The sequence below is a fragment of the Eumetopias jubatus genome, unplaced genomic scaffold, assembly GCF_037043125.1.
Source record: "Eumetopias jubatus isolate StellerSeaLion01/CBP00866 unplaced genomic scaffold, mEumJub1_p1.0 scaffold_10, whole genome shotgun sequence".
In the NCBI taxonomy this organism is placed as follows: Eukaryota; Metazoa; Chordata; class Mammalia; order Carnivora; family Otariidae; genus Eumetopias; species Eumetopias jubatus.
The window spans coordinates 91070593-91142681 of NW_028274816.1; the positions used below are offsets into that span (position 1 = coordinate 91070593).

Here is a 72089-nt window from a genome sequence, read left to right on the forward strand (position 1 = left end):
TTCAGAGGAATGCTAGACCAACCTGAAGACTTAGAGGGGTGAGGACAAGCCACATGTCCAAGTTCCCTATCTATATCTCTCAAATAAAACACAAGAGAAAGGACAGCTTGTCCTTTGAGGATGCTTCTAGTAACTGAGGCAGCAATATTGTCCAGTCCTGTGTCTCTAACTCAGTATGTCTGTAGATTGGAAAAGTATCTCTCGATGATAGGAATCAAACAAATTTACATATTCCCAGTGACATTTTTTCATCTCAAACCAGAGAACGGTATTTTTGCTGGTATAGTCTTCACTAATTTAGTGACAATGATCATGAGAGCTAATTCATGTTGCAGGTGGCTGAACATACTTTAAAGACTGTAGGGGGTGTTTTCCCTGACTTTTCTCACTATACGTAAACATTTCAAAGTGCACTTTATATTTGAGGTTAGACATTAATCTACCTTTCTCCTATAAGAGTCTTGAAATCTGCACGTGTGACGATAATTATCCTTGAAGTCACCTTCTGAAATGAAGCAATGGAGTCCCAGGATGCATTATAACAATACCGATGAATGGTGTTTCCTTTGAGCAATCCTCATTGTCTTCATGTTTGCTCTGGCCAAGAAAGATTTAACTGGCTCACTCACTTCTCTGGGTGTGCTTTCAGTTTGTGAGTGAAAGGAGCAGCAGTGAACTTGCCTGAACATCCATTAATATTTTCAAAACACAGTATCTCCGTTCTTGTTCTTTATCACATTGTCAATGCACAGTACACTCCAGACGGATATTGTTTATGAGACATGTGACTTGTCCTGCTGTTTGCACAGCCCGATAGAAAAGTGAGCATTAATTTTATAGCGTGAGGAATAGAATCAATACCAGCATTGGAAATCTTCCCATAGCTTTGCTTGTATTGGATTGAACAGATCAGTTAGTTGCTCATGAAATCACAATCCATGCATGTCTTGCCTCACATAACTTTAAGAGTCAATGGCAGAGTGCAGCAAGGGACCAAATGACTCTCCAGCAATAATACGAACACCTCAGATTCGTTTTTGCCTCAAGGAACAAAATCTGAATTTTGTGTTTATTGATTTGTCAAAAGTGACGTTATTTTCTTCTCCTTTGCCAAAGTGGAGAGGAGTTCTTATCCTGATTCCTCTGTTTGCCCCCAAAAGATAGGCTTTTTTTTTTTAAATTCCAGTGTAATTAACATACAGTGTTATATTAGTTTCAGGTGTACCATATAGTGATTCAACAATTCTATACGTTACTCAATGTTCATCACGGTAAGTGTACTCTTAATATCCTTTGCCTGTTTCACCCATCTCCCCACCCACCTCCCTCTGGGAACTACCAGTGTGTTCTCCATATTGAAGAGTGTGATTTTTTGCCTCTTTTTTTACTTTGTTTTATTTTGTTTCTTAAATTCCACATATGAGTGAAATCATACGCTATTTGTCTTTTTCTAACTTACTTCACTTACAATTATACCTCCTAGACCCATCCATGTTGTTGCAAATGATGAGATTTCATTATTTTTTATGACTGAATAATATTCTATTATATATATGTGTGTGTGTGTGTGTGTATATATATATATATCACATCTTCTTTAAGATAGCTAAGTTTTGATAAATAGATGTTCTGCCAAAATTCAGTCCCATATGAATTGGAAAATTCTTTTCACAGAAATCTTCTTAAGGGGAATCATTGAAGTATTTAAGGGCTTTTAAAAAATAAGCAAACTTACTCTTTTTTTCTGTCTCAAGTAGACTAACCTTCAGTTCCATAAAGAAAGTATTTGCTTGTCTTCTATGTCTGAAACTTTGAAAAATGCTTGCTAAATGTTTGTTGAATAAATCATTTAATTGTTGGCTAAATCAATAGAAGCTGATCATTAATAGCACGTGTTGGGGAACATTTTCCTTAGGGGCTCCTGGGAAGCTCAGTCAGTTAAGCCTCAGACTCTTGGTTCTGGCTCAGGTCATGATCTCGCAGTTGTGGGATCAAGCCCCATGTCAGGCTCTGCACTCAGCATGGAGTCTGCTTCAGATTCTCTCTCCCTCTCTCTCTGTCTCTCAAATAAATAAATAAAATCTTTAAATTTTTTTTTCTTTAAAGGGCGAGATAGTATCTAAGGTTTTGTGGGCCACGTATGGTCTCTGTCACAGCTCTTCAATTCTATAATAATAGCTCAAAAGCAGCCATCAGTGGGGCACCTGGTGGCTCAGTCGTTAAGCATCTGCCTTCGGCTCAGGTCATGGTCTCAGGGTCCTGGGATGGAGCCCCACATCAGGCTCCCTGCTTGGCAGGAAACCTGTTTCTCCCTCTCCCACTCCCCCTGCTTGTGTTCCTTCTCTCGCTGTGTCTCTCTCTGTCAAATAAATAAATAAAATCTTCAAAAAAAAAAAAAGCAGCCATCCGTCATACATAAACAATATGTAAACAAATATGGCTGTGCTTCAAAAAAATGTTGTTTACATAAACAGGCTATTTTGGCCTAAGGGCCATAGTTTGCAGACCCCTGATCTATACATACACAAAAATCTATACATACAATCTCACTCTCATAAATTTGATCAAGAGGGTTTTAGAATAGCATCCTGAAAAGCATATATCATCCTTAATATTGCCCACTTAAGGACATTCCTTTTAAGGAAATAGACACGTTTCCCAGTGGGTTATATCTAAAATACACAGCCTATAAGAATAACTACTGTCCAGAAAGCAACACATTTTTTTCGATAAAATGTTAATTACAATTCATGCTTACCCAATTCTAGGTTCTGTGCTAAGAACTTCCCAGGTTCTGTTGTGTTGAAAGCAAACAAGAATACCATTGCATGAGTTTATTGGTTAATGCTACACCCTGACACCAGGGAATGCCTTAATAAAGACCTGTGATTGATTTGATACTTCACTATCATTTTCCAAAGGAATTCCATCTGAAAACGGACAAAGTCTGAGGCAAAAATATGAAGCCATGTTTTATCGTATCACTGTATCCATTTGATAGCATAATGAAAAGTGGAAGATAAGACAAAGTGAAATTTTCAGTCTGGATATTTATTCATATAAAGAATCTTTTACTCAATTATTTATCAAGAAGACAGAAAGGAAGGAAGAGAGGGAGGAAGGGAGGGTGGGATGGAGGCAAGGAAGGAAGGAAGGAAGGGAGAGAGGAAGGGAAAATCCTATTAACAAAATCAATTGTTTTGGTAAACTTCCTGCAGGTATATTTGCACTGGTGAGTTGGGAGATAAAGATGGTATAGATAAGTCGCTGTTCATACTGAAACCATTTTTTAAAAGTTATATTAGAAAAGAAAGTGCATTGGTATAGTCAACTAGTTGTTTTCATCCAAATGCCATTGTGGAGCAACTTTTTCATATATGATATTAACATCATCAGTGTAACGTGATTCATGGCAATAGAATATTACATGAAGCAACACAGGAGTGATGCTGGTTTGAAGAGGAAATTTAAGAAAAAAAGAGGAAGAAGAAGAGGAGGGAAAGAAGGGGAGGGAAAGAAAGAAACACCGTCATTCTGAAGTGAGAACAAGCTGTTCAACAATATTGAGAAAGTAACTTCACACATGTTTTTCAATGGTTTAATACATCAGAAGAACACTGGGGATTGCTGAAAGGTGGAGTAAACTGAATGGGTAGAACAAATATGCAAGTTTCCCTGTAAATCACATATTTACTTAGAACAATTGTCGTGTGAAATGGTTTATGATCTCTAGGACTTAAGAGATCTGTTTGCATGGGTGTCATCCAGATTACATCTCTTTGCTGATGAAACAAAGAGCTTTTCATACAGAAATTTGTTTTATTCCTTTATGAACCTCAAAGGGGGAACATCAATACAAAATTCCATTTTCTTTCTTAGATACCTGCTCACAAATGGGTTTCTTTGCCCTCGGATAGAAGTAGCGTTGCTAAAGAAATTCCAGTTTGAGAGTTAAGTAATTGGAGGCCCAAGAACATTTCAGTGCTGTCTGCTTAAGAAATGAAGTTCTGGGGCGCCTGGGTGGTCAGTTTGTTAAGCATCCAACTCTTGATTTTGGCTAAGGTCAGGATCTCAGGGTTGTGAGACTGAGCCCTGCATCAGGCTCCACGCTGGGTGTGGATACTTCTGCTTAAGATTCTCTCCCTCTGCCTCTGCCCCTCCACCACCCTGTGCTCATGTGCTCTCATTTTCTCTCTCTCTATAAATAAATAAATCAATCAAAGAAATGAAGTTCTTCAGTTGAAAGGAAGTTTGTCAATGAAGAAGGTTTAAGAGGTAATCAATTGGCAGTGGCATTGGCTTCAAAGCAGAATCACAAATCCCAGTTAATCATGCCATCTTCTCATCCAGAGCAAAACTTAAATCTGTGTAATTTGGAAAACGGGTACTTATCCCAATAAAAAATTTTTCAGATTATTATTGTGTGTCTCTCAAGCTTTTTATATGTAACTACAGTAAATATCTTCCCAGTGTGAGAGAGAGATTTATCTTTAACCAAAGAAATAGTTCGATCTAGCTCCCCATGTCACATCTTGGTATGTCTTAGAAAACTGAGAACTGGACCTCAGGGTATGTTAGAATTTTTTTAAAAAATCAGTTCCTCATGAATATTGGGAACTCAGCTATCATTCCTCATTAATTTACTGATTTTAATTAATCCTCTCAAGTAACTTGAACTTCAGATATTTACTGATATGTTAATAGTCACTTACCATAATTCAGGAATTTAGTTATGTCTTGCCAAGTCAATTGGAAAGTTTAGGGAGCTGAGTATGCTACTTTACCCTTTTACAGTTCTTGAAATAATGGTGCATTTCAAGGGTCTTCATCAGAGTGTAAAAGTAAGATGTGCTGACAGAGACAAATAGGAAGAGAGAGAGAGAGAGAGAGAGAGAGCGTGCGAATGAAGTGGCCAAGCCAAAGCTATTTTTCTTTTCGTTCTTGTTTTTTGTTTTTTTTCTCAGCTGGGCTCTGAAATATCCACAAATTGTCCTATTCCTTTCCTCATCTGAACTTCAAAGGTTGACCTTACAGAGCTGGAGAATTAGACACCACCAGGAATCAAGGAATAAATTGGTTGGTGTCTGGGTGTTGTACACATACTTAAAAGGAACATGTCACAATAGGGAGAAAATAAAGAGCGTTCTTATAGGCATTTCTATTTTAAAATAATGCCTCACTGCACCATATGATGAAAGATCTTCAGAGCACATAAAGTTAGTCATAATGGAAACTCCTTAATTGAATGGCATGGAAAATGGCCCCGGGGGTTGCTAGAGAAGAGACAGGGTAATCACATGCTATCAGAACTGCATCACTGTCAACTTCTCTAAAATCCAGGATTCCAAGCCGACTTTAACTCTCATAAACCACGCTTGAAAACATACTCAAGAATTAGGATAAATCATCTTATTGAAATAAAAATGTACCACTCATAGAAGTAATCAGGAGCACCATCCTTGCAAGACAAAGGGTTTTTTTTTTTTTTTTTTTCGTTTCTTATTTCTTTTATGTAGTCAGTTCCTATGGGGGGGGGTTATTGACATGGAATCCATACAAAATGAACATATGCAAATTTATTTTGTAGAATAGATGAAAATGTAAGAAACAGTCCCTGTAGGATGATGGGAATGTCAGATTTTTGAATTCACAGCTACCTGAGATTCAGAAGTTTAAATCTTTTTAAAATTATTAATGGTTAATTGCAATTATTTGTGTCATATATCTGCAAGTTCTGAGAGCCTGTTTGGATAGAACTCTGTCCTAGCCACTGGTACATTCAAGTGATGAGTCCCAGTCCAAAGTTTCATGCTCTAGTTTAAGACACACACACACACACACACACACACACACACACACACACACACACAGCCACAACCATATACACCCTGGCACATAGACTAAAGAGAACAGAGCATTACAACTTGTATATCTGAAGAGAGATATATGATGCATGCTGAGAAGCTACTACATCCTTAGAAAACTTGACATTACATAACACTTATTATATTTATTATTTCAATAGTGAAATGTTGCAATATATTGACTCACCCTGCTAACAAGGAGAGCCCTGTATACTGAGTCCTGAGGACAATTTGAAGCAGAGATTTGGTCCACCATGGCCCTGTACTGGTCCTCGGGAATCTTTATTTCACATAAATAAAATGGAGTGACATAAAAGATGAGCAGCTACTCTTCATTGTCACTATGACAGGAAAGATTTTTAAAGAGAAAGTTCTGAAGAGAAGCAATGGTTTTGTGTTTTGTGTATTGTGTGTGCAATGATGATGGAGTCTTCCAAGGTCTGCTGGTTTTTAAGGTGTGTTCCTTGTACCACAAGTGGGAAGCAGTGTTTGAAATGAGTGTGTGTGGTGTGTGTGTGGGGGGGAGTGGTCAGGGATGGGTTTATAATAATTATGAAGGCATTTGAAGAAGGCTTTCAAAATTGTCAGCCCAGAAATCATGACCTTTGTGTTTGCTTGGTCATAAAATATAAAACCAATAACTGCTAATCTAATAATTCACCAGCTGCTTGAATCTCACTGCATTCTTACTATCACAATGGCTTTTAGCATCTGCTGAAGAGATTACTAAATATTTATCTAGATGACTCCATGGCTAATTCAGTAATAGATGATTCACTACCATTCGATGCAGCAAAGCACTTAGGAGTTTGGTCTGTGGAGTGAGATACACCCCTACAGTGCAGCTTATCTCATGGAAAATATTGAAAAAGTTTTTGTTTTTGTTTTTGTTTGACATTGAAAAAAGTTTTAATATCACAATGTCCTATCTATAAAATTGAGTTAACAAAAATAGCTAACTCATGAAGGGATTGTGAGGATTAACTGTGAAAATACATGCAATGTATTTGATGACAATCAATATGCATTCTTTGTTGTTTATAATACCATCACCATCATCCTCATTACCATTCAATGAAAACAATTTCATTTATGTACATCTCTGACTGCATATAAATTTTCCTATATTGAAATCTGATTCCTTGAGATTTCTTCCCAAATTCTAATATAGTCCCTCATGGTACACATCCATCCATCCATCTATACAGTCAGTTCTTAACATGCTTAATTCATTTATTAACAGGTCCCCAGTACAGCTTCTCTGTCTCTGCTCTGCTCCCATCTAGCCTCCAAACTTAAATGAAGAGAGCGACAAAGAAAAAAACAGAGGAGAGGGGAGAGAATGAAAGGACGGAAGCACTTCTCTTCTATTATTCTGTTATACTGGCTAAATATGCACGTGTTCTTCAAATCTTTAACTGGTATGACCCTTGCACTACTCTGTTCACTCTTTCCTGATGGTGCTATAATTTTTCTGCATCTCATTTAGAGACAGTTGCCCTGTATGGAAACAGAATTTCCAGATATTCTGAAGTGTTTAAAAAATCATTAGGGAAAGTGGCAAAGAGTCTAATGACAGAGTAATTCATTCTAAACCCTGGTCATTGTTATTCTATCCATGGAAGTGTTTCTTTTCCACCTATTCTCTGTGTGTGTGTTGTTTAACTTAAATTATTAAACTTATTTGCTATGAAAATTTAATGGGAACTTATACGAGGGTTTGTTGGTTCATGGGGGAATTACTTTTAATGTTAGAGGTTAGAATTCTCAAGGTGGACAGGTGTTGAAATGCAGATGTAGATAAGCAAATGGGTAATGTGGATGAATCTGCTGAGCACTGAGCTTGGCTGATAGACGTGTGTATGTGTTTAAAATAAAGACGGATAGCAAAGTTCCCAGATAATTTATTGGTTCAATTCAGTGGCCAAGAACATTCCAAGAATGATATGAAGGAAAATTAAAGAAACTTTAATTTCTGTTACTTACGGCAGCAAACTTTTTTTATGTCAAAATTTGTTTTAAATTATTAGAATACAGAACAGTTTAGAGATATGGAAATTGGTTGATATTGAATAATCAGATTCCCATATACAAGAGAAATTACGTAATGTAATACTTCCTGAGTGGTTTTACACTTAACAGTTATTGCTCGGTTAAAAAGCAAGGTTTAAACATACTATTTATGGGGTGCCTGGGTGGCTCAGTCAGTTAAGCGTCTACCTTCGGCTGAGGTCATGATCTCAGGGTCCTGGGATCAAGCCCCACATCAGGCTTCCAGCTTGGTGGGAAGCCTACTTCTCCCTTTCCCTCTGCCCCTCCCCCTGCTTGTGCACTGTTTATCTCAAATAAATAAATAATAAATAAATAAAATCATTAAAAAATACTATTCTTAATATAATACAATTGTTTAAAATTATTGTTAATTATTATATTATAAATATATATGTGTATAAATATATGCTTGTGTGTTGAAAATTACAGGATTGTACCAAACTGTTAGTTATGCTTCTTTCTGAGAAGCTGTTTTTAGAAGGCTTTCACATTCCATGCTGTGTTTTTCTGTCATGTTTGAATAGTTAAGTATATAATGAATGTATTGCTTTTGAAATGATTACTTTGTAATCAGAAGGGGGGAAAAAGAGCTAAAACATGAAATACATGATTAGCCTAGACTTGCAAAAAATGATTTTTTTTCTCCTTTTAATTTAGCGTCTATCAAAGAAATAGTAGCCTGAATGCTGAAATATATAATTACCTACAGGCCAAACCCATTAACCATTAAGCTATTGATACTCATCCAAAGTGGTTGATAGTAAAAGGGTGCCCAGCCATCAGGAAAGAAACATACCCCAAAAGATTGTGGTTTATGTGCAGTTTCCACATTTTGGAACCTGCCTGGCCATATCAAAGCCAACTTGTCCAGGAAATAAAAAGTCACCCCAAGCCATGGACTTTCAACTGTTGAGCTCTGCCCCAGGAAATGTCCCAGGCAATCGAAAGATATAAGGACACCTAGTCTCCAAGCAACTTGAGTTCCATTTAGCACATAGCTTCATAAAGCTTAATGAGAATTGGCTATCTCCACTTTGGGAGACTCTAGGTTCATGGAGTACAGGGTATTCTGGTTTTTGCACTACGTGAATGAAGAGATCATAAAGCTGGGTGACCCTAAGCCACTGCCTGAATCAAACTTTGCCGTTCAAAGGAAACTTCTGGTTACTACACTCTATGGCTGTATGGTTAAATGAATAATGAGACTGATCACCTACCAACTCCTTTGGAATGGTTTCATTAGTCTGAAATTCTACTGATGCCCATGCCCTGAAGATTGTCATCCATTTGAAGGATATGGCATAGTGCTGGAAGTTGACGAGATCTAGACACAGGAGCTGGACTGTCCAGGTCCAAACCCTGGCTTGTGTGTGACATGGAGCAAGTTACTCAAATACTCTGTATCCAAGTTTTCTCATCTATTGATGGGAATAGTAACAGTAGCTGCTCATGAGTTGCTATGCAGATTAAGTGAGCTAACATTTGTAAATACCACAGAGACTGGAACATAATAAGAATGGTATCAGTGTTTGTTAATAACAACAAAAATACCCATCCTAACTGTTTTAGGCATTGCTCCGGACCCTGACAATTAGATCCATCCTCAATTTTCAAATAGCGCCATCTAAAAAATTCAGATGAAGGTCTGTAGACACACAAATAAGGACACAATTAAGCCCTAATCAGGGAAGAAAGGAAAATCACTTCAGTAGAGCTATGACGGGGTTGCACAGCATGAGTGGGAGATTATTTGGCCCAGAAAAGTAAAGGAGGGGCATTTCAGTCAGAACAATAAACATATACTGACAGATATAAACAACATATACATGTAGGGACATGTGAAATCACTCACTATACTTGAACAGAAATCTTTGGAGCATAGACAAAATGGAGGTGACTAAAGCTGCTAACTTCATGATAACCTCAGTGATACCTGTTGCAATTTATTATGTGGTAATGCACAACCATGGAAGGTTTTCTTAAGTAAGAGAATGACAAAAGCAGATTTGTGTTAAAGAGAAATAATTCTGACAGTCACACACACATAGAAACTAAAAGGGGCTAGTTGGTGTGGACAGGAAGCAGGAAGTGCATGGTTCCAGGGAGATGTGAGAGCCTATACTAAGACAGAGACAGGAGTGAATGCCATAAAAAGATTCTTGAGACAGTCTGGAGGTGGAGCTGATAAAATATGGTGAGTGATTGAGTCTGAGGGAAAGAGAAGGATCAAGCATAATATTCTGCTTTCTAGCTTGGGCAATTAGGAGTTGAGTGATTTCATTAGGAAGCAGGGTAGGAGGGGGACAGAAGAGGAGGCAAGAATTACCTTCATTTTGGGTGTCAATCTGGGTTTGCCTAGACAACCTTATCTATTGGAGAAGACAAACAGCACTGGGGAAAGGTCATTTTAAACTCAAGAGAAAGGTCAAGGGAGGAAACATAGATTCAGGAGTCACTGTACACATGGTTGATGGAAACCATAAGAAGGAATGAAATGACTCAGGGGAACATGGGTAAAATGAGAAGAGACATGGAAGAACTTCAAGGAAAAACATCTAAAGAGTGGGCAAAGGTTGCTAAAGCAAACTAAAAGAAAAGCTACAGGTTAGCAGGATAAAGAGTGTTTCTGTTTGTTTATTTTTGCATTAATTCAATCCCTTTATTCATTCATTCAATAAATATTCATTGAGCATCCATTGTGTCAAGACATAGGAATGCGGTGGGGAGACCCTGTGTAAGGGAAATAGACCAACTCCTTGTTATCATGGAGTTTTAAGTCTATTATGAAAGACCATGTAAGACGATCACAAAAAAGTCAGATGACTACATTGATATTTGAAAGATTTCCAATTTTTTCTAAGAAGGGAAAATATCAGTGCTGTAAGAACACAGGTGGGTGGATCAGAGAAGTCCTCCTGATGACTGAACGGAGATGTGAATAGGGGTCCCCCAGGTTGGGTTGCTGGGGGTGGGGGCATGTTCCAGACAGGGTATTCTGTGTCTGTGGGGCTCCACACTCCTTCCTCTGACTATGAAGGAAATGGAAAACATGGATAAGTTGCCCCCATTTCTCACGTCTTTCTCCAGTTTCTGGGTTGTATATAACTACAGGTCTATAATTTAGTTCATGACAATTCATTCTGTGCTAATAAGAGGAAAACACATCAGCTGAGTCATTATAAAGGATGGTGTCTAGTTTCTGTGCAGGTTGTCCCTACATCTCACAGAGCAAATTCTGAAGGAAGGCCCTTGAAATCAGTATTCTCCATACCAAAGCTGGGGGCTAGAATCCTGTCTCTGGATATTAAACCACCAAGGGTAGCCGCCTTCCTCAGAGGAGAAGACAGGCATATCTGCTGGGAGAACATCAAAATTCAGACCCGCACCCAGTGTCGTCACCAGAGATCGCAGCTTCTGCCCGATGAGTTTGTCACACAGGTGTGAGGAAGAGGCAGCCATCCACACTGCAATCTGGGAACACTTTGCCCTCAGGTGACAGCAAAGAGATTCTTCCCACTAGGTGTGTAATTATGTGCCCCTCAAAATCGGGCTATCTCTCCACATCACAGAAAGTCTTTGCTTTGCAAGAGAAGGGAATAAACAACCTACCGTTTCCAATGGAATGAATAAAGTCTTGAAATATAGAATGGCACAAATAATATTACAGATAACGTATGACAAAATGCCCCCTCCCTGAACTCTAGCATGGTCGTCATCCAAATCCTCTACAGAGGTCAATGGCTGATCTTGTCAACAGCAGACTTTGGAAAGTCTAAGAAATCTTGTTTTGAAAAAGAATTCAAAGATTGCAAAAGGAGAACACACATTAAAGATCAAAAGTAAAACAAATGAATACTATCTAGGAAAATGAAATCACAGGTACGTAATTAGCACTGACCGAGGCTGGATAAGTTCATTTTCCACAAACCGCCTCAATCTTCCTCTATGGACTTTTTAGTCAGATTTTCTATCAAAACAGCAATCTGTCTTCAAGGTCACATTCATACTTTCAGGTACCACTTCTTTAAAAACTGACTGTAGATTAACACCCTTTTCACCAAACAAAAACACATTTTGCTCAGTGGCTTTAACTCTTTCAAAACGTGTCCTGTGTTTATAACTTCCTCCTATTACACTGTGTTTTGTCTTCCTCCTTGTTACAGATCATATATTACTCTGTGCTTCTGTTGGTGGAATAACAGTCCACAGCTCCGACAAATACTTGGGTGTTCTGATTATGAAATTAAGGGCTGTAGACTGAGAGAGTAACTGTTAATTGCCTGTCCCCCATGACATCTTATGTCTTTGTCTTGTTCTGATAACGTTAACTTGTTCATCATTATCAAATCTGGTAAAGACATACAATTTTCGTGGTGAGCATAAAATTCTTCCTAAGTTCATCACCCAGAGATGAGCACTATAAACACTTAGGTAGAATTTTGGGAGAATTTCACACACACACACACACACATGCACACGCACACACACAGATATACCATGTTTGTTGTTTTAGTTATAGCATAACTCAGATCCGTGTTCTCTTTCTGCTTATGTGAAGAATTGTGAGGACATTTGAATTGTGTTTATCCACCAGACTTGGGGTCGAAGACTGGTGAAATCATTCCCTAAATATAGTTGTTTTGTGAGAGGCAAAGCAAGGCAGCTGAACTAGGTGTGTGCATTGTAGCTCCACGGTATTACTTTTCTTGGAAGCTAGTCCAGATGCTTTTGAGTGGTAAGAAAGGCCACAAGGACCAGATAAACTGGAGATACCGATGCTCTCAAAGGAAGAACAGTGACTACGATGATGGGTGTTAGATCATAACAGTGTGTCTACACAACACTTTTTCCCAAAGTGAAAAATCCCACGTTTATTGTCCTAGCAACTTCAACATACAGATTTTTTTATTGTATGTGACATATTACAAAAATCTAATTCAGTCAAACTGGTTATAAATGTGTAGATGCAGCTAATGTCTTTTTCTACCAACTACTGAAAACCTTAAAACCTTTTCAGGATTTTAGGCATTAGAGCTTGAGATTTCCAGAAGATTAAAAAAAAAAAAAATCAAGCTATGCCCCTACCACAAAAGCTACAGCACTTAGAAGGCAAACATAATGGGCCTGAGTAGGAGAGCAACTTAAGGAAGACGAGAGGAAAGTAGCAAATTAAGAGTATTGATATGTTGGTCATTTTAATTCACAGGATCTGCATAGGGGTTGGGCTGAGTAAAAAGGGAAAAAGTGATTACAGTTGACTCTTGAAAAAAGGGGTTAGGGCTGCTGACCCCCCGGAACACACTCAAAAATTCATGTATTAACACTCAACTGCCCAAAAACTTAACTCCTAATATCCTACTACTGACTTAAAGCCTTACCAATAGCATAGTTGATTAATACATATTTTGTATGTTATATATGTTATACACTGTGTTCTTACACTAAAGTAATTTAGAGAAAAGAAAATGTTATTGAGAAAATCTTAAGAAAGAGAAAATACATTTACAGTACTCTATTTATTGAAAAAATTCCACATGTAAGTGGACCCGCACAGTTCAAACCCATATTATTTGAGGGTCAACTGTGTTCTGTTTTAAATTGACAATGCTTGACTCCTAGAAAATGGAACTTCCTCTTTCTTTTTCCTGTTTTTTTTTTTTTAAGATTTTATTTATTTACTTGAGACAGAGAGAGAGGGCACAAGCAGGAAGGAGGGTCAGAGGGAGAGGGAGAACCAGACTCCCCACTGAGCAGGGAGCCTGATGCAGGGCTCCATTCCAGGACCCTGGGATCATGACCTGAGCCAAAGGCAGACGCTTAACAGACTGAGCCACCCAGGTGCCCCACTTTCTCTTTCTTTTACATTAGCTTCTCTGCAGGTAATACAGGATATTAACAAGTTAATTTTTATTTCAATAAATAGATATCTATGCTCAGAGTTCAGGGAGGCCCTGTTTGCTACCAAATTAGGTACTGTGATAATCATAATTACTTCTTTAGGTTATCAGACAAATACTATGTATGGCCCAAAGGAAAGAGCTGATACTCTAATATTTATTTGTTCACATAGATATTATCCTTTATTGAACATTTCAGAAATAGGTCATCTGAGCCACACGGTTGTGCCCAGAACACTAGCCACATCCTGAGAGGTGTAAGTAGGCCAGAGGATGTGGTAGGGACACGGAGATGTTCCCAGTTACCCTTGGCGGGGAGGGGGGGTGGTTAATTCCAAGGTTCTTCTAATACCTATTCCCTCTTAACATCTCTTCATCAAGTTAAATACAAAGCATGCATAGGTTTGTTTTTCCCACAGTAGACCACAGGAGACAACAGGGGGAAGTTTGGGTTAGAAACTGTTAAATTTGTGCAACAGGATTAGAAATTTCACAATAAGACTTTTTTTTATTTTCATGAACCTTTAAGTACTTCTTGTTTCAGTAAGGCTAGGGCTGTTCTTTCTTGCTACATTTTGGCACTTCCTGTATGACATGAAACCAGGAAGTGTAATTGAATCTGAAAGCAGGGTAAAATAGAAAGACTCTAACAAATGGAATAAAACTTCTGATCATTCACACAACTTCTTCCAGGGAATTAGGTTGATGTTCAAGAGAGTTCTGACTTGATGGGATCCCATGACCTCAATTGCTGCCTTGGGATACGAGTCTTAAAATACTATGACACCCACAGAATATATAACACCAAGAGTGACCCAAATGTATACCATGGACTTTGAAGGATTATAATGTCAGTTCATCAATTCTAACAAATGTACCACTCTGGTGGGGAGTGTTATGATGTGCATGCATGAGGGTGGGACACATATGAGACATTTGTATACCTACCTCTCAATTTTGCTGTGAACTTAAAACATGCTCCTTAAACAAAACAAAACAAAACAAAACAAAACAAAAAAGTCTTAAAATACAATGATGTATCTTTCCATTTGTGATGGGAATTTTGACTTTTGTGAAGATACGCTTATATTTGATTTAGAGAAATTTCCTCCTGGAAGAAATAAAGCACTTAATAATATAGATACTGCTAGAAATGCATACAAGCATTTTTAAACTTTTATCTTTCACAAACTGACAATACGAAGATGCATGTTAGCTAAAGTACATGTGATCTAAGGACATTTGTTTTGACCATTGGATCCTGCCACAGAACACACACAAGCTACTCAATGACTATAATAGTTATTCTGACAACAAGCAAGAGTTTGGTCCACATTCATAGTTTTCTTTCCCTCTCCCAATTTATTTTTTAAAAGATTTTATTTATTTATTTGACAGAGAGAGACACAGCAAGAGAGGGAACACAAGCAGGGGGAGTGGGAGAGGGAGAAGCAGGCTTCCCGCTGAGCAGGGAGCCCGATGTGGGGCTCGATCCCAGGACCCTGGGATCACGACCTGAGCTGAAGGCAGACACTTGATGACTGAGCCACCCAGGTGCCCTCTCCCCCCCCCAATTTATAGCTTACAGTCCCAGTAAAATATTCCTCAAAAACTCCACTCTTTTTTTCTTTGATGTTGTATTTTGGCTGGGAAGAATTAAGCATTGATGCTCATGATAATCAAAACCTCCTTGCTCAGGGACCAAGGAAGGCCATTAAAGAAAGGCCCAAAATTACTTCACCTGAGCAATATAGCTCCTAAATAATACCCTATTCTCACCAACGTGTTGCAATCTTTCCTTTTCTTAGGATATAATTTCCTTCAGGTCTGCATGAAGTTAGGAGAGACAAGTTGCCACCAAAAATAAGAGTTTGTGTTTCTATAGCATCTGTTTATGACAGTGTATATAAATAAGAAGAGGTTCCACCCCAGTATAGGGACAAAAAAAAAAATACATATCTTTTTATGAGTTGGGTTTCTGAAAATGCAACGAAATGAAAGAATGTGGAGGTGGAGCCCAATTTAAATGCAATGTCAGAACAAAAAAGAACCACCCACAAAAATCTTTCTTTAAAAAGCATCCATTCCTAAAGAAGACGCATTGCATGTAGGCTCATACACAGATTTACTACCTACCCAAAGTAGCCTTCTGACAATGGCTTCCTTGAGGGATCATCTTTAAACCCTGAGGTTAGAAAAAAATAAGCAAGTTACGATTCTTAGATACTTGTTGCCATTCTAAATATTGAACAGAAGTTGTGTGTGGTAGGGACATGCAATTCTAGTTCCCAGAGTTGCACCTTTGGGGAACGATGTGAGAATCAACATTCAGAGGCAGACAAGATTAATCCCTAAGCAGCTCAGCTTTAGGAGTGTATCAGTCATTCTATGCATTTACTTATATTAGCATCTTGAGATGGGTATTGTTTCTGTTCTGCATGTAGATGATATAGATATAGATAGATATATAATTTTTATATTACAGAAACATATGTGTGTAAGCACATATGAATATAGTAATATCTTTAAATGCATGGGAATGCAAATTGGATAAGATTTTCTTTTCATTTGCAGGCTCCCTAGCACTTTGCGGGAGTGTGGCATTCCTGGCTCACCCTGGCATCAAATATTAAAAATGTGTTCCAGTGACCGTGAAATACCGAAACACCCCTATATATTCCCAAACACCAGAGAGTGGTGTGCCCTGGGCAAGAACTAGTCCATGAACACAGGCTGAGAGGTAAGTCTCAGATCTTCCCCCCTTTTTTATTTTTTCAGATCTTCCCCTTTTGAGGTCCACGTCCCCTGACTCTGGCTTCACTGGTGACCAGCACTCTTTCTGCGCCTGAGGCTCTTTGCAGCGAGCTCTTCCCACCATCAGGGATGGGCTTGGCAAGAAACCACCTTCCAACTTTTCCCACTTAGAATGTTTGCCTTCACCAGTGCCTGAAGCTGATCCACAGTCTTTGAATCTCTGACATTGACAAACGGAAGTACAAAAAGTACAAGGGAAAAAAAAAATCAACTTTGGATTTTGTTCCAGTTGTAAAGGACAAATGTGTGCTATACCTTCAATCCAATAGGTAACCCTTTGTTTTCAGGTCCTATTTTACGTTTAATGAATTATTTAAAACATTTTAGAACTGTTAGATTTTACTTTCTCTACTTTATAACTTTCAAGTATTTTAATGAGATGTAAACAATGGTTCCAAAGTACTCTGGGAAAGAGAGGCACAGAAAATATGACTAAATGAGGATCCTATCTAAAATGAGGAAAATTAGACCTGTACAATGTGTCAGGCACCATGCTGGATGTTTTGCATATTTTTTTTCTTTTATATCCTCATACCAGCCCTGCATGGTAGATATTATTGTCACCATTTCTTTAAGATTTTATTTATTTATTTGAGAGAGAGAGAAAGGAGGAGGAGCAGGGGGAGGGGCAGAGGGGGAGGGGGAAGTAGACATCCTGCTGAGCAGGGATCCCGACATGGGCTTCCATCCTGGGTCATGACCTGAGCTGAAGAAAGCAGAGGCTTAAACCGACTGAGCCACCCAAGGCGCCCCTATGGTCACCATTTTGATACATGAGAAAACTGAGCCAAAGAAAGTTTAAGAGAGTCTGAAAAGTATTAATAAGACATATATCACTTTTAGAATGCTTGAGTTTAAAATTTTTTAGGGCGCCTGGGTGGCTCTGTTGGTTAAGCGACAGCCTTCAGCTCAGGTCATGATCCCAGGGTCCTGGGATCGAGACCCACATCGGGCTCCCTGCTCGGCAGGAAGCCTGCTTCTCCCTCTCCCACTCCCCCTGCTTGTGTTCCCTCTCTCGCTGTCTCTCTCTCTCTCTGTGTGTGTGTGTGTCAATTAAATACATAAATAAAATCTTGAAAAAAAATAAAATAAAAAAATAAAAATTTTAAAAGATTTATTTATTTATTTGAGAGAGAGAAAGAGAGAGGGTAGGGTAAGGAGAAGAGGGAGAGAATCTCCAGACTCCCCACTGAGCAGGGAGCCTGACATAGGGCTCGATCCCACGACCCTGAGATCATGACCTGAGTCAAAACCAATAGTTGGTTCCTCAACCGACAGAGCTACCCAGGTTCCCCTTGAGTTTAGAATTTAATGTGTTTCTAACTTTGATGGCAATACAAATATTTATTTTGATACCCATTAAAATGCAAATACATATTCGTCTATCCCACCCTCATGGAATCCAAAGATAGCCCCTTCGTTGAAATTAAATTTATTTCAGTTATTTTTAATGATTGCTCTAAGATGTATGAAAGGGAAATTATATCTGTCAATTATTACAGGACTTCTCAGAAGACCCAGACTCCCGCTGCTCTGTCCTGTCAGTTAAAGATAGAACACAATGTACTATTCTGGCCCAGATGTAGATACACCCAGAATATCACATGGGCTCTACATGTTTGGTAGAAAACCAAACCAAAATCTGTATGTGGCGAGGGTGTAAACATGGAAACAAGGAAAGGTAGGTGCCTGCCACTTGCTGTCCAGTCATCTTTTTAGATCTCCCCTCTCCCTGTCTTCCTGATGCTCTGTGGCTAAAATGGGGACTCCATAGAATTTTGAGTGGTTGTATGGTGCTTCCCCTGGGCTTTCCAAGAAAATGGTCATTGGTAAAACCTTTGATTTTTGTCACTTTTAGGGAAAAAATTAACTGCATTCCTTAAAAGCTAACGATACAGCTTCTCCTACGGGTCTTATTCAGAATGATCCAACATTCACTACGCTTGACAAATAGTGATCACCCTTACTGTTACAGCTGTGGTCATTTCCTCATTCCCTTGAGCAAGCGATTTCATCTTTCTTTTCTTTTTCTTCTTAATTTTGTTGTTTGGGGTGGGGTGTCTTTGATGGAAGACTGCTCAGTGAAAGTGCTTTTCTTGGGTCATCTTTTTTAGAAGTACTGATTTAGGCAGATTAATTGGGTACGGGATTAGTTACTGCACTTAAAATTCACCCAAGGTAACTATGGCTCAGCCTGCTCACGCAGTGAAATAAGCTTGACGGCTTGAATGTCAGTTCGTTAATGACGCTATGCCAAGCTAGGAGAATTATCAGTCTCAAGTGAAGGATGTGAAGGGTTAGGTTAATATATTTTCTACCACAAATTCAATAGGTCTAGATGAAAGAATACAAAAAAAAGTCATTTAAACTAAAAATAAAAATAAGTACAAAAGAATGAATTGCAGGTTTCCTAAATATTGTTAGCCTTTCCGATGATCAATATGGCAATTATGTTTACTTTTGTAAACATTCACTTCATAAGAACAGATACACCACTGGACTTGCCCCACATTTGACCTCCACTTCGCCAGTGTTTGAGAGTTTCTTTTGCATGGATCTCCTGACAGTGTGCCATTTATTCATGCCTAGGGACTTTTAAAATTGACTTCTGACAGTTTTCCCCATACTCACTGTGCTTTTTTTGATTTAAACAAATGAATGGCATGGTATAACTCATAAGTTGCCACCAGTGAATTTGAGGGCCAGAAAAACACACATGTGGGAAGTAAGAGTTAATGCACGAGTTAAGTAATAAAGAATTCTTTTTCTCAGAAGCTTGCACCTTGTTGACAAAAAACAAAACAAAACAAAACAAAACAGGAAGATCAATGATTCACAGCACATTGAGAAAGGATAAATATGGGTCAGTAACAGTCCTGTACAGTGTAACATAGCAGTTAGTATTGATCGAACTCAAAGAGACCTGGGTTAAAATCCTGGCTCACCCTAGAGCAGTTTAATTTTGCGCAAGTTTCTCAAAATCTCTTCAATTATGCAAAAAATGACAGTGGTAATACCTATCTGTTCAGGATTAAATGAGATCCTACTGTATGTCAAATGCTTGTGATAGTGTGTAGCACATAGCAAAGTTGCCTTTATTATTGTTGTTGGTCTTAATATTTTAAAAAGTTATTTGATTAAATGCCACACAAGCAAAGACAAATCTCATTCCAATTATAAATGAACTCAGTAAAAATATTTTGGTTTGTTTTGTTTTATTTTGTTTGAATCTGCATCTACCTGAGCAGTCACCTAACATTTTTGGCATTGTACACAAAGTTATTTTTGTGGAAACAGTCTGAGAAATAAAGGTGAAGCAGTCCACAAAAGCAATAATTTCTGATTCCTTTTCAATGATCTTCTCTCAAACTTCAAAATCACCTAAACTCAAGCAACTGTGATAGTTTAACACAGCACATTCGTAACTTCAAATCGCAATTTCCAGAACACAGCTTTATCTCCAACATCATTATTCATTTACTATTTGTGAAGTTGTTTTTATAAGAACGCCAAAATGATTCACTTCTCAGGGATTTTACTATTTAACAAAGAGAAAATAGTCAGAACTCCCCCAAACTCAGAAACATATTACTGACCACAGTTTTCCAAGATCATTGTGGCCCTTTTCAAAAGTGGTGTTTTTATAAAAAGTTTTCACAAGTTTCAAAGGTTGTCCAGAATTATCCAGAACAATTTAAGCTTTCCTGTAATTCTTTAAAAGGAAAGCCTAAAGTTAACAACAAGTTTGCCAAATACCGGGTCGGTGGCCTTGAGGGCTAATTTTCCTTGCCATTAAAAATATTTATCTTCGGTTACTTACACTAAATCATTGTCTGATGACTAGAGGAGATGGAGGCTAGTTAACTAATGCAGATCTTTACCCTGAAACACTGTGAAGGGCAACACACCAGCCAGTGTAGATTCATTTGGTTTAATTAGCAGAGGCAGAGATCTTACTCATAGGGCCTGGACTAATGACCCAAAGGACTTTTTTCTCCCAATAGTTTCTGGATTATTGGAGGTAGTTTATGAATTGCTTTAAAGTTCTTAGGGTAAGTTGTTTACTAATGATGGCTCCTAAGTAATACAAAACCAAGGGGTTAGTAGAAACCCTAGGTAAGGTCACTAAATCTATAGAATTAATAAACTCCTGTTCCATTTGCAGGTGGAAGAATGTGTGACTGCGTGAATAGAGCTTTTTCATCCAAGGTTGTCCTATGGAAGAATGTGACAGAGAGAACTGTTTAAGGTACAATGGATGATAACGCAAGTGTGTGTGTGTGTGTGTGTGTGTGTGTGTGTGTGCGCGCACGCACGCTCGCGTGTGCGTGGATGCATAAAGAGCTAAAATTTGGAGAACCCAAGTGGTACTCCCCAGGAGCAGTCAGACTAGAACGGTTTTTACATAGGTAGTGATGGGCATCAGTACCCAACTCAGTCCTTGTGATCATTTCTGACAGAATCTGAATAGGAGAGCTCCTTGGAACGAGAAACACTTGTCAGGAATCTGAGGTATTATTAATGCCATACTTTCAACTTCATTTCTATAAAGTTATATCATTGCTGAGAAGTGTACAGTCTGAAGATATTTCCTAAAAACTCTTCCAGACTGGTAAAACAAGAAGGAAGAAAGATTATGACTGACTAGGTCTTATGTACAATAAAGAATTTTTAAAGGTATTTCTCCTTCCCAGGCCCCTAAGGAATTAATTTGTCCCAAATACCATTCTGGAAGTCCCTTCCAGAGCCCCCGAGGAGCAGTTTGTCTACCTGGAAGTTCCGATGATTAAATAAAACATGAATATATCCATCTAAATCCTTTAGACAAGAAATCTCAATCCATCCCATAGCTTTTCAAGAATCCATATTTTCTAAGGTTTTTTTTTTTCATTTTTTTTAAATCATCCCACTCTTCATTCTTTATGGTTCTTTATCTTCTTCAAACTCAGAATTTTCAAACAAACTTCAACTTAAAATCTCCAGAGAAGCAGGACTAGTTATACAGAATTGTGAGGTTGGTTAAGCTCTTCTTTTTCTCTTTCTTTGAAGTCACCTGCTATGATACCTTCGGCTTTGAAAGCATTTGCTGAGGGTTGTTATAGATCTTTGGGAATGTCAATATTATAGTTTGTACAGAGAAACATTAGAAGTAGCAAAGAAGGGAATCATGGCCTGGTAGCCGGGCAAAAATATCCAGGAGCTAGATTCCCCACCGATGAGGAGATGTAGCCTGGTGAGATATAAGTTTCTTAGGATCCTGGGTCAGTGAGAGATTGATATGTCCATTGGCAAAAGTGTCCATGCCAAGCATGGCAGTTCAATGGCATTGACCAATTTGTCTGCCTAGAGGTTGTTTCTTTGGTGGCATGTGGAAGGTGGTAGACTGGAAGGAAGAACCGTCTCTTCTTTGCCCCTTCCTATGAGTAGGAAGACAGTCTTTCATCAGGTTTCATGGTGTATCACCCTAGTTTATGTTTATCTTCTTGTTGAGTTTGACTGTCGGACACGGAAATGAGTAGCTCAAGGAGCTTTAGGTATTGAATCCAGCCCAGTCTATAAAATTCAAAAAATATATGTACTCCTGTAACTGGGATAGCACCCTGACACACCAGTTAATAGAAAGCTCATGGGACATGGATAGAAAGAAATGTTGTAACTTACTAGAGTTTGTCGCCTTACATCATGTTTACTTTTTGTATCATAAACTCAAATTGTATGGCAAAAATATGGTTGGGATACACAGAATTGGTAGATTCTAACATTGCATGATTCTATGGAGCTGGAAGCATAAGGAAATCCTGAAGTGGAAGGAAATGTGCCTTGCATAAGTCAAAACGAATTAAACTGGCCATGCTTCCATCTAACGGATACATCAAAATGCCTGTTTCTGGCTGCTGTGTACATCAGCTGTGGGCAGTGATTAATTCCTGGCCTCCTCTACTTCTACTCATGCCATCAGAGGAGGAGGGAGAAGCATCAATGCCCACTGCAAAGTAAAACACACATAACAAGGCTAACAAAGCCTCGTGGGTCAAGTTGCAGCAGGAATGATGGCAAGTACATAGGCATGAGTCAATGCAGGATTAGAACAAAGAATGTAATTCATGGAAACCTCTCAAATGTACATGTTGGGATGTGCTGAATAGTCGACTTGAGTGGATTTGCAGCAGCATGTGAAGCTGATTTACATAAATGTGAACTCATGCCCAGAAAACAAATGTGACTTGCAAATTTACAACCCTGAAATCATGGACGATGTACACAGAAGCAGACACAATTTCTAGTAAACAAAAACCATTACTCCCCTTGACTACCATGAAACACTTAGTGCACTCCAATCATATACACTGCTAGGCTGAGACTAGATGAGCTGTCTTCTCTAGTGGAATTGCTGAAAAGCCAAGTCCATGCCCCCTGCCACCTAAGAGTGAAAAGGTTTCACTGTTGCAAACAAAGGTGTTACCTTGGTTCAACTCAACTGGAAGAGTTTAAGAATGTAGACAGAAGTGTTACCCTGATTCTGTCTGCCTTCTAGCAGCCTGTTTGCTGTGTCCACCTATAAATGTCCTGCCCGCACTGGAGACTCATTGGGTATTCCCCATCCATCCAACCAGCCCTCTCTCCTGACTCCCGTTTCCTGATTCAGCCATGCTGTGACCAACCTTTGATTCTCCCCACCACCTTCTTCCCTCCCGCGATTTAAACAGTTGCCAAATCATGTACATTCTTCTACAGAGTCTCTGGAATGGACCACTTCTTTTCCATTCTCAAGTTCAAGCACTTATTATTGGTCATCAAAATATTGCCATTGGCTCTTTTTTTTAAAGATTTTATTTATTTATTTGACAGAGAGAGATAGTGAGAGAAGGAACACAAGCAGGGGGAGTGGGAGAGGGAGAAGCAGGTTTCCCGCGGAGCAGGGACCCCGACGCAGGGCTCGATCCCAGGACCCCGGGATCATGACCTGAGCGGAAGGCAGACACTCAACGATTGAGCCACCCAGGCAGCTCTTACCTTCACTTCTTACTCCTCTGGACAACTCTATGTACTTGACATTTCATCTCCCTAAAAGTCACTATAGCGTCACTCTTCTTTTACTCCAAAAACTTCAGTGGTTGCTCATAACCTTCTTTTTCAAATAAAATAATTTAAAATCCTTAAGCTACTTTCCAATTTTACTCCCCATTAATGTCTCAGAGAAGCCCTAGACCAGGGCTTCTCAACTTTGGCCCTATTGACATATTGGACTCCGTAATTCTTTGTTGTGGGGCCTGTCCTGTTCATTGTGGAATGGTGAGCAGCAAGTCTGTCCTCCACCCACTAAGATGCCAGTAGCACCCACCCCCCAAGTTGTGACAACTAAAAATGTCTCTAGACATTGTCAAAAGCTCCTGGGGAGCAAAATCCCAGCCCTAGACAAAACGGGTCTCTTGCGGTTAGCAAGATATGCCTCATGTTTCCCATGTCTGAATGTGTGTTTGCAGTTGGGCCCTCTGATTGAGATGTCCTCTCTACCATCTCTATTCAAATCATAACCATCATTTTTGGTTTTTCCAAAAAACTCCCTGTTATCAAAGTCTTCTCTCTGTTTTAACCAGGCTCCCTGAATTAAGGTATTTTCCTTCCCATGCCGAAGACAATAGCATTTTACGTATTTCTTAAGCCATTTGTCTTATTTTGACTGTTTTCCTTTAATTTGGCTGCTAACAACATATACACAGAAGCATATTTTTGGCCCACTAGTTAAACATATAAATATTAATGGCATGATTTGTGCAAGCTACTCTCTATTCTGCTGGAACTTTACTTCCCTAGTTGTTATTGGGGTCATTTGTTTTGGGTTTTTTGCTTCTAACAAATCTGTTGCATCTTTTTGTATGAAATTTTTACCAGTGTATACATACTAAAAACAATAATCTTGATGTAATTATCTTAACATCACTGATAAATGCATGAATGTGATATTCTCTCTTATTAAATGAAATAGAAAAAAAGTCATATTGTCTTTATGGCAGGTGGGGGGGTGGGGAAGCAAAAACTGGAATTAGCTAGTTTTTGGAGAAGGAACTATCTGGTCCTTCCTCTGCCCATTTACTTGAGGAAACTGGATTCTTGGAAGGGTAAATGTCCCAAGGTGATAGAGCTAGTTTGCTACAAGCAAGGTAAGTACTCAGAGCTTCTGTCAGAATTTATGGTGCTATAGACCAGTTGTGCCTCCTGTGGAAGCCTTAGGCCAGCATCTTGTGCACCACTTAAGAACTTGTTAGAAATGCAAATGCTGGCGCCCCACCCCAAGCCTACTGACTTAGAATATGGGTGGGGCCCATCTATGTTAGGTCTAGTGCAGGAGTTCTCAAACTCCCAGGCCTCAGAATAACTCAGAAGATCTGTTTAAATACAAGTTGTCCTTTACCACACACATTGTTGGATGAAAGGTAAACTGTTGCGGGCTCCCAAAAGCAAACTGGGAAAGGCAGCCATGCTCAATATCAAATTAACAACTTGACCTATTTCCCAGAATTTACAACTTAATCCAGATTCCTCTGTTGACACAGTAAAAATTGTATTCCATTTGAATCACTCTAATGTCTGTTTCATCTTTATGAAGAGAGCTTAATGAATTTGCATCAAATTTAAAATAAAATCAACGAAAATGCATTCGGCTCTGATTTTTATCGTGTACAATAGAGTGCAGAAATTCCAAGCATAGGGATATGAAGGAAGGGAAGAGAGGTGAAGGCATGTTAAGGTTTTGTCTTATTAGAAAAATTGATATAAATGCGAACCAGTCCTAGGCATTTTCGGAATGGCTTGTTTAAATACAACTATCGAATATATAAGGACAACCACTAAAATAAAAGAACTAGATCAACAAAAGAAAAAGGACAAAGACATCAATATAGTAAATGGCAGGAAAGAGAGATGGGTCAAGGAAAATAGAAAACATGAGTATTCAGAATAATGATAAATTTTCTCCCCAAATTTGGTCTAAAAATCAGACATATAAGAAATTACATAGAGAGATGTAATTACAGGGGCTCAGTCATTAAGCGTCTGCCTTGGGCTCAGGTCATGATCCCAGGATCCTGGGATCGAGCTCCGCCTCCATCGGGCTCCCTGCTCCACGGGAAGCTTGCTTCTCCTTCTCTCTCCCCCTGCTTGTGTTCCCTCTCTTGCTGTGTGTCTCTCTGTCAAATAAATAAATAAAATCTTTTTTAAAAAAAAGAAAGATGTAATTACATCTAATTACAGGGTGCAGGGAGGAAAAACGTATACTGGGTAAACACACATGAAAGAAAGAAAGAAAAAGAAAGGAAAGAAAGAAAGAAAGAAACAAAGAAACAAAGAAACAAAGAAACAAAGAAACAAAGAAGAAAGAAGAAAGAAAGAAAGAAAGAAAGAAAGAAAGAAAGAAAGAAAGAAAGAAAGAAAGAAAGAAAGAAAGAAAAAGAAAGAAAGAAGAAAGAAAAAGAAAGAAAAGAAAGAAAGAAAGAAAGAAAGAAAGAAAGAAAGAAAGAAAGAAAGAAAGAAAGAAAGAAAAAGAAAGAAGAGAGAAAGAAAGAAAAAGAAAGAAAGAAGAAAGAAAAAGAAAGGAAGGAAGGAAGGAAAAACCACACACACAAAAAAAACCTAAAACAGCATTGTCATATTACTGTCTGACAAAAAAATAATTCACGGCAAAAGAGAGGATTATTTTATTTGATAAAGTGACAATCCTCCAATAAGATTGAACAGTCTTTAACATGAATACACCTAACAATTTTATCACTGAGACATACAGGAAGCAAGTGCTGTTAGAAATACAAGTAGTGGGGCACCTGGGTGGCTCAGTCAGTTCAGCCACCAACTCTTGGTTTCAGCTCAGGTGGTGATCTCATGGGTCCTGAGAGCAAGCCCCAGGTTGGGTTCAGTACTCAGCAGGTGAGCCTACTTGAAGATTCTCTCCCTCTGCTCCTCCCCCAGCTTGTGAGTGCATGCAATCTCTCTCAAATAAATAAATCTTAAAAAAAAAAAAATTACAACGAGAAATAGACTATTTCATCATCATTATAGAGACTTAAACACACTTATCTCAGTAGTCAAGAGATTACACAGATGAACATATTTAAAGGTATGGAATATTTGAATTATATAATACTTGAATTATAGAATGATATAATTAACAGGCATATAAATGCATAGAATGTGTACCTAACAAAGTACAGATATACTTTGATTTCAAAAAGTCATGGCATATTTACAAAAATTGATCATCGTGTTTGAAAGAAAATAATTTATTACATGTTTTCTGATTATGGTCGATAAAATTAGAAATTAAAAACAAAAGGAAAGAGATAGCTTCCTTCCACAAGAATAAACCAATACAAAAAATAAATATCCAACTGGATATTTTAAAAATTCTTTTTGATAATCTTTGAGTTATTGCAAACTACTTAGAAATTTTTAAAAACACGAGAATGCTATATATCCAAAAGCCTATGGGTTTTGGCAAAAGTGGCACCCAGATGATATTTTATAAATTAATGCATATATTATAAAACAAAGAAAAAAGAGAATGGGAAAAATGAGCCATGTGTTCAACTCAATAATCTTGCATAAGACCTAAAACAATGATATCTTTTCACTGGAAAGTTGTGGAAATTGTAAATAAATTATAAAGCAAAAAGTGAGAATCACCCACAATCCCACTGTTATTACTGTTTCCTTTCTTGTAACTATAAGACATAAACAATAACTCAGGCTAAATGATCTGAATTATGGGATGTTTGCACCGTTTCTAGGTTGGATTTCCCCTTTGATCTTACCAATATCACAAGAGAGACTCCTTAAAAGTGAGGACTCTGGGAGTAAATGGAGTAAGTGGAGTGTGCATTCAGTTTTATTCCTGCATATGCAGGTGGGTGCTTGTGGGTGTGCGCGCGCATGGTAGCATGTGGATGATGGGCAAAATGAGCTCCCTCCTAACTCCTTGTCAGGAATACTGCTTTCCTTTTTTAAAAGAATTTGTCAAAGGAAAAATAAATGGTTCATTTTAGCAGATTTTCCAGAAAGATTTCAGTGACATGAAAATGTAGTGATTTGGCTTGCAAAATGATTTGATAAAGGCACTGAGAGAAAAAAAGTCTGTAAGGAAGTGAGAGAGAAAAAATCCTTTGGAATGCAATGAGGGGAAATCGCTTTAGACGCGGAGATGGCAGAGAGGAGCCTTCCTTATACAACCAACACAGGCCACTCTAGTTTGGCTCAAGTTCCAGGAAGAGCCAGCCCCTTGCACCTGGGAAGCAGTTGTTCTGTTTTTGGCCAGTGAAGCCATTTTGTTCAGCAGAAGGCAGCACCTAATACGTTTCTTGTTTGGGCATTGACCCTACTAGGAGGTATGCCAAGAGACTACACTCTTCTCTCAGAAAGAACGAGAATAAGAAACAACTAGCATGTCTTAACAAGCTGTGAAATCCTATTCTTCTGGCCCCTGAATAGAGTCCAATGCCCCAAGATAAAGGAAATCCACTCTGTAATCTGATAGGTTTGTTACTGAGCGTTTTGCCAAGAACAACGCCTTTCCTTCACGTAGTGCCAGGGTCCAGGTGCATAAACTCCAACCCTATAAACTCCAGTACAAAACAAAACGAAACAAAACAAACAAACAACAACAACAAAAAAAACAACCACCTTGGCATTTAGTACGTATGATACAACATGACAGGTAATGCCATGGATTTTCTTGGCAAGGGTGGAGAAGAGTAGGCTTACATCTCTTTTTTTTTTTTTTAAAGATTTTATTTATTTATTTGACAGAGAGAGACACAGCGCGAGAGGGAACACAAGCAGGGGGAGTGGGAGAGGGAGAAGCAGGCTTCCCATGGAGTAGGGAGCCTGATGCGGGGCTCGATCCCAGGACTCTGGGATCATGACCTGAGCCGAAGGCAGACGCTTAACGACTGAGCCACCCAGGTGCCCCTAAGCTTGCACAGACACCATATTGGAGGTCTTTTGGCTTGATTGCTAAGGTCAGAGCACAAATATAGAAATCTAAACTTAGTTTACTATGATTATTGTTCTCATTCCCCCTCACCCAACTGCTCTTTGAAAAGAGTACTTTTGAATCTCCAACATACACCACAGATCTGCGTGCTAGATGCTTGGTGAATATTTCCAAATGAGAAAGGGCAATTTTCTTTTTCTTTTCTTTTTTTCTTCCTTTTTTTGGGGGGGAGGGGGAGAGGGAGGGGAGATGGACCAATGCTTTGAATTTGGAGTAAAGATGATATATATTAGGAAATCAAAAACTGCTACTACAAATATAAAACTAACACATACAGTACTTTCAATCATAAAGCACTCTTACAAAAAAGATCTCCTTTCAAATCTCACAAAATTCTGTTTTTGTTCTTATTTTCCAAAGAGCAAACCAAGGATCAAAAGTCAAAAGTAACTGGACTCTAAAATCTAGAATTCCCAGACCTTTATACCCAGAGGTAGGTAATAACCACTCAGAGGTTCCTTAAAACACAGCTTTAAATATATGCTTGGCTCTGAGTTCAGATGGACTGTTTCTGGTTTTTAGTTGCTGTTGTTGGTGTTGGTTTGGTTTTGTTTTTGTTTTCCCCACATTGACCCACAACTAGAATTCAATTCCTCTTTGAGTCTTTCCAAAATGATTTTAAAATCCATTATTAAGCAATGTGGGGCTTTGCAGAAAATTTCATATGGGAACTTGAGTAGGGGTTTTCAGCACAGGAAAAAAAAAATCTAACTCATCTTGTAGGTCCTATCTTTATGAGGACTTTTTCCTCTTCCCCTCTCCCTTCTCTCAGCCAGACTTGACTCTTTTTGCCTCCTAAAACCCAGGAAGATGCTAAGCAAAACAAATGACCATGTGATTAGGAAGACCCTCCTGGTTAGATAAGGGCAACTTTGTAACTGTGCAGATTTCTTTTTATCTTATATAATAACTAAGATGGACAGAGTAATAACCTCCTCTGAGTAGTTGTTACATACCTCTAGGTACAAAGGTCTGAGAATTCCAGGTTCGATAAAGTAAACATTTTCAACCTTAGACTCACAAGCAGTTTCTTGAGCTCCATATTTTTTGCAAGCATGTAGCTGGTTTCAGCAGATACTTAAGCAACATAGTTAACTTGGTTTTACAAATGGCACCAGATCAACCAGCCAGTTTTTACCTGCAGGCTGTCATCTCTCCAAAATGGGGACATTCTTTCATGTTTTATTCATAAAAAGGACTTACTTGCCTTGCAGAGAACCTCAGGGTAGGGCCCACACACTATGTAAAATGGTGAGAGAGTGTACCTAATCCTCCAAACCAAGAAAATGTATTCACAGGCATATACACAGACCACACATAAGGTCGTATTCTTGCTTCTTGGGCATACCTTGTACCTTTGCATTTGTCCTTTTTAAGTAAATTCCATATTGCACACCAATTCATGCAAATCACTAGCAGGAAATAGCAACCTGAACACTTTTCAAATCATGCCAGCAGGTAGGTTCGGGATTACCTTGTTTCCAGAACAGGAGAATAGGGAGAAGGTAACTTTCTCTTCCAGCAAATTTAATCCATCAGCCCATCAGAAAGGGTAAAGAACAGGGGCTGCCTCTGTCATCCTGACCCTTTCTCCTAGGTGAATATTGCAGTAGGACTACTGGTGAGGGATGTGTGTCTCCCTCCTCCACCTCTTCATTGTGAAACGAGCTGTGCATTGCAAGTAGCAACAGGATTGAAAAAAGGGGAAGAAGAAGAAGAAGAGGAGGAAGAAGAAGAAGAAAAAAAAAGAGTTTTGTTAACTAGCTTCTCCACTAATTGCTTTTTGGCATTCTCCTGTCCACTTCTTTTTATTAACCGACACAATGATCATAAACCTATAGAATGTTTTAGATCAGTGAATGCCTGAAGGCAGAGCAATTTCAGTAAGCCCTGGTGAGTCCAGGTGGCCTAATAGGAACGAACAGACCCTAGAAATGGACCCTCTTTTAAAAGACTTCACATCCAGACGTTGAGTGTGAGCTGGGAAAAGGTAGAAATTCAGAAGACGGCCTCATCCCCTTATCTTTGCAAATTTGGGCTCACTTCTATTAAACCTTAAATGAAGACTCCCATTTGAATAGTTCAAATGTCTCGAAACAGAAGGGAGGAGCGATCTGCAGACTGAGGCCAAAGTACATACTGTATTTATAATCGAACACAGCTTTTTAAATAATTACATCCTTGTGCACTTTTTATTTTTGGTTCTTGAATAAAGTCGCTCAGATGAAATTAAAGAGGATGCAGGAGAAGGTGCTTCGATGCTTCTTGCAGTTGCTATGGCAACTCTGGGGCATCTTATTCAGCTACCTCATTGACTGAATGTGTCCAAGCAATGCAGGCTGCAACTTTTGGCTGCTCCTGGAAAAGGCAAGGAGGAGTGCTGTTGATCTTATGGCCACCCAAAGAGCTTCTGACAGAACTGAAGAACATCTCTGAATGATTGATTCGACTTTCCCTCGTTTTGCATGAATGGGCAGCCATCTGAGAGCACCTTTACCAAGAGTATTTTGTTAGGGATGTGTACGCATTTGCCTTTGACACTTCACTATTGGTAAATAATCTGTTGTTATGGGTTTGTGTCTAAACCCCTAATGCAGCAATTTATATATTTTAAAAGAAACTCTCATATATCCTATTTAGTGGAACCCTCTGCAGGGTCAAAGAAGAAATTGCTTAACTAGGACTTTAGATGTGGAAGTATATTAGCAAAAAATTTGAAAAGCAAAAGCCAAATAAAACTGTACAGTGTGAGATTTGGTTCATTTGTTTGTTAACCAGGAGTGAATCCAGACACTTGCCCAAGGGATGTCTTTCTGCCCATGTGTCAGGATGGGGGAGGTGCTAAGGCAAATGATTCCACAGACCTAATCTCAGCAGAGACTGGGGTCAGAACAATCATTCAGCACGAAGTGAAAGAACAGCATCTTTGGGAGCAAAGTTTTTACAAAACCAACTTAAGCAATTCCCAATAAGGTGTTGCAAAAGTATTTGGCTCCATGGCAACATCCCTGAAAAAAAATATTTAATGAAGTGAGGATTCCTTCCTATGGAGGGCAACAATTCTATCTTTGTGTAGTGGCTAATGTACTGTAAATACTCAACTGGTAGCTATTGTTTTTATACGTAAATTTCTTACATCCAAAACTCAACTGCTTTTCTATGAATATCCAAATATTTTTATATCCATTCAGAAGGAATGAAAATGAATATCCATCTGAACTGCTCATTTTCTAAACTAGGATCTAAGGAAGACCAAGTCCACATAGAAAACTGAATAACCTGCACCATATCATAATTCCTCAACAAATATTTGGTCAAGTTAAATAGGATTTTCTAGAAGCCAAAGCCCTTAACAGCCTCAACCTCTCAGCATATAATCTGAAACCTGAAAAAAAAAAAACATCTCTGGAAATGAGTACAGTCACCATGAAATCCCTCCGTTCAAGCCAGACTTTTGTGTCTCATCTGCGCCTTTCCTGATTTGCCTGGCATTCTGATGTTTGTCATATATTCCTTAGAATGGATTATCTTATTTCCTGGGCACAGCAGATGGGAAGAAAGACCTAAATGATGCTAGGGGACTCTGGTGATGGACAAAAGAGCAGCTGATGATTTCGTGGACAAAATTTACAAGCACCAGGCAAAGCAGCACCTGTTAGCTTGTGTTGCACAAGGAAACATTAAATAATACGTATCATTTTTTTAAATAAGCAGAGAATTGTATAATATTTTAGAAAACCGTCCCTCCAAAACAATTGATGCCCTTGAGGCAACAACTTTCAGTTATTTGGAGAAAGCCACTTAGAGGTAATTATTCATCATTATTATTCTCATGAGTTAATAACACCCCTGTGTCAGATTTTAAACTCCTCCCCTTCCACGTTCTTCTTAACCATTTCTCTCCTTTCCTTCCCCGACACTCCACTCCTCTAGCTTCCAACCTAGGGGACTGACTCATCCCCGTTTGCCCAGAACGTTCCCAGTTTTAGCACTGTGAGCCCTGCATCTGGGGAAACCCCTCTCTCCCAGGCAAACCAGGACAGGTGGTCACCCTATTCTAGAAAAGGTCAGTGTGATAGTATTGTGCTGGTGTCTTGCAGGTATTACCTTGTAATTATGCAATTTTTTAAAGTCACGATAACAATCCTCATATAGTGGCTCAAATCATCAGGTCACTAGAGCCCTTGACCTGAACTATTTTGAAAAAAAAAAAAAAGAAAAAGGCTCTGGGTTCTTGAAATATGCTGATCACGGACTTGGTTCTTTACTTCCCTTAAAGTGGGTAGAGCTAGCCTTCCTTTATTTATGCATTTATTTAAATTGGGGAAGGGAATCTGATTGACTTAATCTGTTCTGCCGGCTCTAAGATGGAAATTTCTGGAGGGGAATCTGTTTTCTTCTTTGCAAGTGTGATCTGGGCTCCTACTGCTTCAGAAGGCCAGCATTTGGAGGTTTTTGTTTGACTGTCACTGAAGAAAGAAGCCTAAGCAAAAGGTCTCTGAAACCCCACCTCTGCCTTTTGTTTTTGCATGTGTATTTAATAACAAAATTTTAAAAAGTAGAGGTGAGGCCCATATCGCATTCAATTCACTGTCTGGAGGTACCATTATATATCTTGCTCAGTGGGCTCAGTCACCAAGAAGCTCATGGTACACCTTTGGCTCCCTACAGTGGGAAGAGAGCAGAAGTGTCTGATGGGGTAGGGTGCCTGGAACTTGCTTAGTAACAGGGCTTTGTGGTTTCGCCCAGAGTCAGGACTAAGCAATTCCTAGTTAATTTAAATTAATCTGAAGTTTGAAATTTACCCAAATCCCACAACCAGTGCTTAAATTTGTCCTTAGTCTACCCTTTGTGAGCTGCTCACTCTCTCCAAGAACTGGATGAGAAATGGAGGAGCAGGTTTTGAAGGAGGTGAGAATCCTGGGCTCATGTGTCCCGTGTGGAGAACCAGAATGCATTTTCATCACCTAGAAAACTAAAAACTAAGAAGCAGAAAGGCTTTGGGGTAAATGGCGAAACTTTTAACCAAGACTGCCTCCAAATGGAAAGCACAAAGGACTGATAAAAAGTACAGCCAGGTGCTAAATGGCCTCAGTTTAAATCTCAGCTCTCATACCTACTTGCTATGTGTGCTTGCACAAGGCACTCGACCTCTCTGGTCCTGGTTCCTCATTTCTTAAATGAGGATAATAGCACTGCCTACTCCATAGAGTTGCTGTTAAGATTAAAGTACTTAATACTTACAAAGAATCTAGAACCATGCTTGAAACACAGTAAGTGCCACACGAATATTTGTTAAAGAAAAAATATTAAGGAGCAACCCATATTTCAGAATGCAGATTTTCTCGAGATTTCCAATCATGAAACAACAGTGAAGTTATTCCAAATCTGCTAGAAAAAGTCGCATTTTCTCTGAGACTGCATAGCCCTGGTAACTTTGTGTCCTCAAACAATATATAGTTTAGTGGATTAAACTAACTGTGGAGGCATATAAAACCTGGAACTCGAATTTTATTAGCTTTACACCCAGCCTCAGTTTCCTCTGTGCCAGGGGTTGGTAAATTATAGGCCATGCGCCCAATCTGGCCCATCACCTGTAGTTATAAGTAAAGTTTTATTGAAACACAGCCATATCATTTGTTTTCCTATTATCAGTGTTGCACTCCAAGGGCAGAGTGGAGACAGACCCTCTGTTTTGCAGAGCCAAAAATATTTACCTTCCGGCCCTTTACAGAACACTTTCATCAACTCCTGATTTACAATACAAGAAGAATACTATCCTAATCTGGGAGTGGGGAAGCACGGTTGAGGTAACATATAAGGCAGAACCCTATACATAGTTTAGGCTCCATAAAGGATAACTACCATCATTTAAACAGAGACTTTAAATCTAAAGCTTATAATATGTTTCGTCAGTGTTGTTTGCTTGCTTGTTTGCTACCCTCTCTCTACCTCCCCTGTTCCGTCCAAAAACAAAATATGAGCTTGACTTCCTCTAACTTGGATTAAGTTAATCTGCCACCGCACCACACCTCCCTGTTGAGGCCATTTCTATGGCTCTATTCATCCCAACTATCAGCCTTTCTGTCCTGTGCTTTGGGAACATTGGCTTCGTATCCCAGCGAGGCTAACAGTAACCATACAGGAGGCCCGCAAATTCTTGCACGGATTTGTCTTCAATTTTTTAATTTTTTATTTAGAAATAATAAAATAAGACATAATATATAAAAATATGTACAATCCATGGTTTGTGCAGTACAATAGGAAGACTTTCGGATACAAAAAGACGGCAAACGGGAAAATAATAACTATCACGATTGTCAAAGGTCGGGACTGTTCAACTCGCCAGAGCCCAGAGGTGAAACCCAACGTAACTAGAAAAGAGGTTCTCGTCGGGAGTGGAGAGGGGACTACGCAACACTTAATTTTTCGCCTTAACATCATTAGACACAGAGTGAAAAAGAACTCACCCTGCTTCTCAGAACAAACTTTTTGCCTTTACTGAGTGGCTTATTATAAAACGGGAGCTGACATTTGTCATTTGCATGGGTAATATGATTTGGGGGATAGACCTCATCAAACAGACGGTCAAGGTTTGGGATGGGGGTTCATAGGGAAGAAAAGAAGTGAAGAGAAGAAATAATGCATGAATAGATTTTTGTGTTTTTTTTTTTTTTAAAAAAAGGTAAAACAGACTTTCTCCAGCAATTTGGAAATGGCTACAGTGCTGTCTATACTGACATTCTTACAATGTCTGATTCAAGTATACTCTTAGAGGGATAGAAAACTATTCCATTCTCAATAGTCAAAATAGAATTCACTTTGTCTATCTTTTATTTAAAAATAGGATAACCAGCAATCTATGCCTCCTCCCAAAAATATAATGCCCATCCAGATACGAGCAAAAATTCTTTAAAAGGGAGTAATTCCTAAGTAAATTCAACGGGGGTTTTGCTTGCAATAGAGAAGGAACACGTAACTGGGAAGAGACCCCAGATACTCACGGTGAGTCTCCTCTGACTTCATTCTAATGACGTATGTGCACTAATTAAGGAGACCCAGTCAATAAGGACAAATGTTTTGAAGGTAAAATGTAACAAAAAAATGTTGTGCATTACCTGTGTCTTGGCTCTTGACAAAAAAAAAGAAAAGAAAAGAAAAGAAAAATCGCCATTTAAAGCTTGTAATTGTTAAAATACTACTAACTAGGAAAAGCTTTCAAAGGAACAGTCCATGCTGAAATAAATAACAGAACATAGCAATACGAACCTTATAAGGCTGGTAAATATTTGCTAAAACCATGCTAACCGGTAGCATAGAGGTACTAGCTCTCCAAAATTGCTGCACTGAAATTATACTTTCTATGGCATTTTTTTTCCCTTTACAGACTTCTATTTACATTTGGCTTTAAATATGAAAATATCTGATAAACTTTATAAAATGTACACTTTAAAAACATAGCTTCTGCAAAATTTTCTTGGAAAAAAACAAAACAAAACAAAAACAAACCTGTGCACCAGAAATTTTAGATTTTTTTTTTTGTTTTTCAGAAAGAAGTTGAAAGATTTCCCTCCCTCATTCTTGCCCCCAGACCCACCCTCTTTCAACTGTCTCAAGTCCTTTTAAGTGGCAACACTGTGTATTTGGGAGGAGCCCTCTTAGTGGTCGCTCTGTGCTCCACTGCATCTTCATTTAATTTACATATCACTGAATACTCTTTGGTTTGATTATTTTCCTTTGCAAAATATCGAAATAGCAGCAGCTGAAGCCCTCAGTAACCTCTCGCCCTTAATAGCCGAATTGTCCCCTCGTCTGTCAATCCCAGTTCGTCCAGCTCTCTAAACAACTTCCCAAACCTGCCTTTAAATTTGGATTTAAAATAGCATCCCTTTGCTTGACATCTCTGTCTTGTTTTCCATGAAAAGAACACCACAGTTTTCAAACCCGGCAGCTTTGAAGGCTGAGAAGAGCAGAAACTGTCATATTATTGCAGGCACGGCATTCAGAGATGGCTGTTCAAGACCCAGAGACCATCACACACATCAATTTGCAAAATACAGGATTCCGGAACAAGCTGTTTTTTTAATGGCATACAGGGATATAATACCATAAGAGAGTTGATTTTGAGACTCCAATGAAAAAGAAAAGTCAGCAACCCCCAGAATTCACACATAAGGAACTTTAAACCAAAAAAGAGTTCCATGATTGAGTTAGAGCAGGGAGAAAGAAAAAAAAAATGTTTCGATCAAGTCAGGCAGCCAGGCAGGAGAGACTTCTGGAAAACAATGTGTCCTTAGTAACCTGCACTAGGGCTCCACAGGCGAGAAGGATCAGCTCAGATCCAGTCTCAAATGTGCATACATAAAGGAGAAATAACCCTTTGGATCGCTATCTCCTACTTGTGGCTGTGTTATATTTTGTATGGCTCTTGTTGGCCCCAAAATACTGCGGCATTTCCATTCCTACCCTCTACCATTAAAATAAAGTCACTTTCCTCTCCCTCACGAATACTTGAGCTGATGTTCTACATCAAAGTGGCCGGTCCACACCTTGCCGGCTCCCCCTTTGGCATCTGCAGCCTTCCAGACACTGTAGGATTCGCTCCAGACAGACTGATGGGAAGAACCAGCCTAGAGGCTAGGCGTGGCATCTTCTCGAAAGCCAAGTCAAGTTGGAAATGTCCTGACAGTTGGGGCAATGCATTCAGCCACAAGAGTTTAAACCTACCTATCATGTTGGGTGGCTCAGTTTTTGAGGATGCCAACTAACTCCAAACCTAGGTCTTATCTTAATGGAATAAATTTTGGAATGTGCGAACAGGGGAAATCCAGACAAATCTAAGAGCACATCACCATCTCTCACCTTATGCGTTGGCCTGGCCAGCCCTACCAAGCAGGAAAGAAAAGATATTTTGATTGTGTATGTGTGAATTTTACTTCACCTTTCTTCTTCCCCTAACAAACACAAGTTGCATGAAAGAGCAAAATCGAAAAAGCACGGACACTTACTAGACTTTGTGTGTATGATGTTCTATTTTCTGAGTAAGGTGAAAAAGAAGAGGGCAGTTCGAGGTCTTGCTGAGGTTCAAAGTTATTGTTTCTTGATTTCAAGGCAGCCGTGGAGCTTTCTATCCTTTTTAGTCTAAGCTCCACTGTGCAAAAATGTGCATTATCTTTGGTATTTATTTTAGGTAGTCTAACTTAAAATTTGAGATAACCCATTAACATCATGGAAGGAAAACAAAACAAAACAAAACAAAACCCATAGGCTACCATTTGGCTAGTGTTACATAATGCCCTTATGTAACCAGAGAAAGAAAGAGAGAGAGAGAGAGAGAGAGAGATAGAGAGAGAAAATCAATTCTAGCAAATTACTGGCCTCAAAAAAATCAGGCTCTCGTTTTGGCAGCTTAATAGCCAAATACTTGCCACTTTGAAGCACATATCATGAGCTTTCAACAAAGTTCAACACTGACTTTTAAATTACACGAAAGAAAAACTACACGGCAACAAAAATACAATTTGTGTTCATGTAGTTAGCAGCTTTTCAAAAATTAAGGCAGAGTCTTGCCTTTGTTATGCCATTAAAAACATTCTTGTTCCCTAAAGAGAAGCATTCTGGATTAGTCAAATACCCAACCAAGGCTTGCCTGCAAGTTCAAGTTTTGTAAAAAACACAAAACAAAACATAAAAACCCCATAACTTATTCTACAACATGTATGTGCCATTGGGTCACGGGGGAGGGGGGCGGGGGGAGGCATGGTGAGTGCTTTACGTTCATCTCCGAGCTTACAGTCTTTCTTTGAAACCATTGTGCTAGTCTCAGTCCTTTGTGGCCACTTGCCTTGACCCACCTCTTCACCGGTACCGTCGTCTGAATAACTGTTTGGGGCCTTTGACCAACAGACTGTTATTTTAAAGTAAAATATTCCAGAGAAAGAAGCAGTCATATCTCCGACTCTCGCCGTAAGGGCCTGGGCTCTAGAGGGACACTTGCCTGATTGTGAAGGTCTATGTCAGGGGGTGTGTCCGTACTGGTGCTTTCTGGAACCCCATTGTCACTGTCATCTTCCTCTTTGCTCGTGAGGGCGACTTCATTTTCGTAGCAAAATGAATTAGCATTTGAGAGGATATATTTCTTTTCTGCTAAGTCTCTGGCACTACAGAGGGGAGTGTTGGGCACTTCATAAGTCTTGTGGAACCTGGAATAGTCCACTTTGTAATAGTGCTTCTCCTCGAAGAGTACAGGCTCATAGCGGTGGCCCCAGAGGATTTCATTTGCCAGATAGGAGCTACGGCACTGTGTTGTCATGGCCGTAGCTTCCACCATGCCCTCCAGAATCACCACAATTTCAAAGTCTGCGTTGTCAATGTCCTGTTTACTCAAATCATATAAAGGACTGTCTTCATCTATTTCATGGACTATCGTGATCGGGGACACCAGAAATATGCGGTCAATTCCACTGTCAAACCCGACATTGATATCTATTTGATCCAGGGGGATGTACTCCCCTTCGGAAGTAATTCTGGATTTGAGCAGCTGGGCTCTCACGTGAGCTTCCACCAAGTGGCTTTTCCGAAGATTGCCCACCCGCCACATCAAACACAGCTTGCCGTCTCTCATGGCAATCACAGCGTTGTGACTGAAGACCAGGGTCTCGTTTCTCTTCTTTGGCTTTGCCATCTTTGCCATAACGGCGCCGATGATAAAGGCGTCGATGATGCAGCCCACGATTGACTGGAACACCACCATGAAGACCGCAATCGGGCACTCATCTGTGACACACCTGAAGCCGTAGCCTATGGTCGTCTGGGTCTCAATGGAGAAAAGGAAGGCAGCCGTGAAGCTGTTGACCTCAGACACGCAGGCTTTGCTCTCTCTTGACGCATCCAGATCCCCATGGAGCAGAGCTATCAACCAAAACACACAGCCAAAGAACAGCCACGAGAGAACAAAAGCCAGGCAGAAGATAACCAGCATCCACCGCCAGCGAATGTCCACGCACGTGGTAAAAATGTCTGCAAGGTACCGTTGTCCCTTCTCCCCCACATTGATGAACTGAACGTTGCAGTGGCCGTCTTTCTTCACAAAGCGGTTCCTGCACTGCTGTCGAGTGTGGACTTTACTCTTCCCGTTCCCAAAGCCATTTGCAACCGCCATGGTGGCCAACTTCATCCCGTCTTCTTCTGAAGAGACAATGCTATAGCGGTTGGTTCGCACACTGCCCATCGCTTCTGCCGTGGACTCCAGTGCTTCTGCTTTGGAAAACAGTCTGAGTTTTTGCAAAACCCTTTGGAGAAACAGTTTTGAATGTTCAGTGAGGACACATACAAAAAAGAATAAGGAGAGAGTGGGGGTTTCCAGGAGCCTCTCGAGGTTCTACCAAGGTCTGTCTACGGACATGCAGAGCTACCTCAGTAACTCAGCTGACATCCAGAGTACATGTCCTGAAAACAACAACAACAACAAAAAGACATTATTCATTAGAAAAGAAGTCATTATTAATCGATTCTACTCTCTAAGGTATAACATTTCCTAGCAAGGCACAGCCAGATACAGATAAATATACTCTGCAGTAAATTATAAGGTATTTAATTTCCTTGTACCCTAAAAATATTTTTACTGTACTTAAAAGCATAAAGTCATTAAGCATAGGAGAGTTCATTGTTTGGGACAGTCTTTCAATCAAAATTTCAGGTTCTTTCCCCCCTATTTTTTTCAGCAATCTAGGAGATTCTGTTTTTACAGATAAACCTCTCTCATTCTCTCTCTGGCCTTCTCTACTTGCTAGGGTCCCAAGTTATTAAGCAGAAGAAAGACTTGCTAAGTCCAAGGTTTGTCACGAGGCTTTGAGAACTCAGACATGTCTAGAGAACAGTTTGCATCAAGGCAGAATATTAATATAAATTGAGTCGCAGGTGCATTATGGGAGGATACCAGAGCCCTCGATGACACGGTGAAAATCAGAAGGCACAGACTATTTTGTTTAAATGATAAAAAACAAAAACAAAAACAAAAAAACAACTGAGCAGACAGCCCTTATAATGACCTGAAATCGGTCCCAATTTCTGGAAACTGTTTGGGTTTGCTTCATCACTTCATACACTGCAAGCAGCCCCTTTGCAGAAATGCCCGATAACATCTCTGTTAGTGCAAGTGATTCTGACTTGAAGGCGTAGGTTTGCTCTGGGGGATAAAGAGCGAGTCTGTTGCCTAGCAATGAGTCCTGAAATTCTCCAGAGATGGGACCGCCATGTGTAATGACAGGCTAGGAAGTAAGCACCTTTGTGCCAAAGGACCGGGTCTTTAGCGGATTGCGATAAGGCAGGAACTCATTTCATGTGGGTCCAGTTCTGTGTTTTCCCAAACAGAGACAACTTTGTAGGAGTAGGTCATAATTGTCAGTCAGCTTACTTTCACTTCGAGCCCTACTGTTTGCTCTATGTTCCCATGGAGAAGGCACTCACCTTTACCTCATGTGAACAAACAGTAGTTTTCAGTTTTCTCCTCTAGCCTCATCCTAACCTCGATAAAAACTATCTATTTACTTTAACTTCCCATCTTCACTCCAAAGAAACTATTTTTTCCTTGACTCACAGAAGTCTAAGATAAAGTCCAAAGTGTTTCCCTGTATCAAATAGGAATTAACAAAATGAATACAGCATAGAACAAAAAACCAGAAGTGATTCTCCACTCGTCCAACAACCCAATCGATCTCGTGTAGTAAAGGGGGACGATGGAAAACAGATGGAAAGGAACAGAAATTCGCTGCAGCCCTGATAATGAGGACTCCACTTTTTCTTTCTCCCCCCCAAACCACACGAGATTAAGTAGTTAACAGAACCAATTTCAGCCGAGCCACCTGCAAACAAATCAAGCAAGTCATTTATCTTGTTTCTGCGCACCCCCTTAAAGAGAGGCAAGGTGCATTGTCTTTGAAAATGCCTTGTTACAGTCTTTTCACTTCTCCCTCCTTATCCAAGTTATTATGCAAGAATGTGCCCCAACACATTTTTCCTGAGATTAGTCATCTGTGAAAATTGCAATGTGTGTTACATTTTGGCAGCTTTTGACACGTAAATGATGCCCGATTTGAAAGTGCCTTTGAATTACTTTATAAAAAGAAGTTACTGTGCCTTCCCAGTCTTCCACCTGCTTCAATGTTTTGTCTGCTTCCCCGTGAAGTTTGTACTTGGACAAAAGAAATAAGATTCCTATTCCTCAGGGTTCTAGATCCGGGACATGGAAAGAATTTTTTTTACCAGTGATTTCAGATTATTGGGCTCATATGAAATTGCCAAGGATTTCTATGCAAAACCAGAGAGAGATAAGAATAGAACATCAGATGGAGGTGTACTCTCCAAAACAGGGGAAGGAGGTGCCTCATGTAAATAGTGCTTGTATCCTTGAGGTCTGAATGACTTCAGAATCTTAAAAGTTGACACCAAGAAACTCCCTTTCCATAATTTAAAACAATCCTTCCATCTGAGTTACCATTAGGGACCATGAGTAGACAGTTTCAAATTTCTTCTGACATATTTCTGCACTCTTTGCAGATTAAAGCATAACAACCATATGAAATCTAAAGACTGAATTATGACCTTCCAAATATCTTGACCCCAGGACATTAGTCTGAATTCCACAAAACACACTATACCAGCTTCCTAACCAAGAGCTCTCGGCCTTTAGAACTTTGAAAATAGCCTGTATTGAATGACTATTATTGTCTTATTTCCACTGTTAATAATAGAATTTGTTCCACATGCGGAGCATCATTTAGAAATTTTACCATTCTGCCTGGAAAGGGGGAAAAAAAGATTCTTTTGGCAAAATGGAAGCTTTTGTCACTTCCAATAGATATGCTCCTAAACGGATTTATGGGTGTATATGTGTGCACACACGTTATGTGTATTCAGAGTTTTGGGGCGCTGACTACATAGCAAAAATCTGGAACCTGCCACAGTCTGCTAGGGTAATTGTCTTAACATCTCATTATGAAGAATGCCCTCCTCACTGACCTGCCCACAGGCGAGCAGAAAACTTCCTTGCCTGCTTTTCTCTCACTAAAAATCACCGATTCATGAGCATCTGGAAAAAAACTTTCATTAGAAATAGGGCTTTTGTGCAGCTTTATTTTAGGCATATATTCAAAATAATTCTCTGAGAAACATTCGATTAAGAGGAGATGAGAACACTAAGTGATCTGACTCCTTGCTGGGTGCAATTCAGGAGAAACCATATTCGATTTGATGAACAATGTGTAAACTCCCCTCTCAGCCAAAATATTTAAGGGCCTGATATAAATTTAATAGATACAAATAATCATTTTACCCAGGCTATAACCAATGAGGTAGAAAGTATTTCTGGGAAATTGAGAGGCTACATGTGGTGCTGTTCATGTTAAGACTATTTATAGGCTGAGCCAAAATTAAGCATAAGCAATGGAAAAAAATAGTTCAGCCATTTCAACCTTAGGTAGATGTTAAAGAGAGAGAGAGAGAGAGAGCGCGCGCGCTATAGATAAATTCAAAGTCAAGGAGATAACACTATATAAATGAGTGAATCTAAATCATTGTTCCCATATAGGAAATATTTCCAATTTGGGTGATAAAAAACTAGAAAAACATAATTGTGAGAAATAAATGAGAATAAATGTGTCTCATAATATGGTCATGGTGTGCTGTGGATAATGAAGTTTCTGACTATGGATAGCAAATAAGGATAGTAAAAGAAAGCGCGTTGGGCTGAGAGAGAGGTCTGCTAATGAGTGTTTAGAGTAGTTATTCCCCAGCTGACGCCATATAGACCAGCCTGAGTGTGCTCTGGGCACATGTTGCTATGTGAGCACAACTGCTAGCAAAGCAACCTCTTAGAAGCTCAGTAAACAGAAGGGAGGGGGAGGGGAAATAGGGGCAGGGCAGAGGGATAGGCATTTATCTATCTAACATCTATACTCAACAGTGCACGTAGCATCACTCAGCATTTGCAAATGCTGAGAAATATACGTACCTTGTGATTAAAAAACCCTGTAACAGTCTATCTGTTCAGGTAAAGACGTGGCCCATCTTTCATGCTACCGAGAAGTCATACAAGGACTCTACAGTTACCCAGAGATTCTACACCTGGGGCAACTGAAGAGAGTAGAAATACTGTGTGTCCTTTAAAAAAAAAAAAAAAAGGCCAAATTCACAAAAGTTTAGAATAAATATTCCTACGGATACCAATAATGTTAAAGAAAGTGCCATCAAAACAGGAGGGAGAGGGGTTAAAATCAAAGTTAAATGACCTTGACCCCAACTTTGACCCCTCTCACCATCCCTGTAGTAACATCTCTTACTCCCTGAGCCTTGAGATTTTTACAGCTATTGGCAACAGGTAATATATAGCAGACGTAGGGCAGTGGTTAGTGAGAGGATATCTAACAACGTATTGATTATTAACGTGAAAAGAAAGCAAGTGGTAAAAGGCAATATGCATTCTTTGCATACCCAAAACACGTTTTCAATGCCTTGTTTCCTAACAGGTAATTCTGAGTTTATGAAAATCCCCAGGATTCACAGCCGTATCCTAGTTACCATTCCATTGGTAAGGCTCATCCAGACACAGACATTAAACTGCCCATTTCCTATCTCGATTTTTTTTTCAATTGTCATGATGAGTCTATGTTATGATGCAATCTTCTTGCAGAATCCAGTCTTTTCGACCACTGTGCTCTTTCCTGAAACCACGCTGTCTTCAACTTAGGTATTAATGCTATTATTACTAAGAATAATGCGTTGCTTAAGAGGGAGTGACATATGATGTGAAAGTTTTGCGGTCTTCGGGCTCAAATCCAACTCGGGCTCGCGCTCTCTTTCCCCAGCAAAGCAACTTTGAGACGCTCGCTCTGTTTGGAACTCGACGCTACACTTGAAGCAATGACAAAGGAAAAAAAAAAAAAAAAAAAAGACGCCAAGGATCAAGACTAGTGCTGAGTCCCAAGTCTGCCAAGATTTGAGACCAGTGCTCTAGGAGCACTCCCCACCCCCACTCTCGCCTTTTTTTTTTTCCTTAGAGCGAGAATCGAACACAGGCTCCCTCGCCCCTGTCTCCAAACTCAGTATCTCGCTACAGCTGGTGCACTGGAAGTTATGAGCACAAACAGATGCTGCAGAGAAATCTGTTTCTATTGCTCAACTGTTCCAAGCATGTCTCAGTATTTTTAGCTCTGGGGATGTTCTGGTGCGCACACAAACTCTATAGGCATGATCTGGGACTCCACAGCGTGGGTAAGCGCTACAGCAGCGTGACAGCTGGGCACCTCTGGAGCAGCGGGGCAGGGTAGGGTTGGGGACGGCGGCCCGAGTCCACTCCCCAGGACACACAGGCAGCGGGAGACAAGGAGGGAAGAAAACACACAGCAGCCCTTACCTGTTGCTGGCGCAGGAGCATGGGGACATGAAGTGGAAGTGGGGGGTACAGAGGCATGTAAGATCCAGTAGTTTGTAAAAAGCGAGTGAGCCAAAGCAAACCAGAATCCCCAAGACCCAGCTTGCCGGCGCCGGGGAAGGCTGCGCGCTGGCCAGGGCTCCAGTGCGCTCTGCAATATCCTGGGCTCTTTTGAGATACCGGCCCGCCTGGCTCCGCCCCCCGGCCTCGGCCGGCCAATCGCAGCGCGCCTGGCCGCACGGCCGGCCCCGGGAATCTCGGCGGGGAGGGGACGATGCTACACCCGCTGCCCGCGACGCTGCCAGGGAGGAGAACCTGCCGCCGCTTCCGCCCCCTCCGCCCAGCGAGCCGGGTCTGGGAGTCCGGCCCCGGCCGGGGAGGAGGAGGTTGAGCCCCAGCTGGGACAGCAGCAGGTGGGAAGCTCCGCGGCGGGGCTTTTGCGGCTGCCTAATTGCAGCCTGGCCTTGGGCAAAGCTTCCTCGCCCTCGCCGAGCCCCACACTTCCCTTTTCCTCTCCTCGGTGGCCGCTGTGCTGTGCGGGCTCCTAGAGGGGCCCGCGAGGTGCCAGGGCTGGGCGACACGTTTGCAGGCGGGGAGGATTGCCTTTCAGCCCAGGCGCGTCTCCCTCTTCCCTCGCTCCCCCCCGCCACCCAGAGCTCCCCACGCCCCCCTCTCCCCGAATTCGCCGCAGAGGCTGCGGTGCGCGGAGGAGCCGCGAATCCACTGGGGAAAGGGACCGGGACCGGCGCGCAGAACCCGGCTGGATTTAGATGCGCACAACTGTTGCAACTGCAGAGCAGCTGGGCTCTTTCTGCTCCGGGCTGTTCGTGAATTACTTACAAAGCGCCTGGACTTCTCTGACGGGTGAACGACTCGTTCCCTCTCGCTTTGTCCGCCCTCAATCTCTGTCTCCACCACCGCCCGGCACGCTCTACTGATCTAAAATCAGAGCAATTAGAGTAATGAATTCTCTGGAACAGCAACTCCTACAGACACTCAGCTCTGCCCTCGCATCAGCGCCTCCCAGCCCTCATTCCCAGCAACCAGGCAAGAGCATGTAGACCCTTTAAAAACCTGTCAACTTCAGTGTTAACCGCGTCTGGATCCTGGAACTTTGCAGATTAATCCATGTGTCCGTGTGTCGGGGTGTGTGTGTGTGTGCGTGTGTGTGTGTCAGTTGGGTAAGTGCATATACCTCTGAGTGCTGTGGTGTCATAACGAAGCTTTGCTCTTAAAGGACACAATATATTTAGGAGTCTTCCTTACAGACTTTGAAATTCCTCTGTGTGTGTGTAATGTTTATTTCCTCAAGCGAGCAAATGCGTCTTTCGTGCAGTTTATTTAAACCTCTCAACGGCCCCCCTAGAGTCGCCGAACTGCTTCGCCAATGTAGCTCGTATTCGGGGCTGCACAGACACGGTGGATTTTTGTGTGTAGGGGACGTGAAACTGACAATTCAAGGAAAGGGTCCGCGCGGGTACCCACTTCCTAGCTTTCATGCCCCCACATGGCCCCTAGGAGGTGCTGGTGAGATATGCTAGGTTTTGCAGATGCGTACTTAACCCCGCTTTAGCAAGTGTGCCGCTTTTCCTAGCGCTGAGCGAGATAGTGAAATTAAAAGTGTGCAATAAGTTGTGCATGCGGTGTATCTGCTTTGATAGCCGAACGTATTGCTGTTCCATTCCACTCGCTGAGATTACACAGCCCTGCAAGCCCTGTAACCGTCTTGCCTTTTAAAACCCTGTATGCGGGGGAATAATGCCTCACACCACTGGGCGGGGGCGGGGGTGGGGGCGGGGGCGGTCTGTCTACTTTAATATTTATTAAGTAATGTATTACGTTTAAACAGCTTGAATTAACTCTGGAAAATAGATGGATGTATAGAAACCCAGACTGTAGCCCAAAGCTAAAAACTTGGAGACAGAGGAGCTAATTCTATGTAGTCAAAGGAAGGAGAAGGAGTAACATCTCGCTCCACCACAACAGGCTTCTTCTGAAATGTGTTTCTGCATGGATTTCTTCTAAGAAACAGGTGGGAGAGGTCCAATTAATCCCTTAAAACATATTAAGCCTAAATGGAAAGAGGAAATTAATCATTATGTGTGTTCTCTTCTTTATCATGATTCAATCTGTGCATCTGTAGATGGCTAAGAATTTCCCAACCCGGGTGAATTCAGAGAGGCAGCATTTTTATTTCCAGGTAATGAGCTCTTTTTGAAAATCAGTCACCCAGAGAGGGATGCCATTTGTCTGGAACATGGATTGAAATTGTTTTACTTTAATATTCTACTCTAAATAAACTGAGTACACCATAGGCCAAGACAGTTTCATATAATAGAAGAATCTTTTTTTTTTAAGATTTTATTTACTTATTTGACAGAGAGAGAGAGACAGCGAGAGAGGGAACACAAGCAGGGGGAGTGGGAGAGGGAGAAGCAGGCTTCCCTCGGGGAGCCCAATGCGGGGCTCGATCCCAGGACCCCGGGATCATGATCTGAGCGGAAGGCAGATGCTTAACCGACTGAGCCACCCAGGCGCCCCTAATAGAAGAACCTTTAAAGAAATGAACACAAAGTTATAAGATTATGGTTGGTTGTGTAAATTTAGTTATGGGAGGGGGCAAATGAATACACATATCCTAATCTTTCTTATCAACATCACTCTTACCCACCATGGGCTGATAGGCAGCAATGCTTATTTCTTGAAGTAGAAAGTTAGAGAAAAATTGATTATTGCAATAAGCAGCTTCGCAGCCTGAATCAAAGTGTTACCTTAATTATTTAGCTAAATAAGGAAAATGAAGGATTCTGTTTTATAAGTAAGTGAAATTTGGTAAATGCGTGATAGTTTTGATTAACTCCACTGCTTCATGTTACAAAGGAAAAAAATTAAATGTGCATTTTAATTAATAAGTGACTTTTCACTATGTCCCTATTAGGGAAATTCTAGTGTTCCAAAGCATTCAGTGCTTTTTGGAGTGAGGCATGATACAGATTTCTTTAGTCAAAGTGTATCTTTTTTTGGCTGAATCAGTCCTTATTTAGCAAAAATCCCCATTAATTTTGGACACCAATGCAGTTGGGTGTTGGGATCCATCTGTGGATTAAATTTTTCCAAGGAAATGACAGTTATGCTGTTACTGATTCCCTCCACAGTAACCACCTATAATATTAGAGCCAAATATTAGTCATAATCTAGATCTGCAGTCCGATTATGAATGGTTGTGTGACGCAGAAGGTGATTGTTCTACTAGCAGCACAGATCTTTCCTTTGCACTTATATAAATATCTCTAGCAATCCAATATATTTTCAGTCTTCTATTAACCATATATGTAGTCCAATTTTACAGTGATGAGAAATGGAAATCCCTGTCACTTGCATCTGCTGGGTATTGAGAACCCCTTTCTAATCTTCACAGTAATAATTAATAGCAATAGAAAATAAATGTCAGATGAACTTAAAGTGTAGGCAGGATGAGTTTGCAATCTGCTGCAATGAGGACAAGCCATTGACTATGGTATTTTAAGGCACTGAATGTAATCTTTTTTTTTTTTAAGATTTTATGTATTTGTTTGAGAGAGAGAGAATGAGAACAAGTTGGGGGGGCAGCAAAGAGAAGGAGAAGCAGGCTTCCTGCAGAGCAGGGAGCCCAATGTGGGACTTGATCCCAGGATCCCACCGACTGAGCCACCCAAGTGCCGGGCCCTGAATATAATCTTATCAATGGGAAAACAGCTTTGGCAATTTCACTTACCATACTGGTAAGATTTCATCTTCATAGTAAATTCAATAAATGTATTTGTTGAGTAAATACTTTGTACTTTAGCGATATGCTGAGTGATACGGGAGGCTTAAGAGCCCTGCGAGGAACAATTCCTTCCCTCTGAGGATTCACAGTCTCTCGTTGAGAAGACAAGCAATGCACAGGTGAAATCAAATGGCCAAATGACAGTATAATTAAGGCAGCCTATGATTGAAGTGCTAAAATCGATCACGCAAGGAAAAAAAAATTCTGGAGAGTTTCGGAGGAGTGAAATCAACTAGAATTCATGGGCAAGTTTAGAATGGAGGATTTAATCTGTGTGACATATTACCATGTAGAGTTGGGTTAAGGATGCTAAGAGCGAACCAGAAGACAGGATTGCCTCTTCATTAAATTTATGTCCTAAAACACCCGTTATAATCCCAGATCTGTCCATATACATGTAATCATGTGTATAAATTATAAGCTGCTTCTACGAAGGCTGCATGTCTCTGCCTACACAGACACTCTTTCTTCTAAAGCAGTGGGCTTCATTCCACAAGCCTTATTGGCCATTAGTGACCACTGTAACACACAGTGGTGATGCCTTATTTTTCTGGCATACCTGGGAATGCAGCATATCACATAATAGCTTTTCTAACTAATTGACATTTCTTTATGGTGAGAATCATCCTCTCTACCATGCTGTATGCATCCTCAAACTGTATCTGATTGTTCCTGGAGCATTCTGTATTTATCTCTACCAGAGCACGTTTTGTTCCTCTCATGCTATTACAAATACGTTTCCCTATATGTTTTCCACTTTTCAAAATCCACTGCCATGTCTTTTTTTTCTCTTTATATCCTCATTGCCTTGCACACAGCCAAGGAAATGCATCAGTCTCAATGAATGTCAGCTGAATGATGGAATGAAATTAACGGTATTTTTGAGTAGACTACGACTTTTGAACAATGACTCAGTATCGTTACGATAAACATAAGCTACTTCATTTTTACCTGCAACGGAGGGGTACTATGCTGGTACAATGAGGGCAATGTCTTCTACATTAAATGACCATAGACTAAGCTTATCTAAGTCATCTGTTTGTTTTTTCTCTCTTCTCCACCAATGACAGCTTTCACTTCTCATTTTTGCTTCTGCCAAATATATCAGGCTGTCACCATGCTCTATCTAATTTGTTGATTCTAATCTGCACTGGACTGAGAAATTATATAACCAAGGTTACTTAAAAAATATGCAAAGTGAAAGCAAATATAATCTGAAGGGCTTAAAGTGGATATATATTTTTAAAATAGTATGAGAAGTTGCCAAATTTGGAGTTACCTTGTTTTGGTCAGTTTCCTTTTTCTGGGTAAAAAAGCTTCAGGATATGGATTTATGACATCTATTTTGGCTTCTCAGAGCATTTAAATGCTTTAGTCCTTGCATTTACTGTGTAATGAATCGTTGAGGAAGACCTCTGGGTAAGGGAGGTAGCTCTGTGTCTGCAAATGTTCATTTGTTTTCATGTAGATGTACAACAAAGTCATACAGTCATTTATTGAGAAATCACCAGAGTGCTTACTGTGTCCATTAATACGATCTTTATTTTCCATCAAATATGTTAAAGCCAACAATAATAAGTGGGATCATTTTTTTTTAATTCACACTTGCAGAGCAGCTAAATTATTATTTAGCAAATTACTCTTCTGTCATGCTCTGGAAGACTTTACGTATTTCATGTGGGTGAAGCAATGACACTCTGAAAATGCTGCATTTATCCAGACCCCCCGTTACCGTGGCTCTTAACACAGGGATTACAACAACCGTTTCATCTGTGTTGTCTGTGGTACACTAGCTGCCTCAGAGCTAATGAACCTGAAGTCCCGGTTCATTCTCTGTTAAAGGGGATGGCAGCTCCTTAGGTCAGATAGCTTTGTTATAAAATGCCTGCACCTTGGCATTTTCCAGAACTAACAACAACAAAAAGCAACTTGAGACAACCAAAGTTAGTCACCATTGGAGACATTTCAGGAATATGCCACAAGATACAAAGAATATACAAAACATATTTTGAGTAATGTCAATAATGATACTGTCATGTTACTTTTTTTTGTCATGTTACTTTTGAAAGAAAGTGTACATACCTGAATGTCTAGGTTTTGGGATATTGGCTTTAACAGTATGTGTGTGTGTGTGTGTGTGTGTGTGTGGTTTTTCAAGTGTTGAGTATGTATAGGTCTTTTTTTTTTAATAATCAAAGCAATTATGTAAAATGTACAAGATAAACATTAAAAATGTAGATTAATGTAGAAAAACATAGAAAATAAATCCATATTCCCACCATTATAAATACATTGGTACATTTCTTTCCCCCTTTTCCTATCTTTCTGTTTCTATTTTTATATCTTTATATTTTTTATAATTTTAGGATCAATTTTGTCATACTTTTTGGTACATGAGTATCATACTTTTTATATTTAAGTATTTGTCATGCAATTAAAATTCATTTGAAAGCATGTATTTTAATTTTATATGTATTTTATGTCCTAATATGTATGAACCATACTTTAATGAATCACCTATTTTTATACCTTTATATTTGTATTTATTTTGTACTTGTATAAAGATACATTAACTACTCTTGTAGATTGTTTATCTTCATCTCCTACTATTTTGTTAGGTTTCAGAATGTGGAATTATAGGCCAAAGGGTATGCTCTCTTGAAACTTTTTTTTTTTTATTTCATTCTTTCAGGTCCAATCCCAATGCACTGAATTTCAAGGATGTTCTAAGTTGTGTGACCTTGATGGTGGTGACGGCATTGCACGGTTGGGGAGAGTTTGGGCTCTGGGTCGTCCTGCTATGTGTTTGTGACATTGATCCAGCTAGCTATAAAAGACTGTTTTAGGGATTAGAAATAATGCACATAAAATGCTTGACACATGAACACTTAGGCAGTGGAATTATTTACACTAGCTCTTGCTACTGCTACTAAGGATGATGAGGTTAATAAATAGAATAACTTAATTGGGGGAGTAAGATGTCATCAAGAGATACTTATATTATAATAAGTCTTTAAATAACATAGCAAAGCTGTTGCAGTGCCTGCCTCAGTGGGAAAATCATAAATGAAAAGGTAAGTATCTGAGGAGTTTAGCAACATTTTCATAGCCGTATGGAAGTATGGGTTGGTGTTAGAGGGAGAAAAGCAAAGTGATTTTCCAGGTGATGGTCAGCATTTGAATACATTCATGAATAAAAGGATATTAGGATTGAACATTAAATTCGGGCCAGATTTTAGACCTGTAAGACAAGCACGAGAAGTGATACTTTCTTCTTTAGACAGGGAGGGATCTGCAGATGAGTGAATGCAAGGCTAAGAGACGTGAGCAGGATTCTTAGAACACTGATCTCACTGTCATTTCTCTGTCCATTGCCTCTGGCTGCGGTCCTACCATGTGATTGTTTCTTCTGGATTTCTCTTCCTGCGATTTCCCGAATCCCAATTGTAATTGATAGGGAAATGGAGGTAGAGAAATTCTTGTTGCAAGGAAGGTCCTCCTGTGAGTGGAGGCTGTTAATACAGCCTCTAAGCCTGCAGATTTCAAGCCCAAGTTTCCTTCCTCTGCTTTTTGCAGAGGGTAACTTTTCATGGCATCTGTGCTCAGACAAATCTAGAAATCATAGAATAGGGCTGATAATTTTTGCAGCCAGTGACTAAGGCCCCCCAAATGGTTCCTACACTGACTGTAATACATAAGATTTGACCTTGCACTCCTCAGACAAGACCTATTTCCAAATGTCTGGCTCAATTCTTATGCTTCCCTGTGAGAGATTTCTTCCATTTTAAAAATAAATTTGATCAGTATCTGAGGAGATGGTTAATCGTTTCCACCTTCACTGACTTGTATTCTGCAGGCAGATAGCCTTCTTTGGCCCTTGGTCAATTTATCTTTTAATATTCAAAGCCCTGTGTATAAGTTACAAGTAACTTGTAACTTATAACATACACTATATATATATATATATATAACTTGTAACATACACAACTATGCAGAAATCAAATACTATACCTCATAGTCACTGATAACATTAATGACTCATGATAATAGGAAAAACAGCATTAATAGCATTATATGATTATTAAAAGAAAACCCAAGTTATGTTACTGCCCATTTTATAGGTGCTTACTTAGATATTTTAATGTACTAATTAGGATCAAATCCAGATATTTCTTCTCCTCCATTTGGATTTGAGCTTCATTCAGTCCATTATAAATGTTAAAGAAATCCAAAGGAATGATTCCCTAGAAAGGAGCATTTCAGGAAATTGTTTATGTGGTTAGCAACAGAGAAACTCTGAATTTATGACAGACTTAAATTCTGTCACGGTGTTTCAGCTTCTGATCTTCTTATCAGCAAAGGAGATCTCACTTTAAAACTTGTATTTATGCTAAATCTATCCATTTATATGGTTGGTATAACTGAATAATCAAATTTTAGCAGAGCAGGAACTGAGACTATAAATTATGCGTTCTTGTCACCTCTTGGTCATCTTCCTGCCTGTAAACTGAAATACAAAGTCTCCTACTGTACCGGTGAAGTCAACGTGGGGGAAAAAGTCAATTAAGAGTTTAGCTTTCCCATTGACTGAGATTAAACCTCTTATACATAAGTGTTAACTTAACCCGCAATAATGCTTTCCAAAAGAAAAATTCTTCAAAGATGATGATGTATTTCCCGCTTGGGCAAAGGTTAAAACCCAAAGCTATTGTTCTTAATGCCTATTATTTTTACAGAAAAATCTAGTACCTCCTTAGTACTGGATTAAGTGAAAGAAGGAATGTACTTCATAAATTAGTGGGCACAAAGCAAAATCAAAGTGCATAAACATGAAAATGCACACACACACAGAGTTCTACCTCTTGACCTCAATGTTGTCATATCTAAGAACCTCACAAGATGCTGAAGACGGCTCAATTTTGATCTGTAGTCACTTAGTTCTGACAAAAGAGCCGTAGTCAGCTTCCAGACTCCAATTTCTCGGCAACTTGCTTTCATGATTCTGATTTTATGGTGTTTAAGAGTTCGGTAATATCTTACAATTTGCAATTTAAAACATTATCTACTCACCCATTGCACACATATTTCTTATGCATGAAAATATGAAACTTTCAAAGCAGATAGTGGCGACTCTCTCAGTATTTTCCAAAAATAGAATAATCTATGAAGCTCTGAGGCTAAACAGCTTCAATCTTTCTGCAAAACGCTACCTAAGTACACATAACTTAAACAGTTCTTCCCTTGGAGCAGCAGAAAATGAAAGTGTTACTTGGATTTCCTGGCAGAAGTTATCTGAACATCTACTTGGTCAAAGCATCATTTAGCACAAAAGATTGTCACCGGTGCCATATTCATAGTGTCAAAATCCAGGCAGTATAATGGAAATGTATGCAAGTCTCCTTAATCCTGGGATCACAATGAATCGGCGCTCTTCCCTAAGTGAATTATGCACAGATATTAATTCATTCCTCTCTGTATTCTATCTTCTTTCCACATGCAATGCTCGCCTTGGTTCGTTTTTCCTCTCCATGGTCCACACATTTTTTCAAGTCCTACAAGAAAAGAGGACCCAGACATAGCCAGTGATCCAGGCAGAACACTTAGAATTGTATTATTAGCATTATTCAGCATTTGGTTCATCTCTGCAAATGCAGTTCAGGATCTGCATGATTCCAGCTCCGCAAGCTCCGTTACAAAACACAGCCCGTCAAAGCAAGTTGCCGGAAAAGCCTCAAGCACACTTAATATAAAAACCAACCCATACCCTGCAGGTAAAATAGTCCAGGCGGCACAAAAAAAAATAAAAAAATAAAATAAAAACCATTTTTGAAATTATTTTTCCACAAGGGAGAGCAATTCTCTGTGAATTGACTTACGGGCCATGACATAAAACCCCAAAATGAAAGAAAGAACAGGAAGAAGAGGAAGACCCCTAGGCACGGACAGGTGTCCTGTTCTTTCTCCTGTCTCCTGAACCTCTTCGGAGTCTCCACCAGCAAAGGAAGGCAGCCCGACCTGCAGCCCCATTTCGAGCAACAAAGGGACTGGAGATCTCTCCTACGAGGTTTCACCCCCTAACTCCACTGAAGACCCCCTCAGACAAAGAAAAATTTTTCTCACAGGAGAGTTTGAGAGAGTCTATGAGTTCATGCTCAAAGTGAATTTCCTAATTTCCTCTCTGGGCAAATACCAGGGTATTTATTTCTCTTACGTAATTTCCAGGGAGTCTGCTATGTGACCCGACTTCTATTCTGTTGGTCTACTGAGGGACCTTACCGTCAAACGTTCACCCTTGCTGAGAACGTACCCAAGGACTGATATATGACTGCAAAGGAACTTAACAATTCCTGGAAGGAAAAGGGTTAAGAGCCAGTAAAAACAGCATAAATTTACACATGACCTAGTACGATTACACTTTTATTCTCTTTCTTGCAAGGAACAACAATGGCAACATCTATAACTAATACTTCTGGTCTAAAAAACCTCCTCAACAACCTTCTGGTTCGAAAGGATCTCTAGACAGAGAGATGCACTTGCTCGTGATTTTTCTTTCAAAGGGATCTAAGGGGTTCATTACATCATGGAAAAATAATCTCAACTATTGGGAGCAGAGAGCAGCCTTGTGTGATTGGTTTGTGATGGCCTGATTCTGGCTGACAAGTTCTAGAATTACAACTGTTTTGTCCCGATTTTAACCTAACTGTGAGGATGGGGGATGGCTTCAATTGCCAAAGGACTTGACTTCAGAAAGAATTATGAGTAGAGAAAAGCCAACAAACAAACAAACAAAACCAAAACAAAAAATTGTCCTGGAGAAAAAGAGGGGACGTGCATTTGTTTTCTCTTATAGATGAGATCAAATGCTCCAAAGAGTGAATGAGCCAGATGCTGCAGTCCTCTACGTCCTAATTCTGCAGTGGAGGCTTCCCTATGGGAACAAACTAGTTGCAAACTGAGCTTTCTGTAGAGGGTCCGGGGGGCGGGGGGCAGGCGGGCGAAGAAAATGCGCGGAGCTAGACTAGCCCCCCCCATCCCTTAATTCCCTCCCCACCCAACAGTCCCCTTTCCTGTTTTCCCTTTCTCCTCTAGGAATTTTCCATCAGCTGGAGAGCAAGGACATCAGTTGTCACACTGATGGGAAAAGTTGCACGTTTGCACTTGGCCATGGCTACATCTGGGTGACCATGTATTTGCCTATGGAGCCCACTGATGAGTGGCACTGCAGGGGCATGTCCCACCAATGTCATTCTCTTCTCTTCTTCCTTGGTCCTCCGCCTTCCTTGCAGTTCCTACACAAACGTCTCAAGGAAAAACCTTTATGATGCTTCCTGGCAATGGAGCTCAACTATCTAGATCAGCAGATATCTGGAAGAGGTGGTCTTGGGGACTTTTCAATACAGTTAATTGTACTAGAAGTACTAATGAAGGATTCAATTAAAATGAAAAAGAAAGCAACCCAGAAAAAAAAAATTGAGACATTTTGAGATAGTGTCCTTGGGAGATTTTTTTCCTTTAAATATCAACTTTTCAAAAAACTTGATTCCTTGTGTAGAATTTTACTTTAAAATCCCCTTTATTTTGTTCATGAAAACACTATAGGATTGAGCGTTTTGATGGGAGAGTATCTACATCAAGAAAAGGAACCAGAGCAAAGATATGTGATTTATATGCAAATGTCCCTCTATTACAAGACCCCTAGAAAATGAAAACCTCTTCCTGAAATCGGGGCCTTTCTGATATTTTAAATCAAGGATGTCACCCTTTCCACTGTTCTGGAACAAGGGATCTATAAAGTTGCAGCACACAGGCCAAATCTGGCTCACCATCTATGCTATGCAGCTCCTGAGCTAAGAATGATTTACAGTTCTTAATTGTGGGCAGAAAAAATTGAAAGAATAGTGTTTTGTGACACTTGACTATTTTATAAAATTCAGATTTCTATCTTCATTAGTAAAGTTGTAATTGGAACGTAGCCACACTTGTTTGCAGATTGTCTATGGCTGCCGCTTCTGGGCTAGAAAAGCTGAGTTGAGTAGAAGAGACAGAGCCCCTATGTGGCCCACAAACCCTAGAATACTGACTCTCTGGCCCCTTACGGAAAAAGTTTGCTGACCACCGGTCCAGAATACTGCTATGGGCGTTAGGCCAAATTGAGTATAAAGGGTATGAAAGACATTCCTCAGCTCTAGTACTAGCAGGTTGAATACATTTAATGGTAGGATTTATTTAACTGTTGGTGCCTCCTTGTTAAAATGGAGAGAAAGTGCTCATAGATTTATTTTTAGGATTAACCATATATGGAAGATAAAATATGTATTCAAACAATAAATATTTTCTGTTCAAAATAATTATAGTTGACATATTTTGATCAAGTTCACTTACATGTCAAAATTAAGTGTCTTCCAAGTAGACTCCTAAAATAAAATTAAAGTTACTGTTTCTATCAATCCTTAAAAAAATCAGTGAACCTCAACACTGATTCTGCGGAGATTGATTTTTGCAAATCTATAGCTAGCCTCTTTTAGGCTTGCAGATCCATAGCGGACCTGAGAGTCTGTGAAACTATCAGACAAGTTTTTCCCTTTGAGTTGCTTCAACTCAAGGAATCTTGAATTTGATCTCATTAGCAATTGTTAAGTGTTGCATGTAAGGGTATTTAGTGATTGATAAATATATTTAAAAAAACACAATAAATAATAGAAGAAAATGGATTATTTTGCAAAAATGAAACTGTGTCCTGAAAAATGTTTAAGGACTTTGAATTTTGAATGCAGATTATATCATATGATTCCATTTCTTTGAGAAAACAAAAATCTTTATATTTAAATCAGTGTCCAAATCTGAACCTCTTTCTATATTTGTCTTTAGTACTGGGAATTAGGCTGTGGTAAAGAAGGCACTACACACCTCAAGTATGAGCTTTAAGAGGTACAGAAAAACAACAGCAAAACCCAATAATCAAGATAAGCAATAGTTTAATGCATAATTTTTTAAAAAATAAGAATGCAAAATAATCCATGATTAACAAGGTAGGTCAAAATTGTTATATATATTCAGATTTGTTGGAGTTGCCTGCAATAGAAAAACTCAAAATATCAATACATTAAAAAAATACAAACCTATTTCTCTTTCATGTAAAAACATCTGGAGATGGGTACTCCGCAGACGGTATGCTGGGGGCCCCAATGTAGTAGATGTGATTATAATTTATTTTTATTTTCTTATGTTTGTATATTGGCATTTTCTCATTTTTCTCTAAATATTTATTATTTCTTAATAAAGAACAAGACCTAGTACACTGTATAGTTTTAAGACTAAAACGAAGATGCCATTCCTTTTTTATTAAAAGTTTGTCTTCTTTATTAAGACCAAGACAGCATTTTGATCCTTCATTTGCTGAGGTGATAACAGAGAATACTGGGTAAATGCTCTTCCGGTGCATGCAGACTTTGCAATCATATTTCCATACTCACTAGGGAAAAAATATTTTATCTGTCTAGAAACACAACCAAATCACTCATATAATATTTTGTTGTTTAGCTGTTAAATGAGTGAATGCAGCAATTGCTCTAAACCAATAGAAGTTCACTGGTGAGGCTGGAGGAAAACTCCTCCCTGGGTTTAACAAGAAAAAATAAAAAGCAGAATGCACATTTTTAATATAATGCAATGTGCACCTTTACCACCCTACCTCACAGAAGGCAAATCCTGGTAAATTCCTTCAAGGAACAGAAGTACAAAGTCACCAAAACTTGTTCCCACTAGGAATTTCTAAGAATTAATAGGAGTTTGGTCTTTTCTCCCCAAACGCCACTAGACATGCCTATAAGCCTAATTTAATCCTATTCTGTAAAAGTTACATTGTCTGTTTATTTTAATATCAGAAGCTCAGTATTAAATAAATAGGGCTTTGGACTTCCGTTCATTTGAATACTTCCTTTAAAAGGGAGAGAGGCAGGAACACATACTCCTGGCATTAACCCTCCTGCCCCTGGTTTGTCATCACGCTATTAATAATATGAAATGCTAAACCCACAGATTGACCCTGAGAACCAGATTCTAACATGTGAAAGTCTTCCTGAAACTATTGATTTCCAGAGAGCGTGTTTCTGATAGGCTTGTCACCTGACATTAATTTTTCTTAACCCAATTAGATAGTAGCATAACAGGTGTGGTTCCACAGAGAACCATTTAGCCCTTCAAAACATGTGGCATGGAGAAAATGTTCAGAATTGCCTCTAGGAATCAATGAAAGAAAAACACAATAGGGAGAAAAATCAAATATGATACTGATAGGATTTAAAAACTAATACATTATTGCATTTCCTGAGAAATTATAGGAAGAGAATTCATCAAACATTAAAAAGAAATAAAGCCAGCCCACTGATTTCCATGGAATTTTGAGTTTTAGAATCTACTCCAATGAAATTGTAATAGTGGTACTAATTCTCTCAAACAATATAGGACCCCCCCCACATAATTAGTTTAATTATTTTTATTTTAAAAAAGTGATGCTAGTGATCTTTGGGGTTTAATATTATTCATCAAAAATCCATGGATAAAAATCCGTGATCTTATTTTATCCTCTTTTAATATTGTACGAACTTGGAAGAGGGGGTTGAACAAGATTTTCCTTGCAGTTCTGTCCAAAGGTATTTCTCTGTGATCTCTTGGCCAAACTAAAATGGCAGAAATTTTACCTTACGTTATTGGCCCTCTTAACTTCGTCTGCTAGAAATAAAATTGTTATAATCTCTGTTCAAAACTTCCGCATGAATGTAAGTCCTCTGAGAGTCATATAATTTAAATGATTAAGATGTAAACCCAGTTAAGTATGAGTTATTACCTTAGTTCTCCGTGACCTGGGTGGTTTCAGTCCTATGACATTCAATATGACATCAGTATATATTTCTTCTGTTTGTTTTTGCGTAGTTACTTTAATCTGATGAGCTCTGAAGGTTGATATAAAGGGGCTGTTACTATTATTACCACCATTATCATTGTAGTTTCCAGTTCAGAGAATATTAAACTAAAGACCACCCCTTTCTTTCTTCATGGCCAGTAATTGTATGTGAGTTTAAAAACCATGACCTCCTGTCTTTCCAACACAATGTTCTGGTAGGATTATGGAGTTCCTTCATATAGTCTCCTGGAAAAACTAATTAGATGGCAGCTATCATTGCAAACACACAAAAAATAAGAATATAGTGCATTTGACGCTTTTAAGAGTGTTCCCTTTGTAATTGTTTGTAAATAGCATACTAACAAGTTTTTGTGAGCCTCTCTCTTGTTCATATGTTATAATAATCAACAAATGCACCGTAGCTACCCAATAAATGCAACTTTAATATACACTAAATATAAGTACAACCCTTGTCCAAATATTACAATTGAACTTACAATGACAACCACAAATTATGCATCAGAGCTTTGTTTACATCACAAGGGCCTCTTTCTCAATACCTCTAAGAGTATACATTGAGCATTTTTCATTAATCAATACAATAATGCATGCCCTAATACACACCCAAACATAGCTTTACAAATAGTTAATGCATTCATTGTAAAACCCATTATCGCACTTGAATCCATCACCCTCTCTCTTTACAATACTTTCAATGAAAAATGAACTTCTCTAGTTTGTATATTCTACTGATTGATTGCAAATCTCCCTATTAGATTTTAGCATCACTTAACTACATGCTCTGTAATAGCAAAATTTAAAAGCATGAAAAGTAAATTCAAAAATCAAATTTAGGGGCACCTGGGTGGCTCAGTCGGTTAAGCCTCTGACTCTTGATTTCAGCTCAGGTCATGATCTGAGTCATGAGATCAAGCTCCACATCGGGGTTCCGTGGAGCCTGCTTAAGATTCTCTCTCTCTCTCTCCCTCTCCCTTTGCCTCCTCCCCCTGTATGCATGTACACTCTCTACCTCCCCCCGAAACAAAACAAGTTTAATTTTTTTAGAGATTTTATTTATTTGAGAGAGAGAATGAGAGAGAGAGAGGGAGAGCACATGAGAGGGGGGAGGGTCAGAGCGAGAAGCAGACTCCTTGCTGAGCAAGGAGCCCGATGCGGGACTCGATCCCAGGACTCCAAGATCATGACCTGAGCCGAAGGCAGTCGCTTAACCAACTAAGCCACCCAGGCGCCCAAAAAACAAGTTTAAAAGGACTTTGTTTTAAAAGGATATTCCAAGCCAAGGCAGGACCAAATCCATTAAGATCTGTTCCCTTCTCCCCAAAAAAGAGTGGACATGGAAAGGGTTCATTAGAGAGGTAATCACAATCCAGGGTAGATGCAGGGAGATGGGGCTGCCTTTAACTGAAAAGACCAGTTTTGACATGAAAAGCAAATAGATGGGGGAAAAAAATCAAACCCATGAATGGAAAAAAAAATAAAAGTTAAACTATCATGAAGACAAACAAATGTATGATTAAAAATTGTGCTCCTCAGTTGATGGCCCTTTAGCTCCAGCACCAACCCACAGCAGTCAGGTAACCAAAGTTTAAGAAAAACCTCAGCTCCAAACAGACTCTTGTTCTCTAGCTCAAGTACTCAACTCAGCCTCTTTTACTACACTTTAATGCCAGATCCTAAAAAGCTTGTGAAATAGTATACAGACCCATGGGCCAGGACGGAGTCCCAACACACTTTACACATTTGCCTTCGACAGTTGGTTGTAATCTAGGACCAAACAGAGAGAGAGGGAGAGCGAGCATGTTGAGTCAGAGGCTTTTTTCTCCTTGGTATATTTACGTGGTCAGATGTTCTTCCTGAGCCAAAATGGTGATCTAGCCACTTCTTTCTGGATCTTCACAATGAATGTTTCCATGGCAGATAAAATTAGTTCTTTTTTTGAATTGTGTGAGCACCTGTACCACTCACAGGAATAAGATGTGTTCATTTCGAAAGCTGGGGGTTTTGGAGTTTTGGGGTTTTTTGTTTTGTTTTGTAATCTGTTTTTTTTTTTTTTTTTTAATTGGTGAATTCTTACAAATTCAAAAACACACAGCCCATGCTGGTTGATGTAACTTTCAACATGGTCACACGCCTCCGAGGAACTTCGGGAGCGTCCGACGACCCCATTATATTTTCCTGGTCCAGTCACACTCCCAGGCTCTGAGGGCGGTCCTGGAGTCATTCAGCTCCACTCAAACCTGGAACAACCGCTTCACTCTCAGCTGATTCCCTTGCTTCTTATCAAGAAATGGAAGCGGAGAGAAGGGTACCTCCTCCACCTCTAGGTCCCTGCACGCACCTGCGTCTTCATCCCCACCTGGACACGCTGTTCTCCCTCCGTGTCTGTAGCGGGAAGGTCCCCTCCTTCCTCTTGTAGACTGGGAGCCGCCCCTTCTCATCTCATCTATTCAAGGCCTCTTCTTTATTTATCCGCTCTCTCCTACATTGTCTATTTTCTCCTCTCTATGGGATCGTTCCCATCTGCTCATAAGCATGCTGAACTACCTCCCACTAACAAAAGAAAGAAAAATACAAAGAAGGAAATTAAAAAGAAAGAAAGAAAGCTTCCTTTGACCCTGTGCCTTTCTCCAGCCGCTACTTCATTTATCTCCTCCCCTTTTTATCAGAACTTTTCAAAAGGTGTCCCTGTCTTCTCAGCCCAAATTCTCCATCGAGTCTCCTTGAATCAGGCACGCCCCCAGGCATTCTTAAACGCCCCGCCACCATCAACTTTGTTTCCTCACACTTGGCCTCCAAGCAGTATTTGACAATCACTTGCTCACTATTTTTTTTTTACTTGGCTAAGGAACCACTCGTCTGTCTTTTCTCCTACCTCACAGGACAGCTCCTTTTTGTCTCCCTTTAATGACTTTTATTCATTTCAACCTCCCCATGTTGCAGTGTCTCTGGCTCTGGGACCATCCAACACCCCTCCCCGAATCTACACTCAGTTCCTGGGGGATCTTGTGCAAGCCTGTGCCTTTATAGACCTATCTATGCAGAGGGCTTCCAAACTTCCATTCTCAGGTCTGACCTTCTCCCACAGCTTCTCCAAACCCACATATACAACCGCCTACTGTTCTCTCTACTTGGGGACATCCAATAAGGCGTTTGAAACACATCGTGGTCCAAACTGAACTCTTAAGTTTTGCTTCTCCCCCAGGCTCTCAAACTTGTTTCTGCTCCAAGACCTCTGCACTGGCTTGGAACTCTGTTTCCCCAGCTAGCCACATGGTTTACTTTCTCTCTTCTAGATTTTTGGGCAAATGTTACCTCCACTGAGACGCCTTCTCTGACTACTCTACCTAAAATGGCACCCATCAGTCTCTGCACAGGTATAGTCCTTTTTTATTTTATTTTATTTTATTTTATTTTATTTTTTATTTTATTTTATTTTTGCATAGCAAATGAACTGTGCCTGGCATTAAATTATGTTAGGTTTGTTTGTTTTTTTCATTTGTTTGTTTTACCTTCTGTCTCTCCTACTAGATTGCAAGTTCCTGGAAAGATCATTTTTTCTGTTTAGTTCATTTTTACCTTCACAATGTCTATGAATGGCCAGACATGAGGTAGGTGTTCAATACATGAATACATGAATTAGTGAATGCTAGAAAAATGAGGTACTGCAATGGAAAATTTTTATCTCACTGACTGCATTAATTCTAGTCCTGGCAAATAAATAGAAGGATGAGAGATGACAGATAGATAGATACATAGATCGATAGATGATAGATGAAAGATAGAAAATAGATAATGATGGATGCTAGATAATGATTGAGAGATAAAGTACAGGGAAAGGGAGGCAAGGAGAGAGGGGAAAAAGTAAAACTTGTCAAAAAGTAAAGCCATGGTTTAGAATGAGGATTATTGTTCATTGCAACAAACTCTGGGTAAAGATGTACAAATAAAGATAAGGACCATGTTTGGGTTCTGCTACTTAATAATTACATGACTGTAGGCAAGGTGTTTTCTGATTCTTAGCATTTCATTGATAAAGTTGTGAGAAGAGGTACATAGAAGATATTTCTGTTATAAAATTCTGTGAGCTGCATCTCTAATTTACCGTGACATCATGCCTCCAAGGGAGGCAGTGTTGGAACATGATGACACGGATTTGAATATTAAGAATGGATACTTTTTTTCCAGACAATAAAAATAGAGATGGGCACCACGCACTGGCCATGTACTCTTTGTGCTAAGTATTGTCTTACGTGCTTTTGCATGCCGTGAGTCATTCAGTTGTCACAACCGTCGTGGGAGGTACGTATTTGTACCCCTGTGTAACACATAAGGAAACAGAGTTTGAGAACTTTGTGCGAGGACACACCACTAGAAATCCGCAGAGCTGGGACTCCAATCTAGAGCAGGAGACCTCCTGGATTTCAGTCTAAATTAAATGAGAGAGTGTAACAGAGAAAGAGAGATGCAGAGAGACTTACCATATAGAGGATGAGAATCGGAGATAGAAACAGGGAAATTGAGAGGTATAAAGAAGACCGAGAAGAGACCAAGAGACAGATGAAGAGAAAAACAAGGCTAGCTAGTTCACAAGCATGCTAGCATGGCAATAGTTCTGTAGGCATTTGTTAAACTCTCTGGTTCTCTCTCTCTCTCTCTCTCTCATTCTCTACACACACATAATACTTATAATGAGGGAGTTCTGGAACTTCATTATTTTCTACTAGTTTCATCCTTGATAACAGCTGTAGCCTTGATCAAACAAGCATTGATAATATAAGCCAGTGGCCATTAAATTTCTGAATTTGGTACAAAATATATAATTTAATCCCGAGCCCACAAGTACTCTGTGGGAAGGTGGCCAATCCTGTCTTTCTCTGTTCTTCACATCTGGATGCTGACATAGTGGAATTTAGAAAAAAAAAAAAAAGAAAAATCATTTAAACAAATATCACAACTCTTTGAAAAGCATAAAACTTATGAGATGATAACATATTTACAAAGCAAATCTTTACTCATGATAAAAATTGTGTTTATTAAGCTGTTTCTATATATGCATTAATGTGGTTATTCTAATCTAGTATTGGTGATTGATATTTAAATTCTGGTTGCTTTCTCTTACTATAAGTAGATTGTTGGATTAATAATTAGATTCCCAATGGACATGATTCAGATTTCCATCTCTATATTTTTAGATCAAGAATGGCAACCTAAATGAACCTCAATTTCATCTTCTAAATAGATAATTCACATTGAGGTAGCAGAGGGAAAATCTAGTGCTTGGAATTCATACCTAGACCAAGGCCATCTGGTTGCTTTTCGGTGTATGCTAGTTTCTGATTTGAGTGGTGCCCATTATATTTTATTTATAGGCCTTATTGGCAACATGCTTCCCAATTTATCCTTCCAAATATCCTCCCATAGTAGTGGGGAGAAAATAAAAATTTAATCGATTTACTTCATGGAAAAAACATGTGTTCTCTTGTGACCACAAGGTGGCACAATGGTGACCAAGAATATTCAACATCCTAATAGAACTGCAATTACCAGAAGCTTTTACATAATTGTTATTATTAATACTGTGTCTTATTATCATTACGATATTTCAGAAGATCCACATATCCACCTTAGCCTTCAGGGAAAAGAGAAAGTGCTTTTATTTATTTTTTATCATCTTCCTTCTGCCTGAAAAATCATTAATATTTTGCTTTTTCCCAAACCCCTACCCGAGGAAGGACAAGCAGGTGTGTAGATCCTTCATTTAATAATTGTCCAAAGCTTTAAACCAAAGAGTAATGGCTTAAATAATAAGTTACATATCTGGAGAAGGATAAACAAAACTTTATATTGTTTGATGTAGATGACGTTGTTCTCGATTTAGTTTTAGTCATCCTATGACCATTCTAATATTTATTTGTAATATAAGAATACAAAAGCCATCCTAGATACTTTAGTTCACAGCACAAAGTTCGAGTTTGTTATTTGCAAATTGCTCTTTCTCTGATCCAACACTAGACGTGATCTTGGGAAGGGTACCCAGGAGATTCTAATGTGCTGTCCACTTCTTTTATGATTGTTAGGTATTGAGATTAGACCATCCCTCCTCATGTTCATGGGAGTCAGAGATCACTAGAGTCTGGGAAGCAAGGTGCTGCAATCATAAACCGTGGTAGTTATTGGGAGGGTATAAAAGAGCAGCCACTTTTTCCCGACTGGAAACATAGCACGGGCCAGCCAGGTACAGTTGTTCAGTTGTTCACTGCATAAATCACCAATCTGAAGAAACACCTTTTAGTAGTAATACAAAAGGTTAGTAGCATCCTTCACTGAAAATTTTTTCCTCAACTTCCATAGATCAAGTGTTCTGACATTTCACACAATTCAATAGCATATTTGATGCCTTTGGTGAGTTTGTCATAAATTTAGGTGGGCCCCATGAGAATTCTAGTACTCCACTTTAGTTACCACATTTTTCATGCCTCTACCTGCTTCCTGCCATTGTAATGAAGAAGCAATATTTTACCTTTTTAAAAAAAAATCAGACTTGTATCATTTTTAAATTCCTTGAATTTTGCTGTTTAAAATAGATCTTATTTCAGAAAAAGACAGTAATGACAGACCTGAAAACTAAGTTCAACAAATATTATTGTAGCTGCATTGTTGATGTATTATCATGGGAAGTAAAAAGGCACATCACAGTTGCACATTAAAGAAGGATTTTATAGGGGTGCCTGGGTGGCTCAGTCACTTAGTCGGTTAAGGGTCCTGACTCTTGATTTCAGCTCAGGTCATGATCTCGGGGTTGTGAGATTGAGACCCGAGTCAGGCTCCGTGCTGGGTGTGAATACTGCTTGTCTCTCTCTCTCTCTCCCTCTGCCCCTCCCCCCACCAAAAAGAAGAATTTTATAAAAAGCAGAAAAATAACATGAAATAGACCTTTCCTATAAAATTCAGTTAGTACAGTAATCATAGAATAGGGAAGATTGCAGTAAATTACATACACTAATGAAGAAGAGCATAAAAGCCAACAAGAAATAAAAAAAAGGGTCAGGGTGAGAAGTAGAGGGAGGGAAAATCATCACATTTGCAGGCTCCAAGGAATTATGGAATAACATAAAGCAATGTCCCTGCCATAAGTGTTCAGAAACAGTGGACCAGAGAAGTTGAGTAATTCCCCGAAATCCCACCGCCCGAAATTAGTGGCGGTGCTGGGAGGAAGAAAGTGCTGCTATTACTGATACATATGAAGGAAAACAGGGAATATTAGTTTTATTGAGCAAATCCCATGTATCAGATAGTTATGTATATGTTTGTATATATACACATATGTATGTATACGTGTGTGTGTGTGTGAGTGTGTGTGTGAGTGTGTGTCCTCGTACACACTTCACGATTGGTCCACAAGGTAAATACTATTATCTGCATTTATACTCATGCAGGAACAGAGGCTCAGTGACAATTAAGAAATTGCCCAAGTTCATATTGCTGGCAAGGGACACACCTGGAATTTGAACCCACTTCTGTCTGATTTCAAGTCCACGACCGTCGTACTACTGTAGGTCGTACCTTAGAGAACAAAAATTGTTTTTCCTTCATCCCAGAAGAGTTTGACACACTTCTCTTCTGGTACATGAAGCATGGCTCTCAGTCTTCTGGGTGCTTTGCTGAGTCATGGAGCCCCACACATCGTAAGCCAGCAAGGTTTTCCAAGTTCAGTTAGTCACAGCTTGACTGGGCTGTGATGGGTCATTTTTGGATAATGATCCTGCTTCTCCCAGAACCCCTTTAATTTGGTGGAACATATTGAGAAGTTTGAATATGATGCGTGATATTATGATATAAAGATCCTGGAAGATCTGCAGTCTGATTTTTCCCTGGGTTGGTACTATTCATGAAGCCTTCTGTGTAGATGAGTAGAGTAGTATTTTTATTCTCAAAGCACCATTTTACTCAATCCTGATGCCTCACACAATGGAGAGGAAGTGTGGTTTACGTAATCCAAAGTGGTTTTGGTAAGACAGGACACATACCATTTACATTTGGAGGGGAATAATTTATATTCTTTCTACTACATGCTCCTTTTAATACCTTTTGTTTCTTTTTTCTTCTTTTTTTGGTGTGGGAAGGGGCTTGAGTCAATGTCAAGAGTCAAGGGATGTAAATTAATTAACAAAACCCTAAAAGAGATGAAGAGTTTGCCACTAGCCACCATAGCTTGCACTTTATTAGCCCTCATCATGTGCCAGATACTGTTGTGAGCATTTTACAAATGTTACTGCACTTAATCCTTGCAACAACTGTGAGGTGGGTTCTATTATTTTCCTCACTTCATAGCTGAGAAAACTGGGGCACAGAGAGATGAAGTAAATTGCCCAAAGTCACATAGCAAGAACATAGTAGAGATGAGATCTAAACCTAGGCAGTCTGGTTCTTAAGCCTGCACTCTTAATGACAGCTTAATACAGCAGGAAAAACTCTAGGGTAGGGAACTAAGAATCAGAAATGCTACCCAGGTTGTTCCAAATTGCACAGTTAATAAGATGACCAAACACTGTCAGCTCAGATCTATATAACTCTCTCAGGTTGGCCCCCTTTCCTTGTAGGTCCTGCCTCAAAAGTCACATTGTCCGTGTAAAGGATGAAAAATCCCACTCCACGTTGTGTTTGTTTATTCCCTAAGGCCAGCCCTGCTAGAGGACTAAAGGTTCCTGCTTCCAAGGCAAAAAGCTTGGTGACAGTGGATTAGTGCACAGCAGATTGCTCCACTCTGCCTTAGCATGGCCCTGGAAAGAGGAAGATTTTTTTAATGCAATCATTTTTGTTTACATCTTGGAGAAGATTATCCTCACTCATCGTGGCTCTTATGGGCTGTTTCTCACCTTTTTTTTTTTTTTTTTTTCCCTTGCTCACTCTCCAGTCTCTCTAAATAACCAATGACCAATTAACAGTTCACATCGTGGCTCTTATGGGCTGTTTCTCACCTTTTTTTTTTTCCTTGCTCACTCTCCAGTCTCTCTAAATAACCAATGACCAATTAACAGTTCACATCGTGGCTCTTATGGGCTGTTTCTCACCTTTTTTTTTTCCTTGCTCACTCTCCAGTCTCTCTAAATAACCAGTGACCAATTAACAGTTCAGTTCAGAAGAAGCACTTCTAGAAAATAATGAGCTTCTATTTGACAAAGGGTCTTGGAATGATCGCTTTTCCCATTTCATGTTACAGAATGAAAATAGCTCAACCTCAGGCAGCATCAGAACTGCTCACTGTCTATTCAGAAAGAGCCCTGGGCATTGATAGTTATGTTTTTCTTTCTTTTTCCTTTTCTTTCTTTCTTTCTTTCTTTCTTTCTTTCTTTCTTTCTTTCTTTCTTTCTTTCTTTCTTTCTTTCTTTTTTAAAGATTTTATTTATTTATTTGAGAGAGAGAATGAGATAGAGCATGAGAGGGGGAGGGTCAGAGGGGGAAGCAGACTCCCTGGCTCAGCAGGGAGCCCGACGTGGGACTCGATTCTGGGACTCCAGGATCATGACCTGAGCCAAAGGCAGTCACTTAACCAACTGAGCCACCCAGGTGCCCAGTTATGTTTTCTTCTTTCTGCTGCCTCTCCTTGACTGTGTCTCTGTGGGCTGATAGCCTCTCTAAAGTTGGAGGTTTCCTTGTTCATAAAATAGAATCTGATTAAATGAACTAATACCTCTCTGATGTCTGAAAGGTCTTTGGTTCTGGAATTGGCAGCTGGTAGGGGCTAGCTCTGCCCTTAACCTGCCCCCTTAAACAGCCCCCTGTAGCTAGCCCCCCTTTCCCACACAAACTGGTATCAGATAGAATCAATAAGTAGCAGAATAAATAATTGATCTCTAATATGTGCTTCTAATTCAAATAAAGAGCCTTCTTTACTCACAGTGCACAGTGCTTGTGGCTGACACATTTTATATGGAAATTTGTCAGTTTCTGATAACCTTCTGTAAAGACGTTTTCACGGGCTCTAAACCTCTTGGGGCTCTTTCTGTCTCAAGTTCAAGTTACTTAGATAGTGATTAAGGATGTTTTATAGGCCCCTGTGGTAAATGATAGCATAGAGAAAAAGCATTCCTTGGCCATGTAATTTAGCAGGACTTAATCTGTTTGGGTTTTCATCCACTGGGCTTGCTGAAAACTTTAAAATGACTAACCTGTTTCTCTGCAGCCTCCAGAGGCTCCAAAGTTTGCATCAAGGGCCTGAGTTCAGTGATTACCCAGCTCAGGTTGCCTTTTTTATTTAGAGGATCCTTCATCTCAGTCCAGCTGCTTTTTTCTTGGGACAACAGACTCTAGATACGGTATTCTTTTACTTTGCAGTATTTATAAAATAGCATAAATCAATGAGACCAAACAGCAAAAGGCAGTCGTTTACTTAACAGTTTATTTAAAAATTTTCCCCACTCGGTATTCAGCAACTAAGAATCTAGTGAACTTCACAACGCCCAGCTATGTCAACTGAAGTCTCCAGACTCTGTACAAAAGATCCCAAACCACAGGCGTGGCCCCTCCCGAAGAAAGGAGCACAGGGTGACCTGATGGGACAGATGGGGCTTGCCCTCAGCCAAATGTCATCACCCAATCACACAGTCCTAAGAGGACTGTGTTAAGTCGCTTTAGGAAAGTAGGCTCTGCGCAAGAGGAACTTGGGAATCCACTGCGTCCTAAGGTTTTTGTTACTGGAGGAAAGCTCCAAAGCAAGGCAGACAGATGACGGTTTCCCGGCAACACAATGATTTTGCCTTTTCAGGAAAATGGAAGCCTTGCCTGCTCTCTGTCCACAGAGTCATTGGAACGGAGTCTGTTACAAGCTTTCTCCTATCCTGGAGAAACTTCTCCAGAGAATTTGCCAAGCACCTCCCTAGGGCTGTTTATGTGTCTGTGTCATCATCCGTTCTCGCCTTCTGTATGTGGCACCCAAAGTCCTTTTTTTTCCGGAATGTAGGTCAGGCTGCTTATTTAAAAATGAAAGGGAGAGAGCCAGAAAGGCCACGCCAAATTTGGAACTGAGGGAGGGCTTTGTGATTTATAGGGTACCCAGGGTGGATACGGGTGGTTTCTGGGAGTCCACAGTGGAAGTTTACCTTAAAAAAAAGAGAGAGAGAGAGAGAGAGAGAGAGAGAGAGGCTTATATACATGCCTTACAGAACACTCAGAAGAATCAATGCTTGTAATGAATGGAACTCATAGAATATTCTTTTTTTTTAAGATTTTATTTATTTATTTGACAGAGAGAGACAGCTCGAGAGGGAACACAAGCAGGGGGAGTGGGAGAGGGAGAAGCAGACTCCCTGCTGAGCAGGGAGCCCCCCACCGGGGCTCGATCCCAGGACCCTGGGATCACTACCTGAGCCGAAGGCAGACGTTTAATGACCGAGCCATCCAGGTGCCCCAGAATATTCTAAACCAAGTAGAATTTAGTGCCTCATTATTTAGGCCCAGAGAATCTATTTCACACATCTCCTGGCCAACTCAGAAGTAGTTCAGTACAAATATCTAAAGGGAGGATCTAGATTTCTTGGCATGTATAATAAAGATCTTCCACTTGAATACATGGATGCAGTTTGGTCTTACTGGGGGGCTGAGTCAAGTATTAGCAGAATTTTGCTTTTTTCCCAAGCTGCACCGTGCTTGCTTGCCTGAGTTTGCCTGAGTCTCGGTAGGTTTCGGTCACTTGCCCTAGTGAAAGTCCTGTTGTTATAATTCCAGGGGAGGGAGAGGAAGGAGATAAAGGGCAGCCCCACAGTGGGCCTGGTCAGTCTTCTTATCAAGGTCACTCAGCTCTCCATGTCTCAGAGGGATTTCCAGGCCCGAAGTAATTCTTTCATGTTTGTTTTACAATATAGTGGCATTTCCTCAGGTCCCCAGAAACTATGTACTTTCCACACAGACCAACTCTGTCCAATGTCAAGTACAAGTACGAGCTGGACCCAACCGGCACATCTTTTTTTTTTTTTCTTTACCGCTTGCTGTTTGGTGAGAAATCATTTCTTTTCACTCACGCAGAAGTCCGGAGATATGCCATCTAGAGCTGCCCTCTTTCCTACTTTTCTGACGTGCCCTGTCCAAGGCGTGTCCTCGGTTGCCCCTCATCTCTGGATGGTTGCAAGACCTTCAGCTACAGAGTTTGAGGTCTAGGGCAGAAGGATGGGTGAAGGGAGTCAAGGGGCATATGCCAACTAACTCAGACCCAGGGAAGGGGCTTTCTTAAAGGTCACATCCAGAGAACTCTGCTATTATCTC

At 39.8% G+C, this 72089-nt stretch overlaps 1 protein-coding gene and 1 pseudogene across 7 annotated transcripts; one reads left to right on the top strand and one right to left on the bottom strand.

Annotated features, from left to right (window-relative positions):
* Positions 1-30792: 30792 nt before the first annotated feature.
* On the bottom strand, positions 30793-45260 carry KCNJ2 (potassium inwardly rectifying channel subfamily J member 2). 7 transcript variants are annotated; one of them, XM_028112699.2, is made up of 5 exons: positions 45082-45260; positions 43681-43829; positions 42690-42759; positions 38668-40118; positions 30793-31028 (listed from the first exon to the last, which is right to left on the bottom strand). In XM_028112699.2, the coding sequence occupies exons 4-5, from the start codon at positions 39898-39900 to the stop codon at positions 30966-30968; spliced, it is 1296 nt and encodes a 431-aa protein (XP_027968500.1). In that variant the 5' UTR covers positions 39901-40118; positions 42690-42759; positions 43681-43829; positions 45082-45260; the 3' UTR covers positions 30793-30965. The 7 variants fall into 7 exon arrangements, with proteins under 7 accessions (XP_027968500.1, XP_027968499.1, XP_027968497.1 ...); XM_028112698.2 differs by lacking the exon at positions 42690-42759 and adding an exon at positions 44160-44574; XM_028112696.2 differs by lacking the exon at positions 42690-42759.
* Positions 40925-46865, top strand: LOC148163363 (uncharacterized; annotated as a pseudogene).
* The last annotated feature ends 25224 nt before the right edge of the window (positions 46866-72089 follow it).

Coding starts and splice junctions, on each gene's coding strand:
- KCNJ2 (XM_028112695.2), bottom strand. CDS start 39,900: ATGGGCAGTGTGCGAACCAACCGCTATAGCATTGTCTCTTCAGAAGAA. Junction 31,029..38,667: donor ACATAGACCTTCACAATCAG/GCAAGTGTCCCT, acceptor TGCCTTTTCCAG/GAGCAGCCAAAAGTTGCAGC.